Source organism: Panicum virgatum, chromosome 2N (genome assembly GCF_016808335.1).
Source record: "Panicum virgatum strain AP13 chromosome 2N, P.virgatum_v5, whole genome shotgun sequence".
In the NCBI taxonomy this organism is placed as follows: Eukaryota; Viridiplantae; Streptophyta; class Magnoliopsida; order Poales; family Poaceae; genus Panicum; species Panicum virgatum.
The window spans coordinates 2,287,971-2,360,059 of record NC_053146.1 but is presented as its reverse complement, the minus strand read 5'-3'; the positions used below and the strand labels follow the sequence as shown (position 1 = coordinate 2,360,059).

The 72,089-nt window shown below is 45.0% G+C and overlaps 3 protein-coding genes, 1 long non-coding RNA gene and 1 pseudogene across 5 annotated transcripts; 2 read left to right on the top strand and 3 right to left on the bottom strand.

Moving 5' to 3' along the window:
- Positions 1 to 6,053: 6,053 nt before the first annotated feature.
- Positions 6,054 to 12,418, bottom strand: LOC120662999 (homeobox protein rough sheath 1-like). Its single transcript, XM_039942037.1, has 5 exons — positions 11,792 to 12,418; positions 11,489 to 11,599; positions 11,257 to 11,407; positions 6,752 to 7,005; positions 6,054 to 6,595 (listed from the first exon to the last, which is right to left on the bottom strand). Exons 1-5 carry the CDS (start codon positions 12,089 to 12,091, stop codon positions 6,389 to 6,391), a joined length of 1,023 nt encoding a protein of 340 aa, XP_039797971.1. The 5' UTR covers positions 12,092 to 12,418; the 3' UTR covers positions 6,054 to 6,388.
- Positions 12,419 to 43,575: 31,157 nt separating this feature from the next.
- Positions 43,576 to 46,026, top strand: LOC120663001. The gene is made up of 2 exons (XM_039942039.1): positions 43,576 to 44,953; positions 45,094 to 46,026. The coding sequence occupies exons 1-2, from the start codon at positions 44,318 to 44,320 to the stop codon at positions 45,112 to 45,114; spliced, it is 657 nt and encodes a 218-aa protein (XP_039797973.1). The 5' UTR covers positions 43,576 to 44,317; the 3' UTR covers positions 45,115 to 46,026.
- Positions 46,027 to 47,328: 1,302 nt separating this feature from the next.
- On the bottom strand, positions 47,329 to 48,884 carry LOC120659100 (annotated as a pseudogene).
- Positions 48,885 to 49,243: 359 nt separating this feature from the next.
- On the bottom strand, positions 49,244 to 51,602 carry LOC120663003. 2 transcript variants are annotated; one of them, XR_005670248.1, is made up of 3 exons: positions 51,333 to 51,602; positions 49,668 to 50,470; positions 49,244 to 49,479 (listed from the first exon to the last, which is right to left on the bottom strand). It is a non-coding gene; the product is annotated as an uncharacterized LOC120663003 (long non-coding RNA). The 2 variants fall into 2 exon arrangements; XR_005670247.1 differs by having other exon boundaries at positions 49,244 to 50,470.
- Positions 51,603 to 54,419: 2,817 nt separating this feature from the next.
- On the top strand, positions 54,420 to 67,052 carry LOC120662998. Its single transcript, XM_039942036.1, has 2 exons — positions 54,420 to 55,657; positions 66,134 to 67,052. The coding sequence occupies exons 1-2, from the start codon at positions 55,026 to 55,028 to the stop codon at positions 66,573 to 66,575; spliced, it is 1,074 nt and encodes a 357-aa protein (XP_039797970.1). The 5' UTR covers positions 54,420 to 55,025; the 3' UTR covers positions 66,576 to 67,052.
- Positions 67,053 to 72,089: the final 5,037 nt, after the last annotated feature.

The following is a 72,089-nucleotide window of genomic DNA, read 5'->3' as shown; positions in this document are numbered from 1 at the left end:
ACGCCGGCCCCCCATTCGGGCTTTGTCCCTACACATCACCTCATACCAACGTTCCATAGAGCCAACTGGAGTCACCCGGTGTAAACGGGCCTTTTTAAAAGTTGTCTCCATATACTCCGTAATCTTGTATCCGTAAACTTTGCGATTATCGACCATATCCTTCTGTGCCACAGCGTAACGGTCTCTAAAGTACTTGCAAGTGCGATACAAGAAGAACTCGACGATCCCAACAAGTGGCAATTATCTGATATCACGCAGCACCCAATTGTATACCTCGGCTGGGTTCGTAGTCATTAAATCGTACCTAGCACCTCCTTCATCAAATAGTAAAGCCCATTTCTCTTTTGGTTCGTGCTCAATCCACTCCGAGAATGTCTTAATTAACCTTCTCCTTTTGCGCCTGACATTCGGACCATCCAAGCCCACGTCTTCAAGTGAGACCTGGTCGTCCTCCTCTGTTTTGACAGGTCTCTTCGCTAGCTCCGCCGTTTGCTTTTTTGTCAGCTCATCCAACTTTTTCCATAGGAAATTGAATTTCCTTTTCTGATTCTAGCTGCATAACCGCTTGAACAACTTCATAAGGGTTTTGTTCTTGAATTGGCTATGAAAGTTTGCCCCCATATGCCTCATGCACCACCTACTCTTTAGGTCCGGCCAAAGTGCAGTCCTACGACGCTCAGTAGAACCATTATGTATGTCATCGATTGCTTGTAATATACCCTTGTGCCGATCATGAATTAAACACACATTCTCTACATCTTTGACAATCATCTACTTCACCCTCTGCAAAAACCAATACCAAGTATTCCCTGATTCTTTCTCCACGAAGGCAATTGCCAAAGGCAACAATTGCCTATTGCCATGAGCTGCAACAGCTATGAGGATTGTGCCTTTATACCTTCCTGTCAAAAATGTCCCATCTATGCAAATGACTGGCCGGCAGTGCGGAAATGCCTCAATGCAAGCTCCCAAGGCCAAGAACGACCGTTGGAGTACATGCTTTCCAGGCTTCTGGGCACATGGATACGTTTTCAAGTCGTAGTAGCTACCAGAATTTCTAACACCCCGTTTGGATGTAGGTATTGAAGCATAGGATTTGGAATTAGTATTGGTTGTACCCAATATCAGTTGTTTGGTTGGCATTTGGAATTGGTATTGGAAAAGCATGGCAATACCACTTGGTATTGAGCCTACCGCCGCCCGTCGCCTCACGATTCCGAGCCCTCCCACTCGGTATCACGTTGAATTGTTCCCTCCTCCCTCCATCGCTCTCGATCTCTCACCACGACTCCATCCAGTCTAGTCGCATCTCTTTGTTGCTCTCTCTCACCTCGACCCCATCCAATCTCAGGGAAGAGGAGTGGCGGGCGGAGCACGCAGCTCCTGCAGGTGCCGGGGCGGCGCCCTGCGCGCCTGCCACGTTGGCCCACGGATCTCCTCGACGGGGCTGGGGAGGAAGAGTAGCAGCCCGCATGCCGGCCTCCTCGTCGGAGCCGTGGTGTAGGAGCGGCGGTTGGCGTGCTCTTCCTCGATGGGTCCAGGGCAAAAAGCGGGGATGCAGAGACGGATGTCAATTCTTATTCTCCTTACATCCAGACATGAATTGATATTTGACAACTCATTTGATTCTAAGTAGCAATTCTGTCTGTATACAAACATCAGATTTGGTATTGTAACCCATTTCCAATACTAGTCTGATTTGGTATTGGGCTCAATTCAATGCCAAACACTCCAATATCTACATCCAAACAGAGCCTAAGGCATATCATGTGCAGCAGTGCCAGGATATTGTGATACGAAGCTTCATACGTCCCCCACCTCATCTCCAGCGCTTTCTGCTTCGCTCTGTAAGATTTGTTGTAGCTAATTTTATATTTAAACTCCTCCTCAACAGCACAAATAATTGACTTTGGTCCATAACTAGGATCGTCCACGATCAAAGGGTATATGTAGTTAGCTATAAAACCTGCACTGAGGTTCCGGTGCTGTGGTTCTAGTTGCTCAAGTAGGCATGTGTACTCCACAATTTTTTTGACCTCCCAGAAATCCTGCCACTTGCCCATAGAAGCGTACACCCTGAAAGGGCATTCACTTATCACACAACGCACGTCATATGTTCTCGGACTACTCTTGATAACTTTGAACTGTCTTTGCAAAGAGAGAGTCGACCAACATTTTATAGCTTCCTTCATATTGTCACTATTGTCATACACCGAACAGATGCATACCTCATTTTGCATGAATTCCCAAGGGACCGCTTCACCTTCATTTACACTTAATTTTGAAAAATCATACCCAGACCAGTTGTGTGGGACATGATAATCATCATCATCAGCATCATCATCATCATCATCATCCGAGGAATCATCATTCATTGTATTGTGCTGTTGTTCACCCTCTCTCTGAAACTCTTCAACTATCTCTGGAATATTTTCCCCTTCATCAGCCTGACCAATTGCTTGACGAGGTTCGTGTGCAGCATGTCTATCATCTTCTACAATCTCGAGTTCACCACCTTCTTCATGAGGTTCATGCATCGTCTCGGTATCTTCCGATACTATATCTTCCTGCCTTTCATGATCCCCACCCGCTTCAGTACTAAAACTAATCTTCTCGATGGCTTGAACAAATAACACAAGCGTTAAGCCTCTGCTACTACTTATATTGACATAATTCCTCCAGTTTTGCGTCCCTTCAAGCGGCAATAGCTCCCAAAATACTGGTTCCCTTCGACTGACCACTGCCATGACTGAGATCTCATGTTCATCTCGATTAAGGGCGAAAGCTTTAAATAGCCAATTGGATATTGAAATCCAAGTCCTCTCTCTAGCTCGGGGTAGTTTTTTGTGATCGAGCTAAACTCTGACAAATCTACCCCTTTAGGACCATATCTAACTTCTCCTTACCCATAGAATACTTGAAAATACAAATCATCTGACATGCCTACCAACATTTACGATAATAATTACTCGTTCTTAAAATTTAATAAATGCTAATAAATATTTCTGCTATTTTTACATCTATCTTAATTGTTTCTCTAGAATTTCTATTACTGACATATATTCATAGGTTTTCGATGTAATATAATATCAATTAATAATATTTTTATGAGACTAATATGTCTATTTGAACTCATTAATATTTATATGTAAAATAATATTCATATGTAAACTAACATTTTCAATTTTATGTTCTACGATTTTATATTAAAAAATTATATTCAAATCACTAATATTTATTAAAACTATTTCTACATCTAAAACTATATCCAAATTACTAATATTTCTAGTGCTAATCTACTAACTATTATTAATAAAACTAATTTTTAATATTTACCTGCGACCCAAGGTGGCGAGCGATGCCTTGGTGCGGCGGCCGGGGAGCGCCGGCGAGCCGCGCCGGCCGGCCAAACCCCGGCGCGCGGGGGCCGGGCGCACGCCGCCGCGCTGCGGCCGGGGGGCGGCCCTTACGAGGCGCGACGCGGGCGGCGGAGCGGGCGGGCGGCAGCGCGGGGGAGCGAGCGCGCGGGCGGCGGCGCTCGAGGAGCCGGCCAGGGCATTAATAGGGGGTGCTTACCGCCGGTTGGTTCGGCGGTAGGTACCTACCGCCGGATGAGCCGGCGGTAAGTGGCAGCTACCGCCGTTTCAACTGGCTGTATGTTCCCGGCCCACCACGGCCCATCGACCCGGACTCCTACCGCCGATTCAACCGGCGATAGGTTGTCAAGCCGTGGCCCACACAACCTACCGCCGGTCCATCCGGCGATATCTCGGCAGTAAGTGGCAGCTACCGCCGTTTCAATCGGCGGTATGTTCCCGGCCCACCACGGCCCATCGACCCGGACTCCTACCGCCGATTCATCCGGCGATATCTCGCTTCCACCGGATGAACCGGCGGTTGGGTGACAAATTTGCAAAAAAAAATTCAGTATACATTTTTGATAAATCAAAAAATAAAAAAAATCAAAAAAATCAAAAAGAGGGGACGAACAAGGCCGGCCTGGCTCTCAGGTGCTCAACCTGGGCCTCTTCGCGTCACTTGGGCCTTGTTCCGTGAGAAGAGAAAGGAGGGATGGGCAAACCGCTCTTGGCCGCATCGTGGAGTCTGGGCCAAAATTTGGGCCTCCATTAAATTTTTAACATGGCCTTCAGCCCATCCAGCAGCCACCAGCTGACTGCCCAAAACGGCTCCGCGGGCTCTTCAAGCATCTCATCGTGTTCCAAATTAGGAGGGTAATTGAAAATATTCGAATCACGATTATTAATCGCAATCCAAATTAGGAGGGTAATTGAAAAAATCAGGTCCAAACTGGGGGCTTTTGCAAATACTACCCGCAGCTACCCGAATCTAGGAGGGTATTATGAGCCGGCCACATCCCTCTCGGCCGCTGCGGGTAGCTGGCCCCGCTGCTAAGCACCCTGCCCCATTTGCACGAGGTCCAATCTTCCACCGTGATCGGCAAAGAAGACCGAGCTGACGACGACGACCGTCGAGGCTGTCGTGCGTGCCTATGGCTAGCGGCTGCCTCCTCCTGACTCCTGTTGCTTCGCTAATGTGTAATCTCTGAGGATTGCCGCTTCTGCCGCGTGCTCTACCGGAGATCCATCCATTGTGCCTAGCCCTAATTACGCATCAACTCTGCGTGCCCACTAAGATCTCCAGACGTGATTGCACTCTGTGCTGCCATGCCATTGCTGGCACTGTCCATGAGCAGCGATCGATGGCAACCCCATCAGATCAGCCCCCCCCCCCCCCCCCCAACCCCCAACTTGCGTCGCCATGACCTAATCAGACCACATAATTAATGGCACATAGGTTAAGATAATCCACCTCCGCCACAAAAACAGTAGTAAGAAAGCCGATGGTTGCTTCCAATTGCTGAAAGATTTCGCCTTGACAGCGTGCAGTCAATATCAAGCATATTTGTGGTGCTCCGACACGACGGCCCGTCCAACTCCCCTCCATTTCTGTGCAGCTCTGTCTGCCCCTCGATGATGGATATGCACGCCTTGCCTTGCCTGCCGGTCACAGCTGCAGGCACCTCACTCACCCTCAACTTTCCAGTAGCATTCTGCTGTTCGATCGGGCACGCGGGTACGATGAACGGCGACTCGCCAGCGAACGGGCAGCATCTAATCTTTATCTAGATACTGCCGTTGCCAATCTCCAGGTTGATTTCAGCTTCAGATGTGTCTTCTTACACTATGTTTCAACCGTCAGTTGTTGGGGATCGGAACACACGAGCCTTTCAACAGTGCAGGAACAGAGATCGTAGGGGAAAAGATCCTTTTACAGTTCCCGGTCCTGATCAAGGAGGAACGCGAGCGTCTCGCTTTCCAGCTGGCAGAGAGCAATTTTGCGTCGATGCTCTTGTCGATCGATCAGGGGGTTTGTTGGAACTTGCTTGTCCTTTGTAGGCAGGGACAGCACTAGCTCCTTTGTTACTGTCACAAAGTACAGCCGGTACTGTCGTAGGTGAAGCATGCAGCAGTGAACATGTAACCGAGGCAGAGCACCCACTGGTTCTTGATAACGAGATAGATGCATATCTGCCGGGATCAGATTGTTCAGATCGATCGTTAGGTCGATGGGCACTGCGACAGTGGAATGATTCTCTGGGCAATACGCTGCAATAATGCCAGTGATTGCTGGGAGGGGATTTCAGAGAAGGGGCACTGTTCCTGTGGAATCTTGTACATGCTCGCCATGATCATTGATATGCCACTATTCAATCTGGTTGCAGAGGTACTGCCATGAACATGTAACATGTTCCCTCCCTGGTTAGACTTCAGAGGCTGCTAGCTTTTCAAATCTAATTGCCCCATGCCTCCTTGCCGAAAAGTATAAACCGCTCTGAACAGTGGGGCCGCTTTATGTCTTATATTTGTTTGATTTGATGACTTTAGTAAGCACTTGTAAACTGACTAAGAAATAAAGGCCATCACTTGCCTGAAAGTCATCAAATCAACAAGACAGACAGACCATTTAAAACTGCATCCAGTCATCCACGACTTCGTGGATCATAAAATTCCATCAAATATTTGAAGGACGTAGATATGAAATAATCTGCAGTTCATTTTAACCATCTGTCATCCTCTGAAGTAGAAGCCATACATCTTTCGGATTCAGACAGGCCAACCTGATGAACATGTTTCACCAATCTGAATCGTACAATCATAGTTCAAAATACACCTAAATTACAAGCCGTCAAGCGGAAATTAACAATATTACAGGAGAACTACAAGCCATAAACACTTGTGCATGCGAGCCCTTGGGAATCAGCGGAAACGGTAACAAAAAAAATTCCATAACAATGTCCTTGCATCGCAACGCATCCTGGTATACAGAAGAAATATCCCCACGATGTGATCAAATGGTCTGCTGCAATTCACGAACCAAGGCGATACATGCCATCAGCCATGAACGGGCCATCCAAGTAGAGCGCAGCGGCGTTCTGTGGGTGAAAGCCTTCCATCATCACGAAAGGCATGTCCTCCGAGGGCTTCCAGTGCCGTTTCCTCTGGTTGATGAACCAGTTGTTGATCTGCTTCTGGTCTAGGCCGGTCGACTCTGCGAGTGCAATCTTCTCCGTCTCCTACTCACAACATCAACATAGGGCTAGTAAAATTGGGATGAAGCTTTAGTTTATGATTCTACTCTATTCTACTAGTATTTCAAAATTTAAATTTGGAAGGTACTACTGTCATAGTTATACATATGAGCTGCACGATATATATCAGAGTTATCTTACTGAAGGGTAAGGCCACTTGTAGTGCAGCTCCCACCAGTGTAACAGCTTCTGCCTGGCCTCCTTTGGGAGCTTCCCTTTCTTCTTTTTCTTGGAGAACTCTTGCCTGAGGCTGCTCAAGTAGCCACTGTATTTCTTCAGGAGCTGGTACTTGAGCTCCTTATCCTCCGCTCGTGGATCAATCTCAGGTGGCTCATTCTCACGGCCGCTTGCATCCATGTCATCTTCAGAAGAACCAACCCCTTCTGATTTACCATCTGTAGACAAATTTAGTTCTGGTAAGGCCACATGTTTTGTCAGCCAGAGCTTTATTCTGTCCAAAGTCGTTCAAAGTATTTCAGTTTCGACCATGCTGGATGGCTACCCATCAAGTGGACACATCAGAAAGCCCATGACTGTGTGTAAAGAATTCTATCTATTTTGGAATGCAGTTGTGTGGATACAGTAACAATTAGTAGAATATAGCCCATGCAAGTGATAAGATAATGATTTTTTAACATATAATAATAATTGGAAGACTACAATAAACAAGAACAAATGAATTGAAAAATGCAAAGACCACTACTTTGTCTCATGTCAGGTGGAACCGATATGAACATGTTCAATCTCATTACAAGATACACTACTTAAAAATCACAAACCTCGTCATTACTTTATTGTAGGAAAACTAAAAAGGGAAACCTCATAAAGGTATATGGGAGCAAATTAAAATAGCAAGGACTAGTAAAAAAATCTCAACAATAGTGAAACATTTATCTAAACATTTTGCATGAAACTTGGCACAAGAAAAATTTGTTCTGATTTAGGTCAAAAACATCGTAGAAATAATTAAATGAATATATAAATCAATAAAAGGCAGCTTTTCTTAGGTTCAGAAAGGTATTGTAGCAGGAATGTATCATGATCAAGAGGAATACTTCGTAAACAGAAATGGAAAAATAAAAGAAATGATACAACAAGAATCATTGCATTGTTGCATGTATTACCTTATCCATGACTAGTGTATCTTGTTAGATAATGGATAAAATTATTCACATATGAAGTGTTTGTGAATAATGATGATGAAAAATAAATAAAGATATATATGGCCATAACTTCAGTTCAGATGGTCAGGGAAACTAACGGATCCGCTAATAAGTAAAAACAAAGGGCAGTCTTAAAAGTCTCACAGAAACTGTTGGACTGGAGGCTGATGGAATCATATGAATACCTATAATCTACATGATATTGAAGTAAGAAAGGTCATGCATCCTTTTTCCATATGTTATATCATGAACAAGAAAAGAAATATTTACAGAAAAAAGAACCCATGTGATTGTTCAACAAGCATGGAGTATAATAATATTCCTGTAGGTTCTGTAGAATTAAGTGTGGTTCTGCCACACATTTTCTCAACATTCATGGTCTTCTATATTCAAGTCCCAATGTTTTCTACATGCTTGCCGCAAAAAATGTTTTCTAAATGCATCATGATAATTACAAAATCTGAGTTAGAATTAACATTTTATACATGGCGTATAGGCCAACAGAGAAATAACATGACCAGTACCTATCCACCAATTAAATGAGTTCACATAAACTATTAGCATGAGTGAGGAGCATGTCATAATAAGAGATAGAGAACATGGCTTGTTATACTCTGATAAAATGGCAGCGAAACTTTGCTTACTATCCTCTGACAAATGAGGTACACATGCTTAATTTATCACCTATCGACATTATATTCTTAAGCTATTTATTAGATGCTAATCCCAATAAAAAAGTTAATGGTAGATGCTCGCTTAGCTTGCCAATTTTGTAGCACGGGGTCAGGATGACCAATAGCTTCAGGCTTCACGAAACACACAAACAATTATTTAGCATAACTGTTTTAGGACACGGAGTGATTCAGGGCTGGGGCATCAGAAGACAAATACTTACGGCATTTTTTAACAGAGCAGCTAATATATATGGTCTTGTGGATGAGTGGAAATGATCAACCGTGCCAAGAGCCCAAGACTACATTCATATAAAAATCACCCTCCATGTGGGTATGGAATAATTTTTCTTTTTTTTTTGCGAAAGTATGGAATAATTTTTCAGATACAGCGATGGCAACTTTCCAACTTTTGGATAAAGTGAAAAGTTTGTAGATCAGCATAGATTAAAATAACGGATATGAGATCTGCTATTTTATTGGTAACGGGTAAGATGAAAAGAAATGGTGTAAAAAAGCTGACACCTCATGGAAGATTTGGGTCATTCTGATTCCAGTATCTAAATATTAACTACATGAATCTGAACAGAAGATATACTTGGCCATGTGCCCTAAGCTATAGCTCTTTTTAATCAATCTTTAATAATTACTGGGTTCTAGCTAGCTAGATATCTGGATCGATCACATGAAAATAATTGATTCATTTTGCTGTTGAAAAGATCGAGCAAAATCAAATTATCACCTGCTTGGAGCATTTTTTTAAAAAAACATACTATTGTAATAAGAAATAATCAAAGCTGTATTTGGAACGGAGTGTCGTCTATATGCTCTATAGAGAGCACCTAGCTCACAGGCCCTAATACCAACTATACAAAGCTAATCTACTTATAAAACAAGCTCCAGCAGTGCTTAATTCACTACCTCGATTCATGGATCAAATGCAGAAATAATCCTAGATTGAATACAAACAAAACCTACACTAGACTACATTTCACTGTACAAATTCTCGTGAAAAATAAATCATGCATCAACGGCCGACACAATAGAACTTATTTCAGTTGGGGTTCACTCACAGCTGGAGATTTCTGATGTTGGAAATATCTGAACTTGTACAGCAACCATACAAGACGCCTTGATCAGCCTGGCTGTGCTCCACATACAGCACGGCACAGCCATGTACAACGCGCACAGTAGCGTAAAACAGTGCCAGAGATATGCCCCAGCCGCAGACAGTGTAGGACCTTGTTCTACAAGAATCTGCACACGCACTGTAGCTGCACGTCCAACTTTGAAACAGGCCGGCAGCACCCCCCGGAAGACACGAACGGCGCCCATCACACACGCTTGGGAGCAGCAGCTACTGCAAACCCAACACGATTGCGTGCAGAGAATACTGCTAGCTGCTAATGTTGCTACAGTGGTAGCATAGCAGGTACGTATGTTGTCCAGACCAGACAGGTGCAGACTGAAGAATTGGTTTTGTCAGGTCAGGCATGAGCCCATGACACCATTTCCCAATGCATCTCTGATCTCTCCCTAAACTAGAGCTGCAAGAAAAGAAGAGACGGGAGAGATGGTAGCTGCTAGCTCCTACAGATCTCTCCCTACACAAGAAGGCAATGATTTGAGGCTGCATCTACAGAGATGTGCATCCGGTGATGGGCCATGTTTGGATGATTTCACGAAAATTTTTGCAAAAAAAGACGAATGCATGCATGAAGTACTAAACGAAGTTTATTTGCAAAACCTTTTTAGGAATGGGTGTAACTTTTCGAGACGAATCTAATGAGCCAAGTTTCATCATGATTGGCTACAGTGACGCTACAGTAACCGCGCTCAATCATCCTCCAATCATGCGGTCAAAGACCTCATTATGTAGAGCAACTGCTACAGTACCACAGTTGTGGAGATAATTTTGTAATTAGACTTTATTTAATACCCCTAATTAGTAGTCAAAACATCGTTTCTCTCTCATCAAAACTTTTCTATCCTCCAACCAAAGATAGATGGATTCGCCTGCCTTGGAACCCTAAAGAAAAACAAGCAAGCTTCCAGTCACTTGTCAATTGTCATGTACCACCATCAGTAGTAGTCCATTAGCTGAGAGCTTAACCCAGCTTTGCCGGATCCATCGGGCAATAAGATAATGCAAGCAGAGGCAGCATCAGACTAGGGGTTGTTTGGTTCCAGGGACTAAAGTGTCACTGCAGCATCAGACTGTAGCAAATAATGAATTAATTAGACTCATTAGATTCGTCACGCGAAAAAACACTCAGCTGTCAAAAAATATTTATAAACAGATTTTATTTAATATTATAAAATAGTAAGATTACTTTTGATGTGATAGGGATTTCTGGAAAAAAATTGGTGTGATAGGGACTTTTGATCAGAGCACTGAATAAACAATGGCGAGGAACGAGAGGAGGAGGCCCGGCCATGCGACACGGCTGCTCACTGTGCCCTCGATGCCAACCAAAAGCTAGTTTACGTGCGGCTTAATGATTAACCCACCGCTAATCCCCTCGCTAATTTTTTATCATTAGCGCATGCAGAGCCTTGGCTTCCGCTTAGTTTATTAAATATTTAATTATGTGAGGATTAAAGTAATCCACCGAGAAGCAAGCAAGGGGATCACAATGGCAATGATCCAGAGCAACCACCGCCACTATCCAGAACAGCCATTCCCAATGCGGTAAGCCGATGGCACTATGGTAATAAAAAAACATGAGGCCGTCGTACGACCATGTACGAGAGCTAGCTAGAAGAAGCAGTTGGCTGTTGCAGCAGCCAGCAGGTTTTTCGATCTCATTACCGGCGAGCGAGAGGCGCGCGGCGGAGGAGCCGGCGCCGGCGCCGGCGATGGAGTCCAGCTGCGCCTCCACCCGCTTGAGGAACTCCATGGCCTCGTCGATCGGCCGGGTCAGCTCCTCCCGGTACTTCACCAGCATGTTGCAGTAGGCCTCCTGCGCGCGCGCGCCATGGAATCGCGGGTTAGTGGTTGCAAATCGAAACGGAAATTAACGGTAGTCCAGAGGACGACGAACCATGAACTGGTCGAGCTCCGGGTCGCGCGGCTCGTGCCGGCGCGGCGGCCGCGCGTCCAGCTTCGCCGCCATGGCCGTCAGCCTCTCCAGCACGTCCGGCGGCGCGCCCACCTGCGGCGCGTCATTTCATAGCCATACAGGTGACAGGCGGCAAAGGTTAGAGGTAGAACACGCGCGGCATCAAATTAAGCAAATCTTGCTTGGCATATCGAGGAAAAAGTTGCGATTTTGACGGCCGGCCGGGGAGCGAGATGTGCCGTGCCGTGATGTGTGCAAGCAAGCGGCGAGGTAAAAGGCGCCTACTTTTTGGCAGTCCAGGTAGGCGGCGAGGAGCGCCGAGTACTGCGGGTGCGCCACGATCTTGGCCTTGATGGACTCGGCCTCCGCCGGCGAGATCTCGGCCGCCGCGTGCTTGCCGTACGGCGACGGCCCGGCGGCCTGGTGCAGGAGCGCGAGCGGCGTGCCGTAGTACGCCGGCCCCGCGGCCGCCGCCGTGGGCAGCGGCAGCTGCAGGAAGGAGGAGGAGGACGCCGCCGCGTTGGCGGAGTTGGAGCCCCCGCTGCTGCTCCCTCCGACCCCGAGATTCCCGAAGCCCTGATCCATGGAATCGAATTGAACCCTAGCTAGCGACCCAGGCCAGGAGAGAGAAATCGATCGCGTGTATACGCAGCTCGATCAGGAAGCGCGGGTAGCTTTTCTCTCTCTCTCTCTCTCCCTCCCTCTCTACGGAGCACTAATGGCGGCGGCCGTGGAGAGTACCCACTATTGAAGGTGAAGGAGGGGAGAGAGGGGGGCGGGGCGGCGTAGATATTAATGGGGCGGAGGAGTGGGGAGAAGGGAGAAGGGAAGGGAAGGGAAAGGTGTGCGCCTCCGCAGCGAGGGGCGCGGCCTGTGTGGATGGCTGGTGGCGATCCCTTTTCTCGCCTTGGCGTCAAATCTCACTGGAGAAGAGGACCGCCAGGGGAGACGAGAGGAGGAGACGTACGCGTACATGTACACCTACATATAGCTAGAGAGAGCTGCCGGTAGAGGTGCCGTTGGCTGAGACGGAAGCGCCTCCATGGGCACTGTCACATGCTACTCCATGGCTAGCTAGGTTAACTAGTATAGCTCCAAAGATAATAATCTTGAATCAAGTGAACATATTTTTTATTTCAAGAAGAATCACGTACGTAGTGTGTGTGTCTATATATATATATATATAGGCCGGAAGTAGTGGGTGCACTGTCCCGTTGTTGCCAATAATTGTTGAGTATTTCCTGACCATGGATTTATATATTTATATATATGTATGTATCAGTTTGCTGAGTAGACTTTACATGTGTGTGATTTGTTGGTCGTGGTATGAAATTTCTTTTTATTTTCTTTACTGGAGAGGAATGCGATCCATGTTTTTTCTTGTAAATCTAGGAGCTTGTTTATTGCTCGTGGTAAAAATTTTGAAAGAGAATTTTTTCACATTTAAAATATTAAATATAGATTAATCACAAAACTAATTAGAAAATTTGTCTGTAAACTACATGATGAATTTATTAAGACTAATTAATCTATCATTAGTACATGTTACTGTAGCAATATATTGTCTAATCACGAAATAATTAGGTTCATTAGATTCGCCTATGTGAAAACTGTTTTTTCGCCTACATTTAATATTTCATGTATGGATCTAAATATTAATGTATAAAATTTTTAACTAGCAACTAAACGACCCTTGTGCGAGTTGAGACCTGCTGTTGGGGTCTTTGGAATTTGGGAAATTAGTCCACAGGATACTGTCAAAGTATGATTTTGAATTTCCCTTGGAATTTTAGGGGAGATGGCCCTTTGAGGTGTGAGTTGTTGCATCCGGGTCTTGTCATTGGCCGGGGAGTGAGACCAGCCGGGAGACCAGGACAAATCAGAGGACATAATACTCGCACGTGTCGCTGTTTACCCCTCGTCCGTGTCGAGCTGCGTTGCGTGCTTCTTTTTCACCTCTGGGAAAAAAAAAGATGAAAAGATGGATTCTCTTGGGAAAGTAAAATGCGTTCTCATCGCCGTATCCCTCCGGCCTTTCCCATGCCCCCCACACCTCTTTTTCACCGTCACATGTTTGGTCCTTTATGGCCCAGTTTAGTTTCCAAACTTGTTTCTACAGTATCTAGTTACATTAAATTTTTAGACACATGCATGAAGTATTAAATGTAGTTAAAAAATAACTAATTAGATAATCTGACTGATTCCCATGAGATGAATCTAACGACATTAATTAATCCATAATTGGGCACTAATTATTAAGTAACAACGAAACGTGCTACAGTATCCCAAACCCAAACTTTTTCACCAACTAAACACACCCTAAGCTTTACCCCGCTTCAGTTTCCTATTTCTTCTAGCTGAATTTTTTTTCTTCTTTTTACAATGTGAACGAATAATGTAGATTTCCTGCTTTATGTTTGCTATTAAATTTTTTTTGGGGGAATAACTTTTTACAAAGAGGTATCTGCAATCCACTGCGAAAATTCTGATATAATTTCAAACATACGTTTTTTCACCTAGTGTTGATAGAACTAGTCTATGAGCCCGTGCTAATTAGAATTAATATAAGATTGAGGGCAATAATTATAATTATCTATCTCATACCCTTTTCATCTATTTAATAGTCTAACACATACTCTAAAATATATATTTATCATTATCTGGTTACAATAGGTTTTATTTTGCATCACACCTCCATATGTATTCAATATATATTTAGTTGAACTTTTTGTCTGCGAATTGGTATTCTTATCTCTTCCATCATACATGAATATATGGTGACATATATCATGAGTAGTATTCTATATTAATAATAATATAAATAATATATTAATAATGATAGAAATAGTAATTTATAATTTTATATTGATGTCCTTTAATATATTATTATAATTATATAATTTAGAGTAATATTTATGAGTAATTTAACTTGTAACAATAATGACATAATTGGATAATTTCTATGCAAATTTAGAGGGATATTTGTATTATTTTTATAATGGCATAGTTGGGTAATTTACACAAAGATTAGGGGGTTACTTTAGATTTTTTATAATGGTAGAGATGGGTAATTTAGATACATGTTTAGGGGGTTACTTTATTCTATTTTTATAATGGTAGAGGTAGGTAATTTGTTAGGAAAGATTACAGATCCAATGATTATTATAATCATAGTTGTTGCATTTATGGATGTATGTTTCTGATTTTTGTGAGAATTTATAGAATTTCTCTATTTTTCTGAGCGTCTACCTAGGATCCTTTGAAGCCTCCAATTAGTAATAGTAAGATCGTCATTGTATATGTATTTACTGTCATGTAAAATTATTTCCTTTGCTGAAGAGAGTATACTAAGACAACTAGAGTTTCTAAGGTAGAAGAATGGCAGAAGAAAGAAAGCGAAAATGGCAGTATCTTTGATGAAGCTACCACTAAAGCCTTACTACCTACCACTTAATGAAATTACCACATATACAAAGAGCATAAAACCTACGGATTGATCCCTATATAGTGAATATTGAGTATAGCTACCGTCCGTCCAAGTTATTTCCTGGTTCTCGACTAATAACTTTTTTTTTGTGATTGATGGCATCGATCTTGCATTATTGGTAAATATAATAAAATAGGGGGAGTGTCATCAGAAACTAAAAGCCTCAAGAATTTATGAGCACGCAACAGTCCACCCTAATGGTCATACCTGATAGATTCTAATCTTCTCTGTTTCTGGACTAGGATCACATCTAGTGTACGAATCGAGTACTGGGGTACAAGTTCTAGGTATAATATCAAGTGATTCATTCTAGACCTAGTACAAGGGAGAGACAGAGAGAGAGAGGTGGATGAGAGACACAGACCATCCGCGGGAAAGGATGCAGAGGAGCCGTTGCCGGTGGGTGCCATCGCGTCGATGGAGCCGAGGATGGAGGCGAGGAAGTCCGGCTCTTCGAGGCGTTGATCCGGCGGCGGCAGTGGACGGCGCAAGTCCCAGCGTCCTTCAGGCCTCCACCGGCACTGGCCGATGACGGGGTTGGCGGAGGAGGACATCGTGGTTGCGGTGGCGGAGCTTCCCGTCGACCTCGCGCTAACCCTAGATCGGTAGGGACTGTGGGAGAGGGTTGTGGCGGCGGTGAACTTGGGATTGCGTGCCCCGAGCCCTCTCCCTATTCTTTATAGCGCGGGCGACGGGGGCCCACCAGCCATGTTTGGCTGAACGCCCCCGATCAGGGCGCAAATCAAGGGATTGGCCAGATCTTTGGATCTGGCCGTTGGAGATCAATTCCAACATTCTCCCCCTTGATCTCTCAATGTTCTTATTCTTGTTCTGTATCTGAGTTTATCCATCCCATCGCAGATCAGTGTATAGGGCGTGCCTCGTCATGACAATTATTACTGTCAGATTAACAGCCACAATCACCTTTCCGGTCTGAAACAGATTCTTATTCTAGGGCCCTCTTTGTCCAGGAATCATAGGCTTTCCCTTAAACCCATGCCGGCTAAGTGTTCTCTGAACACATTGGGTGGTAGGCCTTTTGTAAGCGGATCCGCTAACATCTTGTTCGTTCTGATATGTTCTAGACAAATAGTTTGATCCTGGACTTGCTCCTTAACAACATAAAACTTGATGTCGATGTGTTTGGCAGCACCACTCGACTTGTTGTTATGAGCATAGAATACTGCTGGCTCGTTGTCGCAGTATAATTTCAGTGGTTTTTCTATGCTGTCGACCACTTTCAATCCGGGTACGAATTTCTTTAGCCATGTGACCTGCCCCGAGGCCTCATAACATGCCACAAATTCAGCATACATCGTGGAGGATGCTGTAACTGTCTGTTTGGAGCTTTTCCACGATATTGCTCCTTTGGCAAGAGTGAAGATGTATCCCGATGTGGACTTTCTATCATCTGCATCTCCTGCAAAATCTGAATCTGAATACCTTCTATTTCTAAAGTTTCTGATTTTCTATATGTTAGCATGAGGCCAGTTGTGCCCTTCACATAGCGCAAAGCTTTCTTTACCATTTTCCAGTGCTCTATGCCTGGATTACTCTGGTATCTGCCAAGTACCCCGGTAATGAAACTTAAGTCAGGGCGTGTGCACACTTGTGCATACTGTAAGCTTCCGACAGCTGAAGCATAAGGCACTGCCTTCATTTGCTCGAGCTCATACTGGTTCTTGGGACACTGATGTTTCCCGAAACTGTCGCCCTTGACTATTGGAGCAGGTGTGGGCTTGCTCGCATGCATACCGTATTTCTTTAATATCTTTTCTAAGTATGCTTTCTGTGATAATCCTAAAACCCCTCTTCTTCTATCTCGGTGAATCTCAATTCCTAAGACGAACGAAGCTTCACCAAGATCTTTCATATCAAATTTCGAGGACAAGAATTTCTTTGTCTCCAGTAGTAGATTAACATCACTGCTAGCTAGTAGAATGTCATCCACATACAAGATGAGGAAAATAAATTTTCCGTTCTTGAACTTCGCATAAATACAATTGTCCTCTTCATTTTCTTTAAATCCAAACTTTCTAATTGTTTCATCAAATTTCAAGTACCACTGCCTCGAGGCTTGCTTCAAGCCATAAATCGATTTTCTCAAGCGGCATCCTAAATTTTCTTTGCCTTCCATGACAAAACCTTTGGGCTGTGCCATGTAGATATCTTCATACAAATCCCCATTTAGAAATGCCGTTTTTACATCCATCTGATACAATTCTAAATCATAATGTGCCACTAAGGCCATTATTATTCTGAAAGAGTCTTTACATGAGACCGGAGAGAATGTCTCATTGTAATCTATTCATTCTCTTTGCGTGAAGCCTTTTGCCACGAGCCATGCTTTATATCTTTCTATATTCCCTTTGGAGTCACATTTCGTTTTGTAGACCCACTTGCAGCCTACTGTTTTGGCTCCTTTGGGAATTTCTTCTAAGTCCCAAACTTTATTGGTATTCATGGATCTCATTTCATCTTCCATGGCTGCAAACCATTTGGATGAATTGGCGTTTTTCATGGCTTCTTCAAAAGAGGTGGGATCACCCTCATTCTGTATTTCTTCACTATGATAGACTTCATAGTCTTTAGAAATAGCTGGTTTTCTAGTTCTTTGTGACCTTCTCGGGGTCACTGCGAATGGTATTTCTTGCACAGGAGGCTGTTGTTGCTCCCCCTCATCCATGGCAACGGGTTCTACTTGGTCCTGAGGAACAGGGTCCTCATTTCCATTTAATGCCAAGCCAGGAGAACCAACAACAGGTGGTGGCACCGCAGTTTCTTCCACTGCAACGTCAGGTAGACTGACAGCAGGTGTTGGCACTGAAGTTTCCTGCTCTATCGGTGCCACAACCACAGGTAACGAGAAATAAGGCTCTTGAATCATCGGAGTGGGAACGTATACCCGCTTCTCCTCAAGGTCGACTTTTCTGGCTACTATGCTCCCCCTGATCATCTGATCTTCTAAGAAGGCAGCGTGTCTTGTTTCTACAAACTTCGTGTGTCTGTCGGGACAATAAAAGCGATATCCCTTAGACTTTTCTGGGTAGCCCATAAAATGGCAACTGACTGTCTTGGGATCTAGCTTCCCAATGTTTGGATTAAACACTTTGGCCTCAGCCGGACAGCCCCATACGCGAAAATGATTAAGCGAGGGTTCTCTTCCTGTCCATAGTTCATACGGTGTTTTCGGCACCGATTTACTTGGCACCCGATTAAGAATGTAAATGGCGGTTTTTAATGCCTCCATCCACAAATTAATCGGTAACATGGAGTAGCTCATCATACTTCTGACCATATCCATCAGGGTACGGTTTCTTCTTTCCGCTACTCCGTTCTGCTGAGGCTCGCCCGGTGTAGAATACTGGGCAACTATGCCATTTTCCATAAGGAACCTTGCAAAAGGTCCTGGAACTTGGCCATAGGGGGTGTGTCGACCGTAGTACTCTCCCCCACGGTCGGATCTGACTATCTTAATCTTTAAATCATGTTGGTTTTCTACTTCTACTTTGAATATTTTGAATTTATCCAATGCTTCTGATCGTTCTTTAATTAGATAAATGTAGCCATAACGCGAGTAATCGTCTGTAAATGTTATGAAAGAAACATAACCATCTACAGTAGTGACAGGGAATGGTCCACATATATCTGTGTGAATTATTTCTAGAATTCCCGCACTTCGTTTGGCACCTTTCTTTATGTTCTTAATGAATTTTCCTTTAATGCAATCAATACATTGTTCTAAATCTGAAAATTCTAACGGTGGAAGAATTGATGCTGTCACTAAGCGCTCTATTCTCCCCCTCGAAATATGGCCTAAACGACAGTGCCATAATTTCGACGAAATTGCATCAATTCATTTGCGTTTCTTAGTAACATTCTCATATGAGGAGGCATTTTTATTCTCAGAACATACTGCATTCACATTCTCAGATAATGAAAGCAAAAATAATTTGTCTTGTCGGAAGGCAAGACCAACACATTCTGAATTAACTTGTATCTTACACTTGCCATCACCAAAATGACAAGCAATAGCGTCATCATCTAATTTAGACACACTTATTAAGTTTCGTTGCAAAGACGATACATAAAGAACATCTCTCAAACAAAGTACAAAGCCACTATGTAATTCTAAATGAAATTCTGCAATGGCTTCGACTTCAGCTTCTACACCGTTTGCAACTTTAATTCTTCTTGCGCCTCTTGGCAGGGTCCTCCTCATACTTGATCCCCTTTCTTAACAACTCTTTCAGGAATTCTGGGCAGTCCCTCTTGTAGTGCCCTCTCTTTTTGCACTTCAGGCACTGGTCTTGTTCAACTGGAAAATTTTCCCAGTCTTTCTGTGGAGGTGGTTTGGAAGGACCACTCTCATGCTGATTCTTGCCTGGTGGGAAAGGTCTCTTGTTATGCTGGAAGTTCTTATTCTGAAAATTCTTTTTCTTGTGTTGAACTTGAAAAGCAAGCTCACCACCATTGGAGTTCTTAAGGCGATCTTCTTCTTGAACACACATGCCAATTAGCTTGTCAATACCCCAATCTTCTGGAAAAGCGTTATAGTTGACATGAAATGCCTCAAACGCCTTTGGTAGGGACTTGAAGACCAGCTGAACAATGAACTTTTCTGGCAAAGGCATGTCCATTGTCTTAAGCTTGTTGGCCATGTGGCTCATTTCTAAGATATGTTCTCTGATGCCACCGCCAGTGTATTTCTTGGTGATAAGCTGCTCAGCAAGAATGGCAGCATAAGCCTTGGAAGAACCAGTAAACTGACTCTTCACCTTTGCTAAATATTCTGAAGCGGTGTCACAATCTGGGATCACCATCTTGATGGCATCTGAAGTGGAACCCTTCATGACCATAAGACACTTGCGGTTGGAATCATTCCAACGTGTCTTGTCAGCATCATATCTGGTCATAGCAGAGTCATAATTCTTCTCTCGTATATCCCAAGCAGCAGCTTCTTCATTCTGTGCCCTTACGGGCTTTTCTGGTTCTTGTGGAGCTGGCGTTGTGATGGCCAAATCTATATTGGCCATCGCCAGAGCTATCTCCAATTTCTGGTACCATTTCCCATAGTTGTTGCCATCCAGTTCAGGAATGGCATTCACATAAGTCATAGCATTGGAGCCTGAAATTTGAATTCAAAATTTGTGAGGACAACAATAAATGCATGTATCAATTTAACGTTGGTCAAAATTAAAACATGCAATAATCTGTACATTAAATCTAAATCACCGTTGGGCAGAAAAAGATATAATGTATACAAAATTCTGAACAAAATTATAATATTGCAATATCAACTTTGGTCAGAAATTACAACATTATAATATACTGAAAATTCTGAGAAATAAAATTCTATAGGCCTCTATATTAATTATCTCGTTGGTTCAAAATAATATAGAGACAAAATAAATTCTTTGCAGCGGAAACATGTAAAATTGTAAATATTCAGAAGCATAATTCTTGTAAATTTCTGTTCTAAAAAATAATACATGTTGGTGCATTTGTTTGCAGAGATTCAAATTCTAAACAAATTCAACCAGAATTCATATTCAAATTGCTTCTGAAATAAAAGAAGAGCCGAAATCTGGAACTGTTCATGCGGCCCGTGGCCTTTTTCGACCCACGGTCGCGCGCCCCCCCGGCGCCTGGGCCCTTGGCCCAACAGCGGACGAACGGGCCGCCGAAACGGCCCACGTGCGCCCCCCGCCTGGGCCTCAATCGGCCCGTTCGCCGGCCGGCAGATGCAGACCGTCGGATCTGATCCGATGGCTGCCCGGCCTTCTCGCCGGATCAAAACCGGCGTCGGCGACGGGGCGCCCAAACCCTAGCGCCATTTCTTTTCTCCTCCCCCTTCTGTCTCGCGAGGAGCGGCGGTGCCGGTTTCGGCCGGCTCGAGGGAGGTCGGCAGCACGGCGGCGCCCCCCTCCGGTCCCCTCGCCGGCGCGCCCGCTCAACCGAGTGGGAGCGCGCCGCCGTCGAGCGGACTGGTGGTGGTGCACGGGCTGTGTGCCGGTTCTGCTTGGCGGACGCGGCCCCGCGCGCGGATGTGCGACGTCGAGCGGCGGCGGCCGGTTCTGCACCTTACGCGGGCGAGCCGACGGCGGCCGAGGAGGTAAGTCCCCCCCCCCCCGGTCAGGTTCTTGATTCATCCGCGGGAGTTTTTCTTGGGTCTAGGGTTAGGGTTCTACTGTTCTTGTTCGATTCGAGATCGAAACTCGATTTCTTTCATCTCCTTCTACTTTCTGAGCATAGATCTGAGTAAAACGAAACCCAAAAACCTCGATCTACAACTAGATCGGCGAAAGATACCAATGATAGATTCTAATCTTCTCTGTTTCTGGACTAGGATCACATCTAGTGTACGAATCGAGTACTGGGGTACAAGTTCTAGGTATAATATCAAGTGATTCATTCTAGACCTAGTACAAGGGAGAGATAGAGAGAGAGGTGGATGAGAGACACAGACCATCCGCGGGAGAGGATGCAGAGGAGCCGTTGCCGGTGGGTGCCATCGCGTCGATGGAGCCGAGGATGGAGGCGAGGAAGTTCGGCTCTTCGAGGCGCTGATCCGGCGGCGGCAGTGGACGGCGCAAGTCCCGGCGTCCTTCAATACCATCATAGTAGCAGTGTAGACTACTGATTGACTAGAGGTCTGCAGCTAGGGTTATAGGAACAGATTGGGGTCATCACACCTAGTGACTCGAAGATATTCGCTAAATCATAGAAAATCTAACTGCCGTTTGTTTGCTGCGTCAAGAAACTACTAGCAAACTATATTATATATATAGTATATATGGGGACCCATAAACAAAACATATTTATTACCAATGTCAAATCAGAAATGCAACTTTGCAAGATGGTACGGTAATCCGTCCCATGCCGGCAACCACAATGTATATGGACCAAGTAGTCTATATAGACAGCTTTTGTGTCATTAGTCTATAGCTATTATTGTTGCCACGATATATATGAATGTGTCATGTCTGAAGTGAGAGAGAAGGAGATGGAAGAAAGTGTATTATTTATTTATTCCTTATGGATAGTCCATAGGACTGTGAATATATTAATGCTATGAACTACTTTATGGCAAACATTGTGGTTGCAAGAAGTGTTACGTACCCAAAAGTCCCGGGGTCTGGACGACGGCCTTCTGCACCTGCATGCCGGTGGCGCGGCCTGGCATCCCTCCCTCGCTAGCGGTCGGATCCGCGCCGCCAGCCCCTGCTGGTTCGGCTTCGCTCGTCCCGTTCGTGGGGATGGGGTGTAGCCGGGGTATGCCGCGGCTGTGATCCGCGTTGTGGCGACACTCTGGTGGTGGTGATTATGGGGAGGGAATGGAGAAAGTGAAAGTTTATGGCCAGATGTGTTTTTCTTTGTGGTCGTAGATATTTACCTATGAATGTTGAAGACCAAATCATTCCGTTAATCTAAAAAACATACTCCAAAAATTCGTAAACAATTTTACTCTGTAATTAAACACCAGGATCAATCTATTATCTTAGTATTTGGCCAACAATAAACGGAGCCTCCACGTTCGCTCTCAAAGTCTAGAAATTCCCACGTTAATTGAAGAAAGAAAGAAAAATTAAAATTACCCACCACTGCCATTACAAAAAAAAATTAGCCTAAAATATCCATATACATATTTATAAATTACCCAGCAGTGCCATTATTAAAATATATTTGTATCCATAATTTTGCATTATCAAGCTACATATCTTGTATACCTATAGAATACTAGCTACACAAACAATTAACATGTATATGGGTATATCTTATTATATTACCAAAATTCTAAATGCACTTCACGATTATATTATTATTAGTTAAAATAAACAAGATAATTCTAAACTTTGCACTATATTAGATTATCACCCTCCAAAGGCTTGTTGCCGACATTGCTACAAAATACTACCGCACCTCACAATTAACACCATAAACTCAAAAAATATTAACACAACAAGCAGATCAGGAACCCGGACAATATCGGCCAGGCTATGATTGGTATAGTAATCTCATCAGGCTTGAACATGAACATATGTTGCTGAAATTCTGAATGAAATCTTGTGCTCTACACTATGAAGATTTGTTGGTTTCTAAAAAAGCAAGAAATTTGGATCGATTGTTACCCAACGGAAACTAGGCCATGGAGACATGACGGCATGCAACAGACGACAGAATTAAATATAATAGCAACAGAGGACCAAGTAGATCATAAAGTAGAGAAGCTAGCAAAAGAACAACTGAATCAGTTGAACTGAACAGTGGGCAGCATTACTGCAAAGGCTGGCAGATAAGAAACATGTTACTACTACAGCGAATGGTAGTAGCTAAAGGAGACATGCGGCCAGTCGTGACACTATTAGGGTTGTGTGCTTGCCTTGCGGCCACATCACTGACAAAAAAAAATGTAGGCAAAAGGAGGTACCACTGCACTAGAGAAGCATTCTTAATTACTGAAGCAAATAGCATGTAATGAGAAAGAGTTAAGTTTATAAATAATAATTATATAAAAATGTAAGATATATTTAGAATATCAATACTAGCCGCGCAAATGTGCGGGTCACCTCACTAGTTAAACGTATAAAAGAAGGATACTTGCTTTGTTCTTAGAAAATACCTTCATATAGTACTTCACTAACATGTACTGGGATTTGGGGAAGGCATCGAGAAGGTGCTGCATGCAAGTATGCATCACCACATTTTTTTAGTGGATATATATATAAGAACTATAGTATAGTAGTACAACACGCATACTGAAAGAAAATGGGTGATATAAAAAATAATTTCCGTTGTGAAAGCTGAGGGGGCAAAGAATATTGTAATCCTTGCAATTTTTTCTGTTTGCCAATAATAAACAAAGCAGTTCGCGCGGCCATCGTTTGCCTTTACTACACTCTACATAAAAAAATGGAGCGGGCATGTTCATCAAACTTGTCATTTCGATCATCCGTAATGAGTTGACGCTGTAAATTGACAGGATGGATGATACATGGCATTTGTTAAACCCATGAAAAGGAAGGATTTCACCATTATTGTATTGGGTGCCGACCGTACTTTTCCCCGTTATAGAAGCCATATATGTCGGCACGCACATATTGCTCTTACCATCTGATTTTAAACAGGCTATAAAATATTGCAGTTTTCCTCCACACGCATAAAGATTGCAGTTTTTAAATAATATATATTTTTTACTATATATATAGGCACACATTATTTTTTGTCATTATTTTTTGATTCTATAATAAATAAATAGTGCATAATATAGACTTTAATAGTAAAATACTATATATATTACAAACCTAATACCATGAAAAATTTCTTAGGTCAAACTCATTAAGCATTAGAGGCACACATATTTGCTTGTTAAATTCAACTGAAAATGTATATTTGAACCTCAACTATTTTCAGTGGTTGTTTAAAAGTTAACTATAACAATTTACACAGTTAATTCGAAATTACAAGTTTATTCTTATTATTACTATGTTGAAAAGGAAGTAGGACCATATATTTACTTATTGATTCAACCTATACATGCAGTGCAAACTACATTAGTTTATCTATAGTCACATCATTACCTACTCTCGTAGAAAATGAAGAAACACGTACTTCTAGTAAGTGCCCTAGCTAGAATAATGTTAGGCATTTAGGCTCAACAATGTCTAAACAGTTGTACCCAAAAACTCCTGTTTGCTTGTACCACGTTCTCCCTGTAAATCCTTTGAATAATCAACGCCGCTAACAAATCTGAAACACTAATAACGATTGATCTCAAACTCGATGCCTGCAGTACGATGACGAACTCCTGTGCAAATCCACATGCTTTCTTCAATCGAAATGCAGAATAGTCTGCCGTACCATTGAGTTTACATCCAAAGATCTGATTGCTAATCTAACAATGAACAATCGGCATCATCGCATTCTCGTTCTCATCAGAAACATGTGGTTGCTATAAGCTGCAACCAAGTGGCGCATTAATATAAGTTATGGTCTGAATGTTTGGTACTGACCAACAACAGAGAGACTTTCCGGCAACTCATTGTCAGTTGTTTACCTAGCTAAGTACTACGGTAATTAATGACTTGATCATGTCTTAATTCCTATTGTTTCATGATAGTGACATAGATGAATCTGGGTGACCTATGATGATGTACGTACTCCTTCGTCCTAAAAACGGTGTCTTTCGCTTTGTACTAAGTCAAATTATCTTAGGTTTGATCAAATTTATATAGAAGAGTATTAATATTTATGACACCAAGCTTAGAGATACTGTGAAAATATTCTAGATACTTTTATTGGTATCATAAATAGTAGTATTTTTAATATAAACTTGGTCAAACTTAAGTTTGTGCTTGACTTAGAAGTTAGAACAAAGTTAGAATGACACTTTTTTTGAGACAATAAGTAGAGTACATATAATTGTTTGAGAGTCTCTTTATGGTATTCAAATACACTTATCTGTTATAATATTACTTCTGAAAATTGAGTAGCTAATAAAGCATGCATTAATGTTCCTTTCTCAATCAGGAAAGAAAAACTTAACATGTCAATTAGTTAAGCGGTGGGCCTTAAATGAGAGGAAAAACGATAGTTAAGGAACCACAAATCAAATTCAATGGATCTAGTACCACCTAGATCGAACTAGCTCGTACTTTGGGAATCTTTGGTTTTTTGGCAGCACGTATTGCATTAAGAATAAAGCAGTTTACAGACAATTCTTGATGCGGCCAAACAGAGCTTGACGAACACAAGATCACAAAGGACCAAAAAATAGAGAAAAAACTAAAAAAAACACAAACAAACACCCAACAACCATAACTGACACCTAACAGCAGAAGCACGATGGGGGAGAACACCTCTAACCCCACAACCCTAACCAAGGCCAACCAAACGCCAACCAACAACTGGACCTGCAAAAAGAAATTACACCGCCAAAGGTGCGAAGATCTACAACCAAACAGGGTGGCAAAGCATCCACCCAACCAACCAACAGCGGCGGCAAAGCATCCGCCCGAAGAAAACTCCAACCAACGACGACGGCGGCAAAGTATCCGCCGACCGACGACCAACGTGACTTTGACGATGTAGAGGAAACTAAGCGAATGCAGGCGCAGAAGTGGATCCTCCCGAAAAGAGAAGAGCAGTCGACCACCAGGCGAAGACAGTTCAGCAGCAAGAGCATGAAGGAATCCCAAGACGATGCCCCCAACAGGGATAGGACGCATCAGGCGCCATCATCGCCAATCCAAAGCATCGGATATGGTTTTCACCAGGGATCCAACCCCAAGCCAAAGACCACCGAGAGCTGAACAACAAGCCGAGGAGGCATGAAGGTGTCCCGTGACGACGCCCCCAGGAGGGACATGACGCACTGGGCGCCATCGTCGCCGGTCCGAAATACCGGACATGGTTTTCACAGGGAAACAACCTTCATGCCCGGGACCACAGAGGCCAGGTCGACCCAACATGGCAGATGCCACCAGGGGAGGACGAGCCGCGGCGGCCGGCGAAAGGGTGCCAACGCGGGCAGGCCTGTAGACGGCGGCGGCCCCGGAGATACGGAGGGCAACGGAACCAGCCCCGACCAGCAGAGGCCGACAGAGGCCAGGACCACAACCGGCCGGCGGCCACCGCCACGACCGGATCTGTAGCAGAGCTGTCGGCATCGCCGACGAAGCCGCCGTGGACGAAGTTGCGCGCGACGCCGAGCGGGTGAACCGGCACCCGCGCCGGCGCGGCGGCGCTGAGGACGAGGCTGCAGCCCCCACCGAAGCTGCAGCACCGCCGTCGGCGGGCGCCGATGCGGCCGCGGCCCCCGGGATCCACAAGGCACGGTGGCACCTCCACCATCGACGAGAGGGCTCCCCCGGCAAGGGGAACGCAGATCCGGGGCCGGGGTGGGCGGATCCGGCGAGCAGCTACCGGAAACCGCGGATTACGGCGAGCTGGCGACCTAGGGTTGGGAGGGGGAGTGGCGCGGGAGCGAGCGGGAGGTAGAGGGAGAGGGGGAGCGCGACGCGGGGCTGGTTTCAGCACCGCCGGGCGGCGGCGGCCGCCGGAGCTGCGAAGGCGGCGGGTCGGAGCGGCGCGCGATGTCCCCCCCCCCCCCCCCCCCCCCGCCCGAGCCGTCAGGGAGGGCGACATGGGGTCCTCTGCTTTTGTAAGAGCTGAGATCAAGTACCGAAACTTGGGAATATTTGGTTATGCTGTATTTATACTTTTTTTGTGCTTGCTTTATTATTTATGTACGTTAAACTTTGGACTTTTCTCATTAGAGGGAATTATTAAGTACTGCTTCGAATTGAATAAATTTCGGGCTACTTGGTTGGCGACAGATCTTGCTCTCTCGGAGAGAGAAGACCGACAGTGGTTTCACTAGAATTCAATTGAATGAACAATAGTGCAAAGACCAGTCTCACTGCACAGTTTTATAGTACAATTGACAATATTGAAAACTAAGTAACTATACCGCGCCGGGTGAGTTTCATATGGATGGAACTCATCAATCATCCTATAAAGCTCCCTCTCTCGCCATATTAGCAAAATTGATGACGTCATGAAACTCTTCATAAAACTCCCATTGAGACTGACCTAATCCATTGGATGGCATGCAATAAGTTGCAACAACGAACATGCATGCACTGTAATAAATTAGAAAAAAGGCACATAACTTTGCGTTAAAGCATGGTTAATAATAGAGCCAGGTGCTTGGTAATAAACCAAGATACAAGAGCCAAATTATACAACAATAGTCATTTATTGTCTACAAAATATTATTCAATTCATACATTGCATTCTATTTGCTATTCACCCTCACATCTAATTCCACTGAACCCACCTCTATCTAGGAGATCATGCTCAGCTTGTTGCTTGCAGGAGAGCCCATAAGCAAAAATGATATTTTTTTCGCAAACATGCCTGAGTACTTATTTCATTAAGATGGAATTATCAAAAATGATATCTGGCGTGGCTTTAAGCAATAATTATATATGCCAGCTTGGCAGCTTCGTTCTTTAATTAATTTGTGTCTAGAGATCGATAGATCTACCTCTCTGTGTGTACCGTACCACATGCATGCTGCCAGTGTTGAGGTGATATTAGAGAGGATTATTAGGGGGATTTGAAAGGGATTTAACGATGGCTTCTAATCTAGCTGAAGACAAAGCAGAGGCTACCAATAAAGAAGCTTACACAAATGGTATGGTATTGGTATGTAGTCTGATTTGCCTGAGCCGAAGCCTTTGCTTATCACGCCTACTTCGTAGCTTGCTCATTTGGCCTTTGCATCCATGTCTCTGTGTCGGATATATAATAAACAGTGTCTACAGTATATTTGACTGCCAGCTACATGCAACCCTTACGACGACTAGACCGTGCATGATAGATGGCCATGGGAACGAACTGAACATTATTATTGGGCGCGTCCATCTGGCAGAAGACACACGTACGTGGGTTATCGTATGTGTGCGGCGGTACACGGACACGCAAGCTGGCTTGCTACAGTGCAGATTCACTCACAGCACAGGGGCCCCGGCCCGGCCCGGCCCGGCCCCTCACGTGCAGAGCTCAGACAAGACACAAGAGGCTGGGTAACCTACTAGCCATCAAGGCAAGCCATCCTGGGAGGCTGGAACAGAACAAACTGGAGTCCAAAGCAGAGAGAGAGATGATGTACATATTACTGTAATATAATGGAGTATACTATGCAAATATTACTGTATAAGAGTTTATTATTTCTAGGGAGAAATTAATAGTCTGTGTAAAGTAAAAGAATGCGTGCGTGTTTGTTGCAGGTCCTGTCCGATCAGAGGGGAAAGGCCGCACTGGCTCCGTGCAAAAGGGTGGGCCTTCCTTTTGCAGCACCCACTGCTCATCTACTGTAGCACTGCGGTACTCCTCCCTCTCGCCCCCGTTTAGTTTAAAAAAATTCAAACGGTAGCGGTCACATCAAATCTTCGAACATATACATAAAGTATTAAATACAGTTGAAAAAATAATTAATTACACAGTCTTACTGATTAGCACGAGATAAATTTTTTAAGCCTAATTAATTCATGATTGGATATTATTTGTCAAGTAACAACGAAATATACTATAATGCCAAAACCCAAACTTTTTTATCAACTAAACACACACCCACACCGAGCCTCTTCCAGTCTTCCTCCAGTGTCTACCTATCCGAACTAGCCTCACACACCGAGATGGGAAAGGACCAGGAAGACAATGCATGGACCAGATGCTTGCATTGGCCAGCAACGGTACTTAGCACCAGTAACAATGATACAGTGTATTTGCTTTCGTTTGTACCTGCAGTACTAGTGTCTGTGTGTACATGTAGTAGGTGACACTGTCGTCGTCGTACTCGTCGTTGGAATCTTGGCACCTTGCTGGAGCAAACGGAGCATGGAACTCGGAAGAAAAAGGATCGTCTCGAACCCATGGATCATGGAAGGAACAACCCACATGCGACACAAGAGGCATGCAGCAGAAGCAGGCCAGGCTGATGCTTTGTGGATTGGCAAATGGCAATAGTGGCATGCACCAGCAGCACCCGTGGCAGAAGGGGAATCGGTACGACGATGCATGGCTATCGCATGCGTTCCATTTCGAGCCAGCCGAGCTCCATCATCATCGGCTGCAGCAGGACATGCTTGGTAGGTGCTGGTGACCACACGCCCGATCGAGACCACTCACCATGCATCTCTCCCCATCCACTTCTCGCCCGCCCTCCGGGGCTGGCTCTCTGGTTCCTCAAACTTTGCCTCTCTCGCTCCGGCCGTTGCTGCATCTGCACAAAAGTTGTGCAGTCGCCCAAAAGCTGGACATGCAAGCAAGGGAATCGCCCTGCTAGCACATGCGCATAAAACAAGTCAATCCATCACTTGACTGCCGAAACAACCACACCACGTTTACCGTACGTGCGTGCGTGTCAGTGTTTGACTGTTTGCCCAGGCCACTACCAGCGCCAATCTCACAGTGACTGAAAAAAATATAAAAGAGAAAGGTATTTCTAGAGTACACATAAGAGCTAGCAGCTAAGTATGTATTTTTATATAAGGAATTTATTAGAGGAATGAGAAGTTTATGGGATAGTTTGGGTCAACTAGAACTAACAGAAAATTCTTCTATCTCCGCCTCCCACCGCCGCCGGCCCGTCCCTCCCCCACCCCTCCTGCATGGGCGAGTTAGGGCCTAGCTCGCCGCCGCCGCCTCTCACCGCTCGCCCCCGTCCCGATCTAGTCCAACCGCCGGCCACCACCGCCCGACCGAAGGCGCCTCTGCCGCTCCCGCGCCCACCTCCTCCGCCGGGCCAGTCTACCGTCGCTGGATCTAGCTCCTTCTAAAGCCAATGGTGAGCACTCGCCCTTCGGCAACCTTGAAATCCCAACCCCAAACCCCAATCCGACCGGAGTCTCGCCGGAGTTGGAGAAGAAATGAAGGATGGGGAAAAAAGTTTTAGATTTTTGGGTTGATGATTGATGGATAAGCAAATTTCAGTTGATTGACGAGGAGTAAATCTCAAATTCTTATGTATGCTTTTGACCTAGCTTGGGCCCTTTGAACATTTCCGTTTGATTGGTAGATAGCTCGACTTTGACCTGAATATAATCTATCGCGAACCCGATGTCCCCTGCAGGATCATAACGAATTCCGCTGAACTTTGCAGGAAATGATTATATTCAGAGTACAAACACAGGAATTGCATTGCATTAACAGAAACTCTTGAGAAATTTGAGCGTTGCAATTCCAATCTTTGTATGGACAGTGTACATATATATATATATACACACACGCAGAAAGCAGCTAGTGGCGCACAGTACGTAGGACAAGTCATGCACGTCGATGGTGCATCTGAGCCAAGCTGGTCAAAAGAATCGAATCTTATCGAACACAGCTGGATGGGACTTAAAGCAATGTCACCTACAATACGGTGTCCTTTTTTAATTTGGAACCCTAGCTAGTAGAACCTATATGAACGGCAGATGCTGCCCTACGGCGGCCACTACTGTTCTTAAAACACGGCTGTGAATTTTGATCATTAATTAAAAATATTAAATAAAATCAGTTTATAAAATTAATTCCACATTTCATGTTTTATTTCGCGAGACGAATCTAATAAGATCTTTGATCGCATAATTAAAAGATGGTTACTGTAGTATTACTGTGGTCAATCATGGTGGAACTTGACTCATTAAATTCGTCTCGAAAATTTACACCTATCTGTAAAATTTTTTTGCAAATAAACTTTATTTAGTATTTCATTCATGCAAAATTCTTTTCTTGAATTTTTTTCTTGAACAATTAAGTTGATTCCCGTGTTTAAAAAAACTCATTGAATCGTGGTCAAACTGGAGGCAGATCGATGCATCAGGTGATGTTTTGCTGATGGCTGAGATTGGTGGCAGTCGTGGCTAAAATCAGGTGGAGTCGTTGGAGATGGATGTTTTCATCTCGGGTCCTGAGCTGGTCAAACGGAGGGCGTGTAGCTAGTCTGCTCTGCTTGTTGAGATTCTACGCCTCCTACGAGCTGTCGTAGCAGCCAGCTTGACTGACTGAAACTACATGACATGATGGAACTGCATGGATCAGATCAGATCAGATCAGATCCATTCCGCACAGACAGGCGCTGTGCCTGTGTGTGTCTCGTCGAGACGGATCGAGGTGCTGAAAAGAAAAGGCTCCATTCATAGACTTCACGTTCACGCGACCGTCTTCATCAGCTCCATCAGGCCCGATACCAGCTAGCTACAGTGTGGTACATGCAGAAGCTACGGATACGTATTGCCCCGGATCAACAAACTTAAAAAGTGACATGGCAACTATTATACATGACATAAATGCACTCCTACATGCATCGCAAGGTCGATCGATGTCTCGACTCTAGAGTATCATACTAGTCCTACAAAGTTTGAGATAGAAAACACGGCTTGCACCGGGAGTCAAATTTCATTCAGAAGTAGTCAATTAGACAAAATTATTAGTGGTATTATATGGAATAAAAATGGGTTGATGATTTGTTTATAAGGGCCAAATGAACTGTTGCTTTAGTAACATATATAGACCATACTTGATAACTTATATATATAGCTTTTCTATCTATTGATACATTTGAAGATGCAAAATTGCATAACCCCTCAAGAAATGACCTTGAGTTGATTTTCTTTCTCTAAGATGTTTCACTATCATCCGCACTTATGTGATAGGCTCATATGGACTCTTTTTTATTAATTATTATGTCAGACCTCTTAGCTAGGAGTATTTTTTAATAATTCCCTGCCTTTTTATATATGCTCATGAGGACTCTTGCCAATTACATTCAGAACCTATATATACATATATTCTACGCTAATAAACTCATTAAGAACACTATGAGAACAAGGGCACAATAATCAAAGCTTTGCTAAACTATAGATCACTGCTAGAAAACTTCACCTTCGTCCGCAGCAGTTAGTACCGGGCTCGGTTTCGGCCGGCACTAGTACCGGACCTAATCTATAATGCTTCTCGTAGCCAATTAGCACCGGCTGGAGCCACCTGCCGGCACTAAATAGCGCCACTGACGTCCGTGCACAATGGCTAGTGATTATTTAGTACTGGCTGGAGCCACTAGCCGGTACTAAATGGCCCTGAGGGCATTTAATAACGGCTGGTGGCTCCAGCCGGTACTAAGTTGGCAGCTTTAGTACCGGCTGGAGTCACCAGCTGGTACTAATGCACCTACTATATATTAGGGGCATTTGTAGAGATTTTTTCAATTATTTTCAAGTGGCATGGTTAGTTTCGTAGTTATAGTATGCTTTTAGCAGGTAGATTTTTGTTTTATACATGTATACTATAGGTAAATTGCAATTTGAATGTTTATGTGAATTTGAATTGTCAAATTCAATAGATATTGAAAAGTGAAACTAAGATTTGTACTTGGTAACTATTTTATATTGCTAATGGATTATTTTGACACTCTGATGATGTATTTATCCAGGCTCCCATCTAGAAGTTAAAAAATCTTTATTTCGGAAAAATTATGCGTCATTAACCTCGTCCCTGCGGTGATGGCACTGTCGTTCAGGACCTACATGATATCTGCAACACGATGTGATATCAGCAATTTTATTTCGTTTAGATTTAATACTCCATGCATGCAAGATTCTTCTTCGATGTGATAGTTTTGAAATTTTGAATTTTGCAACTAAACAAGGGTTAGACGTTGTGCAAAAGAGAAAGTGCATGCACGAGAGAATATTCCATTGCGTTTCTGGTCTGATTTGTGCTGCGTGAAAAAAAGGGTCCTCTTCTCCCTTCTGTTTTATCTACTTTGGTAGTTTGGTTGAACATGTACACGACACGTCATCTTCGAGCCGTGATGACTTACGTGCGTTTTGCATCCAACATCTTGACGTCCACGTTCTGGACCGCGACGCAGTCGCTGCAAAGCCCGGCATTCCGGGCCCACCCGACTTAATCATATCAGGCCCTAGTTGAAACGCAAAACTTTTTTGCGAAAGAATCTTACTAATTTAAAGTACTAAATGAAGTCTATTTACAATTTTTTTTGCACAGATGGGTTGTAAATCGTGAGACGAATCTAATGATGCTAATTAATCCATATTTAGCTGATGGCACTGTAGCATCACTGTTGCAAATCATAGATTAAGTAGGCTCATTAGATTCGTCTCGCGATTTACAGCCCATCTATGCAAAAAAAAATTTGTAAATAGACTTCATTTAGTACTCCATGCATGTGTCGAAACATTCGATATGACTTTTTTTTTTGTGTTTACGGGGTTTATGGGGTGGGAACGGCCTCACTCGAATGACAACAATGGATTCCAAAATTAACCAGTTGGTCTGTATTTTATACCAATTTTAAAAGGATTAACCAAAAGTTGGAATACTTCCTGGAGTTGGTTTTTAAGTTAGCTCATCTCACTCTCAACTTTCCATTTAGAATTATTCTTCGTGCATGGTACTCTAATTGCCCATAGACTGGATGCTAGAAATATTATCGTATTTTACATATCCAGTGTTACCACCTCTTTATGTATTACCATATTACCAAACATGATAACATCAAAATTGATGCATTAAAATTTTATCTAAAAATATAAATGGATTGAGCACACAAACTTTTACCATCATGCAAATAAAGTTTAAGATTGAACAAAAAACTTCTATAAAGAGAAACAAAAAAGAGAAACCAACACTCGAATAGTTGCGGGTTGCTAAAATCATGCACCACAACTATTCAAGTGCTAAGTTCTCTTTTTTTTCTTCTTGTACAAGTTTTTTTCAATCTTAAACATTGCATGATAGTAGATGTTTGTGCGCTCTATCCATTTATATTATTTATAATTTTTTTATTATACTAATTTTGGTGCTATCGCATTTGGTTACACATAAAGGGGTGGTAATCTTGTATGTGTTCTTCTAGGAGCATGCATAAGCTAGAAAAGAAACTTGGAAAAAAACAATTACATGTGGTAGTACTCTATATAGAGAGCTACCTGGAAAATCTTGAAAAACATTGCTGTTTGAATTATCGACTAACTATTCAAGTGAATTAATTCATGTCACGGCTTACTATTGATAATCAATACAGCATTTATTTTTTACAAGATGAGTGCAATGGGTAACTTGGACTAGTTTAGGACGGAACACGCGTACAAGCTCGACAGCGCATGCAGCTGATCCTATCAAGGTTCACGCACTAGCTTACATTTGTGCCATCAGGCGGGTCCCACCAACTATCAGTTTGCACTAATCTCATGAATCATGATAATGGTGCGCTGCTATTTCAGAAAATCAAGCTACCCAAATATCGTAGTATACGTAATACTAGCAAATATAGATATATAGATTAAAGTTTCTATATAAATGTAAGTATACGCAATAATGGTGCGCTGATTCTATTTTTTTTCAACCATAATAAAATTTCTCAAATTAAATTAAATTAGTATTCGGTCCCATTTTTTGATACTTGATCCCACATTTTGAAAGTACAAGGTACTTTATCTTAGATACTTTTAGGTACTTTCTACCTTCACAACCGTAGTATTTTATCAGAAATACGACTCCTATTTTTTTCAACCGTTGTAAAATTTCTCATAGATTAATGGTCATCCAACATATCAACACACTCATTTCGGTTTTCATCTCATCTCTACTACTATTACTTACTACTATTACTAAAACAAGCAGATAATTTTTTGATCCCTAAATCGGAACTTGAGTGATGGTACGTTGAGTTAAGGATCCAGGATCATTTAGAATTAGCGTTTGCCGAGGAAAATAGAAAAAGATGAAATCCTCAACCGACAATATGTTATTGTAAAATTAAGTATGTAATATATATATTTTTATATGCTAATAACATATTTTTATGGTTTGTCATTGCAACGCAGGCCGGGTATATTTGCTAGTTAATCACTAGTATGTACTAAGCAAGACGTACAAATAGACATTTATATAGCGTCATCCCTCATAAAACCCTGCCATGCAAACTTGTAACATGAGGTTTGATACAATACAACTAGTATGATACAATGAAGGTGTGGCCATAGGCGACCCAACACGTTCATCTCAAGAAAATTACCCTAGGATGAACTGAATAAGAAAAAGGTAAAAAGAAGGCAAAGGTAAAAGGTAAAAAGGCACCGAGCAGAGTGAGCCTTAATTCTGGCAATAATTCCCCGGGCAGTCGAGTGTCCTGCTGCTGCTGCTGGCAATAAATAAAAATAAAACAAGGTGGATGGCGAAAAGAATTCCCCGCGAATCGCGCGGGTTCTGCGCCGGGTGGACGGACCTGCTGCGGCGCTGCAGTCTCCTGTCGTGTCGCTGCCGGGGAGGGATCGGGCCCACCTGTCTGCGCCTCAGGGCCGTGCCTCGGAGAGCGTGTGGTCGTCGCGTGGCACTGTTGCAGTGTTGCTCTTGCTCCCTCGGTCCCTCCCTCCCATCTCGTCTGATCGTCTCATCTCATCCCTTCCAGGCGCGAACAAAAGATACGGTCAGGGCTCCTCTCTGTGAACGACCGTGAGAGCTGAGCTGAACTGAGCGCCGCCAACTTGGGCAACCGAACGGAATGGCCCCATGCATTCTCCTGATAGCACCTGTATTATTTAGTATTTACTTTAATTAAGTTCTTCTGTTTTTTTTTCTAAACACTGCAACAAGTGTGCTGTTAATGGAGAAATCACTTCAAGAGAAAATAGGATTACTCAGTCACCTACAAGGATTTTCAGTGTAAAAAAAAAGTCTATCCGTACCCACCAAGATTTCATGACGTCTTGTGCAGGTTATTAGGTTATGCATGTCCATTATTTCCCCATGTTGAGTTGGTGTACAACAAAAGGAAAAAAAATCTACATGTACAGCTGATTTTATTGTCTCGAGCAGGGTTCACCTTACCGTTTTTATTGTAGCGGTAACTGTTTTTTTGAAAAAAAATTGAATTTTGTATTTTTAAATTTTTAATCAGAAAACACTGTTTACCGGACCGGTAACCGCATACCGCTCAGTAGCGGTATCGGTAAAATCACCGATAATCGGCGATTTACCGGCGGTAAGGTGAACCCAGGTCTCAAGTGGTAGCTATATAATAGACGATCATATCCTATGAATGTCAATGCAGTGGCATCAACTGGCGTTGAATCAACGGGACCTGAACAGTGACGTTCCACAATTAGCTTTGGGGGTATCCAATCGAAATGACCATCAACTGACTGTCACCTGCAGGTACATACATGCGTGTTTTGCATGACTGAAAAGATGAATACATGGAGTGAAACTCATCAGCTAGCTAGCCTTTCTTTTGTCCACATGATAGGTACAAAGATCATCCCCATCCTGAAAGCTTTATTACAAGGTAAGTTTTTTATTTTCAAAATTTTGTTTCTAGTGGTATTTTTAAGATTTTCGGCAGTTGTGTTCATTTTGGGGTTTGATGCGGAGCATCTCTGTAAAAACAAATAGCAGTATATATCTCACTACAAGGAAAATGTTAACACGACAAGCAGGTAGTAGATGAGAAAGCATTGCGAGCCGAGCATTGTGTGCTTTTTGCTGGTGATCGATGCGATGCGATGCGATGACATGATCTGCACGACGAGATGGTATGGCAGTGTGGCACTAACCGGCACGCTATAGGAGCATGAACGCTGACTTGTTATACTACTAGGCACTACGCACTAGTGACCGGCCCGGCCGCTAGCTTAGCTAGCTATTAGCAGTACAAGAAATTAAGCACCGGAAAGAGTACTCTCTTGATGAGCACAATTAATGAAATGTGCAAGAATCAAAGATCACCTGTATAGTACAAATGTACACTGCAGGGTTAAGGTCAGTGAAAAATCACCTTACCCCAGATAGATGACAAATTCAACCCCAATGATATTCGCAATTCCTACTCTCTTTCACAAAGTGAGATTTGGCAAAAAAAAAAGACATCAGTTCTTTTTTCCAACAAAATTCGTCCATGAATCAGCCACCGTACACAGGAGGGCATGAGGGAATATGGACATAGACAAGGTGTTGCATGTAAAAGACCCCGAAACAAAAGCTACAGTGACAAGGTGCTGCTAGTCGTCGTAGCACTACGAAAGCTGCATCCAATGAAGACGACGGAGATGTGATGAGTGAGCCCACCATTCGGCCGGGTTCATGCAGCCGCGGGCCCAAGACTGTCATCTCGAACGTCCCTTCTGTCCCCTCTTAACTCCTTCAGTCCGTCCACTGGAACTCTTTGTTTAACCACCTTATCAAATGTCTTTTTCTTGAGAAAAAAAGTACTAACATCTACTACTCCGTCCCTAAATATAAACATTTATTAATTTCTACTGATTATGTTTGACTATTCGTCTTATTTTAAAAAATTGAAAAAAATAAAAGCAATTAAGATATACTTCGAATATATACGATATAACAAAATAAATAATATTTTCATAAATTTTTTTGAATAAGACGAATGGTCAAATATGATCAGCAGAAGTCAATAAATATTTATATTTTGGAACGGAGATAGTAGTATGAGTAGTTTCTTTCTTTTTTGCAAAGTATATCTAGGGGGTGTTTAGTTCCAAAAAAATTTCTACAGTATCCATCACATCGAATCTTCGGACACATGCATGAGACATTAAATACAGTTGAAAAAATAATTAATTACACAGTCTAACTGATTAGCACGATATGAATCTTTTAAGTCTAATTAGTTCATAATTAGATATTATTTGTCAAATAACAATAAAATATACTATAGTATCAAAACCCAAACTTTTTCACCAACTAAACACACTCCTACTAGTTTCTTTTCCATGACTTTCTTTCTTTTTATCTTCTCACATCTGGTGATTGATACACTAGAGAACACATAGACCGCCAGCCAGTGCCTACTGTGGATGCAAAAGATGGGCAGGAGGACGTTTCAGCGACGGTCTCTCTTTCTGAATCCGATTCGAGATCGTTGAGGTCGACGCGGATTTGATCTCCGGCTGCAACCTGTTGGCCACCCGTAAGATCAGATCCCACCTGAGACTGGAATATAGAAAGTGTTTGGTAAAACTTTATAAAAAAGACGAATACAGGCATGGAGTACTAAACAAAATTTATTTGCGAAATTTTTTCATGGATGTGTGTAATTTTTCGAGACGAATCTAATGAGCCAAGTTCCACCAAGATTGATTACAGTGATGCTACAGTAACCACCCCCAAATCCAGGACTGGCCAAATCATCCTCTAATCATGAGGTCAAAGACCTTATTAGTTACAGCACATGCTACAATACCATAATTGTAAAAATTATTTCATAATTAGACTTCATCTAATACCTCTAATTAATGGTCAAAGGAGAAAAAATTTTCATAAAAACTTTTACACCCTCTAACCAAACACGGCCACAGTGGATAGATCACCTCCCATCTGTCAAACTACAAATGGCCAGGTGATGATCCATCGCTGAGTGAGACAACCAAGAAAACAGAGAGCTGGCTGCCACGCGCATAGTGTCATAGAACAAGTATTATGGGCAGTTGAGAGTCTACGTGAACCAAAAAAAAGAGAAGATGGTGGGCATCTCCTCATGCACCCGCTCAAGCCGGTTGAAAAAGCTCTGCATCCACTTTAATTGGTTGAGGTGGTGAGTCCCACTATCATCATTGTGTTTCTCCCAGCAAGCTGCGAGCGTTACCATTAACCGTGCTCTTAGTGTTTCGGTCTGTATGTCCTGCAAAGTCTCTGGCACAGCACTAGCTTTCTTTCTTTCTTTCTTCCTTTCGAGAGGATTTCTTCCTTTCGAGAGGAATTCGTGGGTGAATTTTGGCTTTGGAGAAAATTTCTGCATAAACTTTCTTTTTGGATCAGCGGCGCATGCAGTCGTGAAAGAACATGAGGCCCATTCTGGGACCAAGGCCCAATCCAGGTGAGCCCACAACGTGTGATGCAGCCCACATTGCTTTACATAGTAAAGAAGAATAAGGGCCCGCGCGCTTGAACGGAATTCCTAACCATTGCTGTTTTGTTTTATCCATCACTCGATTTTTTAAGCTCCATCGTCGTTCTATTTCGGGTTTAGAGTTTTTCAATCCGGCCCATCAGCACACCAAATTTTATTCTAATGGACTGAAAAATTCGAATAGAACGACAATGGAGCTTAAAAATTTTGATATAAACCTGAATAAAATCCGGTGTGCTGATGGGCCGGATTAATTTTTTTTCGTTTCCTCTTCCCACCGAGGATGCGTGATGGAAAAGGTAGAAATGATTGATCGACATGTGTGCCCGTGTGCGTGCGGTGAACTGGTAACGGATTTTTTCCCCCATTGTGTGAAGGATGCAAGCATGTCCCAAAACTCATTTTTGGTCTGTGTGGACTGTGAATTAGTGGAAGGTAAATCGCAACCTAGTCGATGTTAAAGTAAAACGAATTTTTAATTCTGGACCCAAAGAAATTAAAGCTACACATTTTTGTGGGTCCACTTTTCGTTTCCTTTTCAAATGGACTGAAAAAAATATTAGTTCTTTGTATTTTCACCAATCCATATGTTGTTATTATTCGGACCAAATGGTTAGGATGTATATATTCGTGAACTTCATTTTTTTGCATTTGAAATACTGTTCTTTGAGTATTGTTGTCAAATTTTTATATGAAGTGTAATCTCTTTTCATTTATTGTATTTTTCATCCAGGGTGTAATCTCTTTGGCTCAGATCAAATTACTGAAAATGTTTGTATCATTTGTAAGACAACAGTTTGTGCAATGTGAAATGCAGATCTTCTTGTCCTCGTTATGTTTGTAATATTAATTGATTTTCCTCACGTCACTTTATTTTTTGTATATCTCAAGTCACTTTATTGTAGCACTATAGTGTTTGCTTATATTTTATAAAGCTTTTAAATATTTGTTGGGGATCGTCACCCTAGAACGTTGGGGGACCTGAAGGTTCGCCCGTGAAGGTTCGGATTTCACTCGTCTCTGCTAACTCTCCATCCCTAGAAGTGGAGCAGTCTCCATACAAGACACAAGATGGCCTTTCCCGGAGGAGGAGGCTCGAAGGCCTGAAGGTTCAGATGCGGAGGTCAAGCTCCTTCACGAATGGTCCTCGCAGAATCTCCGAAGGTCAGTGGAGGTAGCCGATTAACGCCTAAAGAATGACGGTCATGCGCAAGGGACGACCCCGAAGGTGTCTGCAACCTCCGATGTCACATGAGAAGCATAGCAGTAGACAATTTGTACATTCTAACCTCCATGAAATGACTCCTAACCCAGAATATTTCACGAAATATTCTAGGCGCACTATGTAAGAAAAACCCAATAATGACGGGCATTATCCCCCTAATAAGGTGACGGGCATTGCGCCCGTCACTTCTACTGCTTCACTACTTGATAGAGAGTACATAAGAGATATTTCTCAAAATAATCTCTTATTGATCTATCTTCTTTTCCTTGGATCAATATCCATAAGTACTTTTCTTTTCAAGACATTCTTTAAAGAGAATACACTTTCTCTTGCGATGACCTTCTTTCTTTATGAGTCGCAAGTACTCAGTTCATTTTCTTTTGTCCCTTCAAGAAGGACTACATGCAAATCTTTGTCTGAAAATATAACAATTAAACTTTAAGTTCTATTCTATATTACCGTTGGGCAGAAATAGAATAATCTTTTGCATTAATTCCACATCACCGTTGGGCAAAAACAAAATTAACGTATGAAAAACTCAATTAACCTTAAAACCATATATCTGCTCCTCAAAATTAAATTCTCCCATTGGTTCGAATTTAATTAGAGGATAATCAACTTTATTGCAGTGAAAACTAGAAAAATATATTTCTCTAGTTCAAGAGCAGTTCTTTATCTATTCTCTGAAAAATGGTCACTTTGATGCAACATCTACTAGAGACTTTAAACTTTAAGCTATGACTTATAAAAAAATTATAATATTATTATCATCAACGTTGGTCAGAAAATAACAATACCATAATTAAATTTAAATTTCTCTACTTTGAGAATTATCTTTACAATTCCAGTAAGAGTCAACTTTAAGATTTCAATTGGCTCAATAATGCCAAGACTCAACTTTGACTTTAAACAGCGGAAGCTTTTCCATCTTTTTCCCACAGGAGAAAACTCATTTAGGACTTTTCAGACTATTCTTTCAATTAATTTTTCTTGTTGGTTCCGACTTAATTGAAAGATAGCAACATTATTTCTTTTATAACAGCGGAAAACTTTTCTTTCTTTTCAGAAAGAATACTTTGTACTCATTTTCTCTCTAAACAATTTATCTCGTTGGTTCAAAATTGAATAGAGATAAAACTGTACAAAACTTACTCAAAGTAAGCTCTTTAATCATGCTCTTAAAAAACAATTCTCCCTTTGATTTGAATTAAGATTAAGAACAACAACTTTAAAACTTTGCAGCAGAAACTAATAAATTCAATATCCAGAAGCATTATCACTGTGAAACTTTACTATTCTCTAAAACAAATTATCCCGTTGGTTCAAATTTGTCTAGAGAATAAAAAATATACAAAATTCTATAAAGAAATGCTTCTGAAAAGGATAAAACTGAGTCCCTTTCTTTACTGTGTTCGTGGCCCAACTGAGAAAATAGCCCATGGTCCAAAACTGTTTGTCTTCGGCTCGGCCTGCTCCATAGCCCAGTCGGCTCGGCGCTCGCCCGCCTGGGCCTTCAGCCCAATAGCCGACGACCGGGCCACCAAAATGGCCCGGCGCGGCGCGCGCATCACGCCCTCTTGGGCTATTTTCAGCCCATCAAGCGGCCGGGCGCCGCCAGCCGTCGAATGAAATCCGACGGTTCCCCGTCGATTTCAGCCGGGTAAGAACCCGCGTCGACCGCCAGCCCCCACGGAACCCTAATTTCATTTCCTTTCTCCTTTCTTTCTCGGTCGAGCGGGTGGCGGTGGCGCCGCCGGCGGCTGTCGCCGGCGTGTGCGCTCGGCTGGGCCGCCGCCGGGCCTGCGACCGCCACGCCATGGTCGAGCGCCGTCCCTAGACCTTCTCTGTTCTTTTCTTCCTGCTTTCACCGAGCGGCGACGGTCATGGGAGACCGGAGGAAGTAGCGGCGGTGCTGCTGCGGCTCCCTCGCCGGCACGCGCACTCGCCGGTAGGTGAGTGCGCCGCCGTCGAGCGGGCTATGGATGGCGCCCTCTCGAGCCCCCCTGCGCGCGCACCTCCTGCGTTCCGGCAGCGAGCGGCGGCTCGTCTCTCGTGCTGCGCCCCAGCGAGTGGCGGCGCATTTCTTTGCCGGACAACGGCGGTGGAAGCGGCCGGCGAGGATCCAGGTAGGATCCGCAGCCTCTTTCTTCTTTTCACTTTTCTAGGGTTAGGGTTTGGGGCTTTGCGAATTCGATTAGAATCGATTTCTGTCTTTTCTTTCGATTCGCACCGAAATGATGCAATCCTTCGAATCCTCCAGACCAACTAGGGTTTGGGATTCATTTGCTTTGTCGATCCGAGATCGATTTGATTTCTTTCTTCTTTCTCCTTTGTCTCTTTCTATTCGCAAGCAAATCCTCATTCCCAATTCGATCTACACATTCTGAGTAGGCTCTTGATACCAATGTTAGAACTTTAGGATCACCAGAGAGTAGATCCCGTGAGGTTTCCTTTGAACTTTTCTTTACATGATACAAGAGATTCTAGATCTAAACAAAACAGAGAGAAAACACAGAGAGGGAGAGGAGAGACCCTCGTCGGTGGAGCTCGAGCTGCTGTCCATCACTGGTTCGGTGGTGTAGATCCGCTCTGGGCGGCGACGGTCGATGCAGTGGGCGTCGCAGGGTCGTCGGGGCATAGAGGTTGACAGCGGTGTCGATGACATCATGGGTGGCGAGGTTGCAGAGGTAGCGGGCTTCCCGTCACTGGCAATGCTTCCTTGATCGGTTAGGGTTTAGGTGTGGCGGCTCCGGTGAACCCCGTGACCCGAGCCTTGGCCCCCACCTCTTATTTATTGCGTTGTGCGACGGGGGCCCACCAGCCAGTCATTGACTGGGTGTCCCCGATCAGGACATGGTCAAGGTGTCCGTCTCGACCGTTGGGTCGAGATGGGTGAGATCAATCCTAACAATTCCACCATGAGCGGCTGCTCCGGCGCTGCACTCAAGCAACTCGCCTCCAAGGTTACATGCGACACCCATCTGGTGTCCTCATTCGACAAGAGCATGGGAGAGAAGATGTGGCGTGCGAACGCACTGCAGCTCGCTAGTGCCATTCTGGCTGGACTCATAGTCAGGATAGGCATCTATGGCCAGCGTTACCGCCACCACCACTTCACCAGGTTTGTCTTCCTCGGAGCCACCACCCTGTTCTTGCCTGTCGTCTCCGCCGTTGTCTCCATGGGCGCCGGTGAGAATGACTACGCCATAGGAAGGCGTGACAAGGAAACCGGGGACTTCAACCGCCTGATTGCAGAGTGCGACCCAGATGTACACTCGATCCTAGTAGTAGTGTGGGCATCCCTTGTTCAGATCATCATGATCAATAATACCAGTAGTGTAGTAGTTGCTGTTAATGATAGAGAAGGTGGAAGCATAGGTCCTCCATTTGAGCTTCTTGTTCAGGGGCTTTGGACCTTTTACCTTGGTATCACCTATATCCTTCCCTTGACTCCTGGCACGGGGAACATAATTGCTAGTGCCTTTGAAGTGCTACCTTTTTCTCTCATATGTACTAAAATGGTATTCAAATACTATGCATTTGAAAAGGCACGACAATCCTTTGCTCTCGGACGCAATCCCCATCTTATTTCAGGATACATGAAGCAACAATCTTTGCAAGAAACATGTCACCATGGTGAACCAGTGGTAGCTGAGGATGGGCCTCCTCCGCTACTGGTTATGGGAGAAGAGAAGAGAAGAGAAGAGACATGTTGAGAAGCAGCCGCTTGGGCATGTGCTCAAGGCTGACTCATGGAAAGCTTCTCATACCAATGGCCTGGTGACTATTGATAGAGTTTGGAGGCTGGATACACTAAAGCCGCAAAAGGACTTATGCTTCTCATTTGCATTGTTCAAGTTGTTGCGGTGCCGATTTGCAAGGTACGAGGTCAGAAAAAATAATGCTGGCTCCAAGGACATCTTGAGTTTTTTCTGGAGCTTATTGCAGAAGGATGGCGAACATAACAGGGTCTTTATGGTTATTTCAGATGAGATTTCTTTCCTTAATGATTATTATTATTCATCCTTCCCGATCTACTATTCAAAGTATTGGTTGCCCATTCTGGGTATCTTTATCTCACTATTGTGCATAGCTTGCTGCTGTGTATTGTTGATCACAATGTTTGTGGTGCTAGTGCTGATTAAGGAATACCACCACCTCCCTCAAATGGATTGCCATACATTTTGCATTCGAGAACCACTGATCGGCGACTACACGGGTGAACACTATGGAAGCTGGTACCTCGATCTGGTGCCAGTATTTTTGCTTTTGGTGTTAGTCATGATGGCTGAGGTGAGGGACATAGCTTCCTACATTTGCTCCAACTGGACTAAAGTTGCCCTCATTTGCCACCTTGTAAATCGTGCCTCTTCGCAGCATTCTTCACTTCTAAAGAAGAAATGGATTGGCCTTCTGTTGCGTTGCAAATGCAGGCTGATGAAGCATTGGGATGAGAAAATAGGTCAATGCTCTATCCTGGAGATTCACCCGAGAACAGGAACCTTGACTGTACCTCTCAAGCGTCTCCTCCATTTGCCGGATCAGAAGAGGAAGGTCAAGGTGCCAGCAGCGGTGAAGGTTTGCATCATGGAAGTGCTAAGAAGCAGTAGAAATGGGCACCTTAGCAATGGCGCAGCATGTCTCAGCCGCCGGGGCCAAGTTGGTGAAAGGCTTCTCTGGGCTTGCAACAACAAGAGTACATCTCATACCATAATTACATGGCACATCGCCACAAGCATCCTCGAGGTCAGGTACACACACCTGGATAGCGAAGAACAAGATTCGAGCACTAACTATAAGATTGCTGCCACTCGCCTGTCATGTTATTGTGCCTACCTTGTGACATGGTGTCCTGAGTTGCTTCCTGACGACGACGAATGGAGCAGGAGCCTGTACGAAGATGTCAAGAAGGAAGTTGAGCGTTTCTTTAACTGCTGCGCAGCAGGAGGCTCATTGACGCCAGAAGCCAGATGCCAACAGCTGATCGAATTGTTGGGTGCAAATGCAGAGCATGAGGTGCTCAAGGAAGGAGTGCGGCTGGGGGAGCAATTGGTGGAGCTGATGGTCGTCGATGGGGAGGATACGGCTGTGTGGAAGTTGATGGCTGAATTTTGGTCGGAGATGATCCTATACGTCACGCCGTCCGACAACCAGAAAGGGCACAAGGAGGCCATTGCAAGTGGCGGGGAGCTGATAACGCTGCTCTGGGTGTTGCTCTTCCATGCCGGAATCGTTAGCAGGCCGGGTGAAGACGACAGCACTGCTTCTACTTCTGCAGGTGCCGTTTAGTTTACTTGGAGTCCTCGGTCTGCGGTTGGACTTGCTCTGTTGTGCGTGCCATCTTAATTCGCATGTTGGGTTATTTAATAGTGGTGTGTTGTGCGAAAGGTCCGGCGGCCAATTGGCTAGCCTGGGCCCGGTAGCGCGCGCTCTCAGCAGGTTCTGAGTTCAATTCTCATCAGAAGTGAATTTCAGACTGCTGAGAGAAAAAAAAACTCTCGCTGTGCTCGTCGCAAGGCTTGGCCCTCATGGGCATGAGCCAGGGTTCAGAGGATTTCTCTACCCGAGTAAGCCGGTTAGGCTTCCTCTTAATGAAAAAACGGTGGGCCGTTTCACCCCCGATAGAGTTTTTTTCCTCTTAATGAAAAAACGGTGGGCCGTTTCACCCCGGTAGAGTTTTTTAATAGTGGTGTGTTGTGTGCTACTGTTTGGGTGTCAATTTGAGCTATCAAACCTTGTTGCTGCCGTGTGCCTTGCAAATCTTAGTCTTAAAATTTTCAAATTAATTGTCCTGTAAATCCGAAACATTGTCAAGACTCCAGATTATTGAAGAACTGTGATGGAGCTTGTTACACTTGCAACCTACTTTCCGTGCTAGACTGTATGCTCTCTTCGGCTAGCTGTGAGTGGTAGATGGTGCTAATTTGTTGTAAGAGAAAAATATTAATGGTTGGCTACTGGCTGATGGTTAATACTGATTTAGTGTGAGAGAAAAACACTACTGGCTAGCTGGCTGATAAGCCAGCTGAACAATGTGTGGTTGCATGTCAGTGTTAAAATCGTAACGAATTTAATGGTGACTGCAAGTGTTGCTTTGCTGCTTTGTTCAGAGTCACGTGCGCATCGGCATCGCTTCTTCATTTGTATTATCTGGCATCAGCGTTTTGTTAGAATTCTTTTTATCATTTCTATATTTAATAATTTCCATGTTTTAAAAAATAATTGTTTGGAACAAAAAAAATGCAAATCTATACCTACATTGAAATGACGGTAATCTGCCGTGGCAATCAAATATGAAACAAAATCAGTATTTCGTTTCGCTGGCATTCCATAGGCAAACAACATGTGCGAGAGGAAACAAAAAAAAAGAGAAAATTTCTTTTATGCCATAAAAAATTGGGTAAATTTCTTGTATGGCACTAAAAGAAATGGTACTCTCTTATTTGGCTTAAAAAAAATTCGAACTTCCTTCCTTGACCCTATTTTTATCCTTTATCCCTTCCTTTGCCCTACCGTGAGCTCTGTTAGCAGTTCCGTTAAGGCCGTGAAGCAGGCACCTACAGCCGTGAAGGTCGCCATTCCCACTGTTACTGCCGCGACCGCCCCGTGAGCTCCCCCTGCACCGCCGCTGCACTCCCTGAGCTCCAGCGTGGCCAGCGCACACTTTTCTATGGCCCCCACAGGCCCGGACACCACCACCGCCTCCAAGGCGGCCGACGTCGCGCCGGCATGAGGACGCACGCGGACGCACTGCCACCTGAGTCCCTCCGCACTAGGCGCCTCTCCTCCACCGTTCTCCGTAGCACCACCCCATCCGCGCGCTCGCAGAGCCACCACGTCGTGCACACGACACCCTCATCCAGCCCCACCCTCTTTCACTCCGTTGCCGAGGCCGAATCCTCCACCACCCGGCACAGCACGCACACTTGCTCCACCACGAAGGCTAGGGACAACGTGTTGAGGTGCTCGCCTATCTCCTTGACCCAGGCGGGATGTTACGCTTTGCCGCGATGAGGTCCTCCTCGGCGAGCCGGACGGACTCCCAGATGAGTGTGTTGGGCTGCGGACCCGAAGATTGGGTGGCGAGGCCTGGCGCACAGTGTTGGTACCGGCCATGAAGGCAGCAAGCTCGGCTATGAGTTGCGGGTTGGGGAGCGTGATGATGTACTCGGCGTCGGGGAGGAGGACGAAGAGCTCGAGGAGGCGCGCGGAGAACTGGACCCACGACGTGGTGGCGGAAGAGACCAGAGCAGCCGAGCAGGAATGCCGCAAGCGCAAGCGGGTTGCGACTGGACATCGGGTGTCGGATCAGTGCGGCGAGGAGCTAGTCGCGGAGGATGAAGGCACCTCACGCGAGGAGGACCTAGAATGCGATGAGGAGCTTGAGTGCCACGGCGGCATTCCCCTCCCCCGACACCGCGACGGAGAGGCGCGAGCAGGGCCATGCCGGTATAAATCGGGCCCTGTGCGAAATTCCGAAGCGATGCTTACTAGACTAATTATTTTTATATTTTTAGCTGATAGAATCATATTTTCTAAATCAATTTGTAAAAAATATGGTTTCAATCGATCGTTTTCTAACATAAAAGATGAAATAACAAAATTATAATTAATTCATTAAAGACTCAAAGGATACAAGTATATATGTATATCAATACAGTTGGGGAATTAAAAGAAATATCTATTTACCTTCTCCTTAAGCCAGTCAATTGCGTGAAGAGTTGAAATTGCCGACCTGTCGTTGCTGAATTCTCCGCCTGCCCTGGGGCCGCCGGCCGGCTGCTGCACCGCGTCGCCGTCGCGAACTCGCGATCATGGCCTCGGCGGTGACACAGTGTTGCCTGCCCTGCCGTCTGGCATCTGCCTCGACAGCTCGGCCCTTGATGTCGTGACTCGTGAAAAACAAGAACTGAAGATGAATCGGCACAGGATTAGAGGAAGACGGCACGGCAACTAAACTGGCGGGCGGCGGGCGTCAGGACTCCTCAGTGTTGCGGGCCTTTTTATTTTGTGCATGGCAGAGGCGTGGCGTGCGCCCGTTTCACCATTTGCATTAGGGCCGGCTAAGTAGAAAGGATGCAAAGAGTTAATAGACTACTACAAATTCTAGGACAAAAAAATGGGGACCCTGTGCAGCCGCACGGGCCGCACACCACTGGGCACGGGCCTGGGCGCGAGCCCGGCCGAAGGCAAGGACCGCGTCCATGTGGTGTGGCAGGGCCATGGAAGGGTGGTGGAGGAGAGGCGCCTGGTGTGGAGGGGCTTAGGTGGCACCACATCTGCGCGCGTCCTCGTGTCAGCGTGGCATTGGCTGCCATGGAGCCGGTGGCAGCGTTCGGGTCGGCTGGGGTCACGCTGGAGTGCGCGCTGGCCGTGTTGGAACATCGGGAGTTCAACGGCGGTGCAGGGGAGTGCAGCTCGTGTGAGCGGCAGGCTCTGGGGTGGTTGCAGCAACGACGTGCTCAAGGAGCGGTGGCAAGAACAACCGCCTTCATGGCTGTAACACCCTATAATCAAAAACAACCAAGATGCCACCCAAAATAAAAAAAATTTGGCAGCATCTCCCATGAAGCAAGAGTAACGCAGAAGCAACAACATATAGGGATAGATATAACCACACTAGCAAAAATAAACATCCCTAAAAACATATAAGCATCACCATAAGTCTGACATGACCAACCCAACAAGATCCACAATATTAAGCTATGATTATACAAAAAGCAACTCTAACATATAGCACAAGTATGAAACTAGTTGATTGCATGAATGTGTTGTGTGTGATGCTACTTTCCCACCCTTCAAGCAAGCAACACAAGTACCTGGAAAGAGAAAGAAGGTGTGAGATATGAAATCTCAGCAAGTAGACTGTTTTAACAAGCTATTTAAACTACAATTTTATTAAGCATCGACTTAAGCTTCAATTATAGCTACACCAGTGACGACCAATAAAATATACCAAATCAAGGTAACAAAACCACATATAGGATAAGATTAGTCACCACCAAACCTTGGAGAAATATCACTTCTCACAATTATCTCCCAAGCCATAATGATATACACTTCATATTCCAAATCATAATGCAAATGCAATTCCTGAATTAAAAGTAATCAATGATAAATCATGAGATATAATAAATCAGCTAGTTACTTCATATGCAAGATAAGTACCAATCACCACCAAGCCTTGAGGAAGCACTGCTTCTCAATATCATTCCCAAATAAATATGCCTTAATCCAAAATCATAATGCATATGCAATGCAAATGCCATGTCTCCTGCCTTCATACCCAACAAGGTATGAAGCTGCATCATTACGCCCAATAAACAATGTTGTACCGGTACGGTCGGAACCATAGATTCACGACATAACTCCGTATGTCAATGCAATGAATTGGATGCAATGCATATGCCATAGAGAGAAATGATAAACCACATATATCTCCATAAGCAACTCCCTTAGTAGAGAACAAGCATCATTACATTCCACCACCAATAGCATCATCAAGCCATAGATATAGAACATAGATATTCACAACGATCCAAAGAGTATATATAACAAACTAACTAGAACACAACCAAATATCATATTTTAGTAGTTGTGGATCTAAATTTTAAGGTGGAGGTAGAATAAATAAGTTAAAACTCGTAGCAAACCACCGCTACGTTTACTTGCCTCCAACAAAGAGATGACCACTTTAGGCGTGATTCGAGGCACTACCACCTGTTTGACAAAGCAAGATCATATAACAACTCATACCAACAAGCATCCCGATAAGTAAAGCGCTCCTACGCCTCCTCCCAAACCATCAACCTACCCAAACATCGAAAAGACCACAAGTCAATTGCAGCACTGCTACTTCACTTTTTCGTATCTTTTAATATACAAATGATATGATAGCAAAAGAATACATTATTGGAATATACAGAGAAAGATCTAAAACTTTCATGGAGGAACTTTATTTTTATTATAGCCTTAAGATGGTCAAAACTTCAGTTAAAAACAGAACTTTAAATCTGCCCAAAAATCAGGACAGCAAGCATAAATAATTTTGTATCTCCAAATCCGTATGTCCAAATATTATGAAACTTCACCAGAAGATAGATAACTTCATAACCTCCAAGTTTAATAGTATGAACTTTTACTAAAGGGTCAATAAGATGGCCTAAAGAAGGGCTTAATCTTAACTCAAAATTCTGCTAACAAAACAGGGAGGCTGATTTTATAAAATCTAAAACTGCAGCTACACTTATCCTAAAAATACAATATTTACCAATCTGGAGAGGTAACGAAAAGTACTACAAGTTACCCAAGATTGGAAAGTCTAATTATGCCTTTAAGGTTTTCAAAAACCTTCTTGTTCCAGCCCTGTCCAGATTTTTGTCAGAAAATGACAGCTAGATCATAAAATCTATATCTCTCAAATCCCTGGAACTAAAATCACGAAATTTGATGAGCTACTAGATATGTTCCCTACAACTTTGTAGTTCACCCTATGATTTAGTTCAGCCTCTAAGTTCAAATTATCCTCTCAACGCAGCTACAGTAAAGTGACGAATCTGAAATCCTAGGAAAGCACTAGAACGTCCTTTCTCCCCACTAATCCACTAAAACTCAAGGCCAAAATCCACCATGGACACCAAAACAGTATGGGGGAGGGTCGAATCGAGCTCACCTTGGTCTTCCCAAAATCCTAGGTCAACGGGAAAGCAAGGGGAAGGGCAAATCCACCACGAAGATGCAATTCTCCACGCTCCTCTCATCCTCCTCGCTCCATTTTGCTAGTTCCCCCAAAGGATTAGGCACCGCAAGGAGAGGATTTGGAGCATGGCTGCCATGGGGGGAGAAGGGAGAGGAAGGGAACGGGAAAGGGAAGAAGTTTTGATCAGGGGAAGGATGTAGCGTGCGGAGGAAGGGAAGGGATGGGCTGGATGTGCCTTGCCCCCCCCCCTCTAAAAGCCCTTTTTCTTTCTTCCTATTTTTTTGGTATTACAATGGCTGCAGGCGGCGTCCTTCACGGTCTTGACGGAATTGGCTAACAGAGCTCGCGGTAGTGTCAAGGAAGGGATAGAGAATAAAATAGGGAAAATTCGATTCGTGCCACTACAACTCTGTGAAATTGGGTGTCACGTTCAAAATCACGCCACTCAATGGCATGATTTTGAACATGAGATCCAACTTCAAAAAATTGGAGTGGCATGGATCAAAATGACCCAATAAAATAAGGCCCAAGAAGGAAGTTTGAACTATTTAAGACAAAATAAGGGGCTACCATTTCTTTCTGAACCATACAAGAAATTTACTCTAAAAAATTATACATATCCTTTCTATGCCATTGAAAATTATAGCTTCCCTTTATTGCCATCTGTTTTAATTTTTCGTTGCTTATGTGCTAATGTCGTTATATATCCGTTATATGGGGGTCAAGTGATGATGGAAAAGATAAGTTTACTGGCTACCGACCGGGCCTGCCTTAGCCCCCGCCATGCGCTGCCTCCACGCTCACAGCCAGCCGTCTTCAGCCTCAGTGCAATGATGCCCGACACCCTCCATCCACCTCCTCCTTGCTCGCGAGGGCAACAACGGGATACGATGAGGAGGAGCCACACGGAGCCATGTTTTCTGTCTCCTGCTCCGAATAACTCCAGTCTGCAGGAATCACGGGGCTCCGACGCCGATCGAGGTACCTCATTTGGTAGGGCTACTTGAGAAGCCGTTCAAGGAGCCTTTCGAGGAGGCCTGCCAAACGGGCTCTAACCATGTGTTGGAGGATCTGAAGCTGATAAAGAAAATCCAGTCCTTCAAAAAGAGCACGATGCTCGTGATGAACCATAATACTTCATTATGCAGGGATATGCATCATATATTTTTCGTTAGTGTTATATCTGGCTAATCTTTATGCTTTCTATCCTTCACATTGGTCATGGTTCTCGTGGTGATCTCACTATACTAGCTACTCTTGTTATCAATAACAAACAATACAGAGGTATGGCTAGTATCGTCATATACATTTTTTTTCTTATATAGTAATTTTTTTCTTAGGTGAAGTGGAGAAAGGTTTTGTGTTAAAACCAACTTCGCGTCTCTAGAAATGATAGCGGAAACCTTTAATGTAGTATATACACAATGCCGCTTGATATGAATATTTTTTATGCACATTGAATATCTATCAGTACCATTTTACATATTATTATTACTACTATTATTATTTCTATTACTATTATTAAAAGGACTCCTATTTGAGGTCTTGCCCCGGGCTCCCAAAATCTCTGGAGTGGGCCTGGGTGGCTCGCATACGCATCTTGAGTGGGGCGGCGCATGGCCTGCCGAGGAGGTGCTGCGCAAGGCTTCGCATAGCCACAGCAGTCGGCAAGCAAAGCAGGGGGTTCTGCTCGAGTCCGGTTTTGCCTTTCTTTGGGGTCCATCGTGTGTGTGAATCAAAAGAATTGCTAGTTTACTATTACGTACTCCCTCGTATTATAAAGGAAGTCATTTCGGATATCGATACGGTCTCCAAGAACAACTTCAACCACTATCATTTTGCTATAAAGAAATTATAAAATATAGTTAATATATACTTTTACGAAACTACATTTCAAGATGAATCTACTTACATCGCTTTTATTTTTTTCAATCTCAATCTAAAAGAATTTATTTATAGTCAAAATTTAAAATATTTGATTCAAGACAAACTTAAAACAACTTGGTTTACAATATGGAGGGAATACTAATTTCTAGCTCAAACATTAGAATAATCGAACAATTAAAAGCAACAAGCATTGAATATAATTCCTCAGCCAATTACGTCGCCATCCTTCCAATTAGCATGGCTGATCTGCCTTGGATTACGACGGGCAGCTTCTGAAGACAGGAGAGCATATTTGCCAGCAATCACATACTTATATGCATCAGATGCAAAGATAGGGAGCAGGCGGCCAAGCTGCAAAAGCAAACACATTCGGAGAAAAAAAGCATGTCAAAGGAAGGCATCGCACTGGAGCAAAGAACAAAGATGAAACTGCAGGATTGAACAGGGCATCATAATCATCAATAAGGAAATACATCATTCCGAGCAGCCGGGCAGCAAGCAGCCGGATCCAACTTGCATGCGCCAGCCAGCGAGACCTCCACCTTACACGGTAAACTACTTCTGGGCATTTCTGTTGTTAATCTGGTTAGAATTAAGAAGAAACTGCATGATGAACACTGACTGGTTTATGTATGCTTGCTTGTTTGTGCCAACAGCTTGTTCGTTCGTTCGTTCTAACCTTGACATTTGGAAATAAACTCAGCTGGCCCATGGCTGGAGGGAATTCCACCATAAGCTTCTCTAAGATTACATGCAACCCCCATTTGGTGTCCTCATTCCGCAAGAGCATGGTAGGGAAGATATGGCTTGTGAACGCACTGCAGCTCGGCAGTACCGATTCACCAGGTTTATCTTTCTTGGAGCCACCACCCTATTCTTGGCTGTCATCTCCACTGTTGTCTCCATGGGTGCCGGGTCGAATGGCTACGACACAAAGCGGTATGACATGGATAACGGGGACTCCAATCAGTTGATTGCAAAGTGCGAACCAATGTTTCCACACTCGATCCTGGTTGAAGTATGGGCATCCCTTGTTCAGAAAAAAAAACGCGGCCGGGGGTGAACAGACCCCACCGTTTTTCATTAGGAGGAAGCGACTACGGCTTCACCCGGCCGCGGAAAAAAACCCGAACCCTGGCCCATGCCCGAGAGGGCCAAGCCTTGCAGCGAGCACAGCAAAGGGAATTTTTTTTACCCACGAGCGGAAATTCGTCCCAGCTGGGATTCGAACTCACGACCTCATGGGAGCGACGCTACCGGGCTGGGCTAGCCAACTCGGCTGCCCAACCTTTCGCGGCATCCCTTGTTCAGATCATCATGATCAATACCAGTGCTGTCGTTGCTGTTGATGATAGAGATGGTGGGAGCATGGGTCCTCCATTTGAGCTGCTTGTTAAGGGAGTCTGGACCTTTTACCTTGGTATGAGCTATATCATTCTCTTTATTAACCGCGACGGTTTTTATTACCCCGACGACATAATTCATATTGCCCTTGAAGTGGTGCCTTTTGCTGTCATATGTATTAAAATGGTATTCAAATATTGTGCATTTGAAAAGGCACGGCAATCCTTTGCTCTCGGACGCAATCCCCATCTTATTTTTGGGCACATGAAGCAACAAACAAGCCACCATGGTGAACTAGTGGTATGTGAGGATGCACCTCCTCCGTTGCTGGTTATGGGAGAAGAGAAAAGACACGTGGAGAAGCAGCCCCTTGGGTATGTTTTCAAGGATAACAATGGCCTGGTGACTATTGATTGAGTTTGGAGGTTGGATCACATGCTCCCAACATCAACACTAAAGCCTCAAAAGGACTTACGCTTCTCATTTGCATTGTTCAAGTTGTTGCGGTGCCGATTTGCAAGGTACAAGGTCACAAATAATGCTGGCTCCAAGTCCATGGACGCCTTGAGCTTTTTCTGGAGCTTATTGCTGAAGGATGGAGAACATGACAGGGTCTTTTTGGTTATTTCGGATGAGCTTTCTTTCCTTCATGATTATTATTATTCATCCCTCCCGATCTATTACTCAAGATATTGGTTGCCCATTCTGGGTATCTTTATCTCACTATTGTGCATAGTTTGCTGTGTATTGTTGATCCCAATGCTTGTGTGGCGTGTGGTGACTGGGGGAAACCTCCCTCAGGTTAGTTGCTCTATTTTTTGCATTCGAAAACGACTGCTCAGCGACACCTGGCATCTAGAAGAATTTGGAAGCTGGTATCTCGATCTAGTGCCAGTATTTTTGCTTTTGGTGTTAGTCATGATGGCTGAGGTGAGGGACATAGCTTCCTACATCTGCTCCAACTGGACTAAAGTTGCCCTCATCTGCCACCTTGTAAATCGTGCCTCTTCGCCGCATAATTCTTCACTTCTCAAGGAGAGATGGATTGGTCGTCTATTGTGTTGCAGATGTGTGACGGAACCGTCAAATTAAAACTCAAATTAAGCGTAATGGCCGTCATTTGAACACATCGGGCTCATTAGCTTAACGGCTTAATTTGGCGATCCTTTCTCAACCCACGTCCCGATCGAAACATCACCGATAGTCCCACGCGAAGGTGGGCGCAGATGGTACAAGCACGACATATATTTGAATATACAACAAATATACATAGAACTTGACCTTAAGTTTTACAAACCGAGTTTGAATAAATACATAATTCACAAACTTTACCATACTGAAATCCTGGTTCATCTAGAGGAAAGGGGCCTACAGCTACCAAAAGTGAGCCCTAGGGAGATCCCTAACTAAACATCCGGCTCCACGACCACCCATCCCTCTGCATCCCGGCGGATGAACTTGGCGCAGCAGGGACAGAAGTCTACGTCTGTATGCCCTGAAATAATATTGGCAACAAACCCTGAGTATACTAATACTCAGCAAGGCTTACCCGACCAGTGGGTATAACTTAGCCCACATATCTAGACATGCAAGGCTTTTGGCTGGTGGTTATTTTGCAGAAAAAGCAACTAAAGTAATTCCTTACTTTCATTATTTTAGCTTCAGATTCTATATAAATTAACTCTCATCTAATATTTGCAAAGACCTACTATAGCAATCATGGTGATGCAAGCAAAATAATTAGATGAGCTCAATATTTTATATAAACATACCTAACTCACATTCTACATTTTTGCTACGGTGTGACAAAGAGACCAAGGCCCTCATAACCGCGAGACACGGCGAATCAATCCGATTTAACCTTGCAAGGTGGACCTAACCAACACGGCACGTATTTGCCCCGTCGGACTATACATACCAACCACTCCCCTCCCCGCCTTGAACTACAGGAACCAGCCCAACGACATATGGTCAGCCGAGCTCAACGTGAGACCACCAAAAGTAAACATATGCATCCCAATTCTCCGCGACTACTCGACTCGCCCCAGGAGTTGGGTGCGGGTTCCTGTACTTTCGAAGCCAGGCAGTACTCGGCTTACCGGTTTCGACTACCTCCTACTCCCGGCATGCGGTTAGTACAGTTCAATCCCCGATCAGCACTGCCACATCCACCGGTCCTTAATCGACACAGACGGGGCTAAGACACCCAGGAACCCTGTCTTGCTGCCATACCTATCCATCATCCCCGCCCGGTCTCACATTTCCATATCCATTTCAAAACAATTCTCAACTACTGAATTATATAAAGATAATAATGTATCTCGCGAGTAACCGGAAATTACTCGGCTCCTAACATCCTACATCTCGCGAGTGCAGGAGACCACTCGTCTTCTACCGGTAACATTAAGCTTAGCACATCTATCGTCCCATACATACTAGTATAACTCAGGGAATCCTATGGATCATGCAACTAGGGTTCCAAACAATTCCTGAACTTAATGCACAAGTAGTAGAAACATACATAGGTGTCATAATTTAAAATACTAGGATGTGCACCGGGGCTTGCCTTGTGTCTGCTGCTCAACACTGGGGTCAGACGGGCCTTGGGCCGGGTGCTCACACCTCTCCTCTTGGGCTTGCGTCATCTGCCCTTGTGGTGCCGCGATCACCTCAAAGACGGCGCCCTCAGAAGCGGATGCTACACGTATGAATATGAAATAAATGAGTGCAACCAAAAAATGTAACTAGCTTACTTTAACTGAAATACCTTGCGGACTGTCCGCGCCCAAGTGGCGGACTGTCCGCCGTACTATCCTACCAACCCATCAGAGGAAACAACATCTCTGGAACTTTTTCCCATTCTACCAGCGGACTGTCCGGCCACCCCTGGCGGACCGTCCGTAGTTCAAGTACTCAACCCACCAGAGACGGAAACGTCAGTGGACAATTTCCTAGACTCTACTGCGGACTGTCCGCGCCCAAGTGGCGGACCGTCCGCAGTTCACCCATGTGAACCTCCAGAGACGACATCGTCTCTGGAACAAATTTCAGCCTCAACGGCGGACCGTCCGCTCCCCTATAGCGGACTGTCCGCAATCAATCCTGCAAAGACAACCAGAGGCAACATTGCCTCTGGACAAAAACTAACCTGACCGGCGGACCGTCCGCGCCTCCCAGACGGACCGTCCGCGACACCTAATTTCTAACCCTCGCCCCAGGCGGCAGCAAGGGCGGCGACGACGGCGGCGGCCGTGCTCCTGCGCCGGCGATGCGCCATGGAAGGGGGAAAAGGCTGTGAAGCATAAGGAACTCACCATGAATCCATTCCCGCGGTCGGTTCGAGTGGAGGACGACCGGAGAGGCGGATCAACGGTGGGGGAAGCTTCAAGCACCTCCGATGGTGTCCGGCGGTGGCGGGAACGATTCCGGCCGTAAGAAGCCGGTTTAGGGGTTCGGGAAGGTGGAGGAGGTGCCGAAGAAGGTTCCCACGCAAGGAATCAAGGTTTAGTGGGCGGAGGAGGGAGATCGAAGTAAGGGGCGACGATGGCGCGGGAGCTCGAGCTCCGCTCGGCCCTGGAAGGAAAGGGGAAGAAGATAGGAATGATGAGTGGGTCCCACGACCTTCCAGATAAATATCTGGGCATCACCTCGGGCGGACCGTCCGCCGGCCCAGCGCGGACCGTCCGCGAGGCGGTTGTTACAATCCTACCCCCTAAAAGAAATCTCGTCCCGAGATTTAAGGAATGGCTAACGGGAGAGTTATAAATTGGTGTGTACCTTGATAGACTTGTAGCAATTCCGGACATTTAGTCTGAACAAATTCCTCCGTCTCCCAAGTAGCTTCCCGCTCGGAGTGATTGCTCCATTGCACCTTATAGAAGTCACTGGTTTGATTCCGAGTGACCCTGGTCTTGTGATCAACAATTTTGATTGGGTATTCGGGATAGACAAGATCGGGTTCCACTTGTAGTTTCTCAATGTCAAGCACCTTCTCTGGAACACAGAGGCACTTCCTGAGCTGAGATACGTGGAATATATTATGAACCGCGAATAAGTGGGCAGGAAGCTCCAAACGGTATGCCACTGGCCCACATTGCTCAACAATAAGAAAAGGCCCAACATAGCGAGGTGCGAGCTTTCCCCTCACCCCGAACCGTTGAACCCCTTTCATTTGAGATACCCGCAGATAGACATGATCCCCCACTTGAAACAGGGTGGATTGACGCTTCTTGTCCGCATAACTCATTTGTCGGGATTGGGCAATCTTCAAATTTTCCTGAATGACCCGAACCTGCTCTTCTGCTTCATTCACCATATCGGGCCCGAAGAAAGTTCTCTCCCCCGCTTCTGACCAATTCAAAGGCGTTCTGCATTTCCGTCCATATAAGGCCTCAAATGGAGCCATCTTGATGCTTTCTTGATAACTGTTGTTATAAGCAAACTCGGCCAATGGCAAGCACTCATCCCATTTCTGGCTGTATGTGAGCACGCAAGCTCTAAGCATGTCCTCTAATATTTGATTTATTCTCTCCGTCTGACCGTCAGTCTGGGGATGATAAGCCGAGCTGCGGAGGAGCTGAGTGCCGAGGGCGGCATGAAAGTGCTCCCAAAACCGGGCAATGAACTGAGCACCCCGGTCCGAAATAATTGTTTTTGGAATTCCATGAAGACTCACAATGCGATCTAGATATAGCTGAGCGTATTGCTTCGCCGTATGTGTGGTCTTTACCGGTAGGAAATGGGCCGACTTGGTGAGATGATCTACAATAACCCATATCGAGTCATACCCCTTGTAAGTTTTGGGTAGACCGACGATGAAATCCATACTAATGTCTTCCCACTTCTAGGATGGAATACTCAATGGCTGCAAGGGGCCGGCTAATCTCAAGTGGCTAGCCTTAACCCTCCGACAGGTGTCACATTCTGACACATAACTTGCGATTTCCCGCTTCATCCTTGTCCACCAAAACCGCTGTTTCAGATCCTGATACATCTTGTTGCTGCCAGGATGGATAGAATACCTAGAGGGGTGAGCCTCATCAAGAATTTGTTTCCGGAGTTCTAAATCCTTAGGTACCACCAGCCGGTTCTTAAACCATAACACACCCTCGCCATCTAGCTGAAAACATGCCACACGAGGGTCACTTTCCCTGAGCCTCTGCCTAATCTTTTCCATGCCAATATTATTTCTTTGAGCGGCAATAATTTGATCCCGCAGCGTTGGAGTGAGGGTAATATGAGTAAGTGTACCCTCAGCTACTATAGCCAAATTCAACTTCTCCATCTCTTGGCATAGAGTTGCATGCATAGGTGTTGCTGAGATACAGTTGCAACTTGCCTTTCTGCTCAATGCATCTGCTACCACATTAGCCTTGCCCGGGTGATAGTGAATTTCCATATCATAATCCTTAATCACTTCCAACCACCGTCTCTGGCGCAAGTTCAGCTCATTCTAAGTAAAAATATACTTTAGACTCTTGTGGTCGGAGTATATATGCACAGGATTACCCAGCAGATAATGGCGCCAAATCTTCAGCGCATGCACCACTGCTGCTAATTCCAAATCATGAGTGGCATAATTCTCTTCGTGTCGCCTAAGTGCTCTGGAAGCATAAGCTATCACCCGCTGATCTTGCATAAGAACGCAGCCGAGGCCCGTACCTAATGCATCATATACAAACATCAAGGCCAGAGTCATATCTGGCTAAGTCAAAGGCAGAAATGAGAATGCGGCCAAAACTCATACCTGATGCATCACAATAAACATCAAATGGTCGAGTGATATCTGGCTGAGCCAGAACAGGGGCCGACGTTAAAAGCTTTCTCAAAGTCTGGAAAGCCTGATCACACTGGTTATCCCAAACAAACTTCACCCCTTTCCTAAGCAATTCTGTCATGGGCCTAGCAATCTTGGAGAAGTCGGGTACAAACCGGCGATAATATCCTGCTAGCCCAAGAAAACTTCGAATCTCGGGAACAGAGGTAGGAGCCTGCCAATTCAGGACATCCCGAATCTTGCTAGGATCAACAGAAATCCCTTTGTCCGAGATGATGTGGCCCAAGAACTGGACTTCCTTGAGCCAGAAGTCACATTTGCTAAATTTGGCATATAGCTTGTGCTCCCGCAGGCGCTGAAGCACAATGCGGAGATGCTCTGCATGCTCTTCTTCATTCTTGGAAAATATAAGAATGTCGTCGATGAAAACCACGACAAACTTATCTAGCTCGGGCATGAACACCGAGTTCATTAGGTACATGAAATGAGCAGGGCATTCGTTAGCCCGAAAGACATGACCAGGTATTCATAAAGCCCGTATCTGGTGGAGAAAGCCGTCTTGGGAATATCTTCCGCTCTAATCTTTATCTGATAATAACCCGAACGGAGATCAATTTTTGAAAATACCCGGGCCCCGAATAACTGATCAAACAGAATATCAATCCGGGGAAGGGGATATTTATTTTTGATTGTGACGGCATTCAGAAGTCTATAATCCACACACCACCTGAGGCTTTCATCTTTCTTTTTCACAAAGAGGGCAGGACAGCCCCAAGGTGACTTGCTAGGACGGATATAGCCCTTATCAAGCAATTCCTGTAATTGTTTCTTAAACTCCGCCAGCTCATTGGGTGGCATCCGGTAAGGCCTCCTAGAAATCGGTGCCGTACCCGGTTGCAATTCAATGGTAAATTCCACATCACGATCAGGCGGCATTCCAGGCAAATCATCCGGAAAGACGTCCGGATATTCACACACCACTGGTATGTCCTCTAGCTTCTTGCCCTCGGCGTGGTGCACCGCATGAGTCAAAGACACTGGATCCCTCAAATTCAAAGTCATACTACCATGAATAGAGGAGTTGATGTGCACAGATTGTGAGGTCGTGTCCAGAGTAACTCCCTGACCCTCCATCTAGTTCATACCCAATATAATATCTATCCTTTGGGTTGGTAACATTATCAGGGCCATAGGGAAAAAATTTCCTTGCAACTGTAGGGGTACTTGCTTAACAAACTGATTGGTGATTAACTTTCCCCCAGGCGAATGAATGTGGTATGGCTTGGGCATGCTTTCAATTTTTAATCCCAGTCTAACAATACACCCCTTGCTAATAAAGGTATGAGACGCCCCTGAATCAAATAATACTGTAACGGGTTGTTCATTTATTGAGAACGTACCCGCCATCACTGGAGCTCCCTCAGGAATACCCTCGAGGGTGGTGTAGTGCACTTGCCCCGGCTTGAAGTGGGTCACACTCTGCTTCTGACCCTGCTGATTCGATTGCTGGCCTTGCTTGGTTGGCATTGGGCAGTTCCGTGCAAAATGACCCGGCTGGCCGCAGTTGTAACACGGAAACAGGTTGGGGCGCAACCCCGGCTGCTGCACCCAGCCCTTTTGCTCATTCTGCTGAGGAGCAGGAGGCCTGACCGTCCCCTGTGGCTGAGTGTACTGAGGGGGCCTGTATCCCCACTGCTGCTGTGGCTGGTGCTGAAAGGGGGCTCACTGTGGGCCCGACTGCACCAAGCGAAACCTCTGAGGGGCACTGCTAGAGGATCCCGCTGCCGGCGCCTTTCTCTTCTTTTCTGCCTTGTGAGCTAGGTGGCCATCCTCCTGTATGATAGCCCCGTTGACTAGCTCACTGAAACTGTCGAACCTGACCATCGCCAAGCGATCCTGGAGCTTGGTACTGAGCCCCTGCCTGAAACAGGCATGTTTCTTCTCATTAGTGTCCACATGGTACCCAGCATACTGTGATAGAGTGTTGAACTCTTGGGAGTACTGTAGTACACTGTTATTGCCCTGCTTCAGGGCCAAGAACTCGGTGAGCTTCCTTCTAATCACCCCGCTGGAATGTGATGTGCCCTGAAGGCTTCTTTGAACTGTGCCCAAGTGAAACGGGTGTCCGCGGGGAACATTGCCACATGATTGTCCCACCATGTGCGTGCTGGGCCCCTAAGCTGCTGAGCGGCAAATCCTGCCTTGTCCCCATCCTGGTATGGATGCAGGGTGAACTTGGACTCTATGGTCCGGAGCCAACAGTCCGCCTCCAATGGCTCATCCGCTTTATGAAAAAGCGGTGGTTGAGTACTCAGAAATTGCTCGTACCCCGGTATAGGTGGATGATGGTGTTGCTCAGGCTGCGGCGCTCTGCCCTGCGCCACAAGCTCACGGAGGAGTGCCGTCTGCTCATCGCGCCCAGTGAGCATGGCCGCAATGGCCTGGGCCAACTCAGGAGGGTTTGGTGGTTCTCCCATTCTGCATTCAACCATGACGAGGTTAGTTCCACCATCCAGATAAATTAAGACAAAACCGATAGCAACTAATCCTTGCTAGTCATGGCACAATGCAGAATGTAGGGCTTCAAAACAATTCTGAATGATGCTTGTAGGCGGCGCCAGGCGATCGATCGACGCCACCAATTGGTCTGACCGAGCTGCCCTGGTCCAGCCGAAAATGGTACGGCGAACCGTCCGCAGCACATGGGCGGACCGTCCGCTTTACCAAAATTCTAGCTGACCGGACCGTCCGCGGAGAGTCTGCGGACCGTCCGCTGTACGCACTGTCAACCAGATTCAGTTCCACCCGGCTCTGGTAAATTTTTCTCAATGTCCGGCGGACCGTCCGCGGGTCCTAACCGGACTGTCCGCTGAACATGCCTCCAACTACGCGACAGTGCCCCCGGTCCGGCCGACGACACTTTCGCAACCTTTCACGCCCCCCTACCAACCCTCTCGATCCGTACGTCATCTACCAAGGTCCTTAGGATCGTAGACTCACACCCCCATCAACTCCTACGGAAAAAAACCCCAAAAACACAACAAGAATGAGATGCACGCTCGCCCTACGCTCAAAATCCATTTTTATATTTTCAGAAAAACTTGAAATTAGACATGCCTGTATCACCCTCGGTGCGTTTCGGCTCTGATACCAGCTGTGACGGAACCGCCAAATTAAAACTCAAATTAAGCGTGATGGCCGTCCTTTGAACACATCGGGCTCATTAGCTTAACGGCTTAATTTGGCGATCCTTTCTCAACCCACGTCCCGATCGAAACATCACCGATAGTCCCACGCGAAGGTGGGCGCAGATGGTACAAGCACGACACATATTTGAATATACAACAAATATACATAGAACTTGACCTTAAGTTTTACAAACCGAGTTTGAATAAATACATAATTCACAAACTTTACCATACTGAAATCCTGGTTCATCTAGAGGAAAGGGGCCTACAGCTACCAAAAGTGAGCCCTACGGAGATCCCTAACTAAACGTCCGGCTCCACGACCACCCATCCCTCTACATCCCGGCGGATGAACTTGGCGCAGCAGGGACAGAAGTCTACGTCTGTATGCCCTGAAATAATATTGGCAACAAACCCTGAGTATACTAATACTCAGCAAGGCTTACCCGACCAGTGGGTATAACTTAGCCCACATATCTAGACATGCAAGGCTTTTGGCTGGTGGTTATTTTGCAGAAAAAGCAACTAAAGTAATTCCTTACTTTCATTATTTTAGCTTCAGATTCTATATAAATTAACTCTCATCTAATATTTGCAAAGACCTACTATAACAATCATGGTGATGCAAGCAAAATAATTAGATGAGCTCAATATTTTATATAAACATACCTAACTCACATTCTACATTTTTGCTACGGTGTGACAAAGAGACCAAGGCCCTCATAACCGCGAGACACGGCGAATCGATCCGATTTAACCTTGCAAGGTGGACCTAACCAACACGGCACGTATTTGCCCCGTCGGACTATACATACCAACCACTCCCCTCCCCGCCTTAAACTACAGGAACCAGCCCAACAACATATGGTCAGCCGAGCTCAACGTGGGACCACCAAAAGTAAACATATGCATCCCAATTCTCCGCGACTACTCGACTCGCCCCAGGAGTTGGGTGCGGGTTCCTGTACTTTCAAAGCCAGGCAGTACTCGGCTTACCGGTTTCGACTACCTCCTACTCCCGGCATGCGGTTAGTACAGTTCAATCCCCGATCAGCACTGCCACATCCACCGGTCCTTAATCGACACAGACGGGGCTAAGACACCTAGGAACCCTGTCTTGCTGCCATACCTATCCATCATCCCCGCCCGGTCTCACATTTCCATATCCATTTCAAAACAATTCTCAACTACTGAATTATATAAAGATAATAATGTATCTCGCGAGTAACCGGAAATTACTCGGCTCCTAACATCCTACATCTCGCGAGTGCAAGAGACCACTCGTCTTCTACCGGTAACATTAAGCTTAGCACATCTATCGTCCCATACATGCTAGTATAACTCAGGGAATCCTATGGATCATGCAACTAGGGTTCCAAACAATTCCTGAACTTAATGCACAAGTAGTAGAAACATACATAGGTGTCATAATTTAAAATACTAGGATTTGCACCGGGGCTTGCCTTGTGTCTGCTGCTCAACACTGGGGTCAGACGGGCCTTGGGCCGGGTGCTCACACCTCTCCTCTTGGGCTTGCGTCGTCTGCCCTTGTGGTGCCGCGATCACCTCAAAGACGGCGCCCTCAGAAGTGGATGCTACACGTATGCATATGAAATAAATGAGTGCAACCCAAAAATGTAACTAGCTTACTTTAACTGAAATACCTTGCGGACTGTCCGCCGTACTATCCTACCAACCCATCAGAGGCAACAACGTCTCTGGAACTTTTTCCCATTCTACCAGCGGACTGTCCGGCCACCCCTGGCAGACCGTCCGCAGTTCAAGTACTCAACCCACCAGAGACGGAAACGTCTCTGGACAATTTCCTAGACTCTACTGCGGACTGTCCGCGCCCAATTGGCGGACCGTCCGCAGTTCACCCATGTGAACCTCCAGAGACGACATCGTCTCTGGAACAAATTTCAGCCTCAACGGCGGACCGTCCGCTCCCCTATAGCGGACTGTCCGCAATCAATCCTGCAAAGACAACTAGAGGCAACATCGCCTCTGGACAAAAACTAACCTGACCGGCGGACCGTCCGCGCCTCCCAGGCGGACCGTCCGCGACACCTAATTTCTAACCCTCGCCCCAGGCGGCAGCAAGGGCGGCGACGACGGCGGCGGCCGTGCTCCTGCGCCGGCGACGCGCCATGGAAGGGGAAAAAGGCTGTGAAGCATAAGGAACTCACCATGAATCCATTCCCGCGGTCGGTTCGAGTGGAGGACGACCGGAGAGGCGGATCAACGGTGGGGGAAGCTTCAAGCACCTCCGATGGTGTCCGGCGGTGGCGGGAACGATTCCGGCCGTAAGAAGCCGGTTTAGGGGTTCGGGAAGGTGGAGGAGGTGCCGAAGAAGGTTCCCACGCAAGGAATCAAGGTTTAGTGGGCGGAGGAGGGAGATCGAAGTAAGGGGCGACGATGGCGCGGGAGCTCGAGCTCCGCTCGGCCCTGGAAGGAAAGGGGAAGAAGATAGGAATGACGAGTGGGTCCCACGACCTTCCAGATAAATATCTCGGCATCACCTCGGGCGGACCGTCCGCCGGCCCAGCGCGGACCGTCCGCGAGGCGGTTGTTACAAGATGCAGGCTGATGAAGCATTATTGGGATGAGAAAATAGGCCAGTGCTCTATCCTGGAGATTGGCCCGAGCACAACAACCCTGCTTGTACCTCTAATGCGTCTCCTCCGTTTGCCGGATCAGAATAGGAAGGTCAAGGTGCCAGCAGCTGTTAAGGTTTGCATCATGGAAGTCCTAAGAAGCAGTAGAAATTGGCACCTTAGCAACGGCACATCATGTCTCCACCGCCAGGGCCACGTTGGTGAAAGGTTTCTCTGGGCTTGCAGCAACAAGAGCACATCTCGTCCCATACTCACTTGGCACATCGCCACAAGCATCCTCGAGGTCAGGTACACACACCTGGATGGCGAGGAACAAGGTTCGAGCACTCATAACTATAAGATCGTTGCCACTCGGCTGTCAGGGTATTGCGCCTACCTTGTGACATGGTGTCCTGACTCCTGAGTTGCTTCCTGACGACGACGAATGGAGCAGGAGCCTCTACGAAGATGTCAAGATGGACGTTGGGCGTGTCCCTGCCGGCTACGCAGCAGTAGGCTCATTGACGCCGGAAGCCAGATGCCAACAGCTGATTGAGTTGCTAGCTGCAGATGCAAAGCATGAGGTGCTCAAGGAAGGCGCGCGGCTGGGGGAGCAATTGGTAGAGCTGATGGTCATCGAAGGGGAGGATATGACGGCGGTGTGGAAGTTGATGGCTGAATTCTGGTCGGAGATGATCCTGTATGTCGCGCCGTCCGACAACGTGAAAGGGCACAAGGAGGCCATTGCCAGGGGCGGGGAGCTGATAACGCTGCTCTGGGTGCAGCTCTTCCTTGCCGGGATCGTCAGCAGGCCGAGTGAAGAAGACGACGCTGCTTCTACTTCTGATGGTGCCGTTTAGTTTACTTGGAGTCCTTGCTCTGCTATTGGACTTGCTCTGTTGTGCGTGCCATCTTAATTTGTTTTTCTGGCTCCTCAGCCTCTTGGTTGGGCCAGCAAACTACTGGGTACTCCGTCCCTTTTTCTTTGCAGAACCTCTAAACTGGTACCTTTGTAATTTCTTTACTTCTTGAAGTAATGAAGTTCGGGCGCGGCCCTTGGTGGAAAAATCTTAATTTGTTTTTTGGGCCTACCGTATCTTCTTTGGTTTGGGTTATTTGATGATAGAGGTGTGCTGTGTCCATTGAGTGAGAATGTGAGATGTCACTCACCTTCCATTATTTTCTGAAATCGTTGTTGCTGCGGCCGTGTGCCTTGCTAATCATAGCTTTGAATTGTTCAAAGTCAGTTTGATGATGCCCTGCAATTGCAAGCCTGTAATATTGTCAAAAAGGCTCGTGATTACTGAAGAACTGTGATGCAGCTTGTTACACTTGCAACGTACTGTCCGTGCCTAACTGTGATGTGTGTTTGTTTTTGCAATAAATTTAGCGGTGACTGCAAGTGCTGCGGTGATGCGCGTTTGTTTGTTCAGAGTCGAGGGCTCGTCAGGTCAGACAGAACAGAGAGGTGGTCGCGTTGTCCACCGTCTCTAAATGGGCCGACCATGAAACATAGCCCAAAGTTTAATCTTCGGCCTAGTAAGGCCCAGTAGGCAGACAAGAAAACTCACATCATCACCCCTCGTGGCCCAGCCAGCAGCCCAGCGCGCAGCAGTTTTTTCTTTTTTATATTTAAAAAAAATTAAAATTTCAAAAATATATGTCGGTTTTGGAAAATTTCAAAAATATACCCCGGTCGCCCTATGGGGGGCCGACAGGGCTCAAATGTAATTTTTTTTTCTTCAAATTTACAACGAAGTCCCTGGAGAAAAAAAAAAGAGGGGGCATGTCGCCCACCCCAGGGGCGACAGGCCAGTGGGCCCGCCAGGGGGGCCTGTCGCCCCTCCTGCGGGCGACAGGGGGGCCTGTCGCCCCCCCACGGGCGACCGGGTCAGCCTGCCATATAAGGCCCCCTCATTCCCTCCCCTCATTCCCTCCTCTCATTTGACCTCAAAAAATCCAAAAAAATCCAGAAAAAAGAGAGGGGTGAGAAGAAGGGAAGCGGCGAAGCTCTGCCGAATTCCGCACTTGTGATCTACCGGTAACTTTCGTATAAATTCGTTGATATTGTATAACAATTTAATTTAATTAGCAGATTAGCTGAATTAGATTTGGTGCTTTAGAACACTGGTTTAGTATTACAATTTGAGTACTATTACAGACTTTTTCAAATAAAATAATTATACATTAGAATAGAATTATGATAGTACCTTATTGATATTGCAGTATAAGACAATAGAATTATAACAGTACATATATTTTCACGCATCGATTTGGTATACGATATGTGCATTGCTTAAATTATGGTTTGTTATTTGGCGCACCACACTATAGCGCCAATGTCTTCGTCAGGATCAACCTACATTCCGTGGAGCAAGTGTAAAGCCACCGTACCCAAAGGAATTAATGTGCCAATGTGCTTCTGCGGTTCGTTATGCAAGTTCATGCAATCTGAGGTTTTAGGAGATGATTACGGCATGAGGTTCTTTATGTGTGAGAACTACGAATATGATCCACCTAAGCGATATGGTAAAGACCGGGCCAAGGTAGCAGGATAACATACGCTATTTTTCTATATGACCTAACATTGAATTATGATTCTAACTTGTGTTGGACAAAGTCTCCTCCGCCTCTTTGTGATTTTATGCAGTGGTTCGACACCGTGCAGTCGCAACAGGCAAAGGACATTGTGGAACAAAAAGCAAGATGGGCTGCAGAACGTTGGCGCCGAATGAAGCACAAGGAGCAGCAAGAGGAGAAGCGCAACAAAGAGCAAGAAGAGATCCGCAAGAGGATGGAGGAGGTGGATCGTAAGGCGGCGGCCGAACGTGAAGCTGACAGGGATAGAAAGCGAGAGAGGGCACGCCGTGCGAAGGAAGCCGGGCCCGAAGCAATTAGGAAGGGCAAATATCCTAGGTGCACTCAGTAGAGTAGTACCATGTAATCCCGGCATTTTACATTCCATAAGGCATGGTAGGTTTAGATGCAACAAGAAATTATCTTGTCGCGTGCACATGCCACTGCAATTAGTTGTTTATGTTTTAAGTTAAGAGCTTAACTCTGTGTGTTGTAGCCTTTACCATTAATTTGCAGTTGTAGCCGGGAGTCTATGAAATCTTTGAACTTTTCCTTAATATTTTCGGAGCTTTTCATGTCACTAGAATACTAAAAAACACACATTAATATAACGATAAGAATTAAGAACTAAGAAATACATCAGGGTCTGCTGCTAAAAAGCTCAGCACGGCGATCACAGGTTTCCCAAATGTCGCATTGTTTGCCTAGACATACGTGACAAAAGACGACAACCTAATAGCAGTGCTCTTCCAACATTTCAAAAAGATGTGACAACACGGCAACCACACCAGCTCACCTTCAAAGCATTCTCTCTGGCGAGGACGACGGACCTGTCATTCTACAGCGAAGGTCTGTGGCGTGTAGTGGGGAAGGCGGCATCTAGGCGCGATCGACCGAGCGGCAGTAATGCAGTGCTGTGAGTCTGCATGCACAGAGATGCATCGAGTAGTGAAATTATGACGATTAGGCCGGTGCCCTGCAGTGTTCCGGGCGATGGGATATGTCGGGGCAGTGCAATAATCACGAGTGAGCGCTGTAGAGCGTGCAAGTGCTGAAGTCATGAGCAGTGAGACGTCGTGTCGTTGTTTAAAGTGGGAGGAGTGAGCGGTGTTGAGCGTGCGAGGGTACAAATCAAGAGCAACGAGAGGTTGTGTCCGTGTTTAAAGTGGTACGAGTGAGCGCTGTGGAGCGTGCGAATACTATAGGCTTTTCATGTTCATTTACACTCCACACTCCGGTTATCAGACCTTTGTGCGCCTATAAATACTCACCAGTTTGTGAACTCCCAGCACCACTCAAACACCAAAGCTTATTGTATACCCAATGTCTGGAGGTGGGTCTAGCGGGAAGAATTACTATGGTTTTGGGAAAGGAAAAGGGGGAAGAAAGGGAGACCCCATAATATGGGAGGGGCCTCTTGGACCTGATTCCTTTCCGGAACCAGTGTTTGAGTTTCCGCCACGGCACAAGAGTGAATTTACCAATGAAACTCCTCTTCGACAATACGATAACCGTAGATAACCGTGGCCAAAATGCAGACATGGTGAGGACTGCTTAGTGCAGATGTGCACCGACGGGATGGATGGCGGTCGGCGTTTCTTTAAATGTCCACACGCATGGGTAATACTTGGTTGTTTCATTTCTTTATCTTCAAGGAGACACCTTACCTGGAATTTGTTTTGCAGTCTTCCGATGCTCTAGAAAATTGTGGTTTTACTAGGTGGGTAGATCCTGCACCAATTGATTCTGTTCAGGAGTTCATCGAGTACCTCCAGATAAAGATCTTTGATCTGGAATGTAAGGTGAACCATTATGAGGAAGTGAGCGAGGCTAACAAAGACGACGAAGTTGATGATACCAGCAATGCAGCCGGTTCACAGGATGAACCATGCACTATTCCTTACTGCAACTGCCCTTGTCACAAGAAGAAGGGCCATGCGCCTCCGGCACCACCGCCTGCACCACCTGCAATGGGTGGATACTGCGGAGAAGGCTCAACACAGTTTGCTACGTGGGGGTACGGCTACTAGGACTACCCTAGTGCTAGTGACATGCTGCATCATTGTGTTTATTCTGTTTTTTTTTAAATTACCTAAGGCATGTTAGGTTAGTCCGGAATCTGTTTACCGTAGTTTGCAACGGGTTCTGACATGCCACTGCATGTGTGATGTGTGTTTCATTATCGTTGTATTATGATGTAAAATTTGGTGGTTCACATTATTACTTCTCGTCACCCCTCTCTTTTTTCTGAATTTTTAGTCTCAAATGACAAAGGGAATGGCGGCGAATGGTGGCCAGGGTTTAAGCAATAACGGAAGCAGCAGCAATTAGTGGATTCATGTTGAGTTCCTCGTGTCAAAAAAAAAAGAAATGGTTAAGGATAAAATCAACCAAGAAATTATTACTTCAAACTTCTAAGCTCTATTGGTAGAAGTAACTAATAAGTACAAATAAATGATAATCGAAATCGTCTGAATTGCTTCGAGATCTCGTTTTTAGTTTCTAATCATTATAGGTTTGTGAAATCTGCATCTACCAGACATCCGCGCTGACAAAAAAGTTTATAGTTCGAAATCACATGAAAAGTAGTTTCTCTAGTGTCATCCTTTAGAGGCCGCATCGCCCACCAAAATTGACATCCGACACCTTCCGTAAATTTCATGATAATTCGAACTCGATTTCCAAATCCTTCTGCAAATATATCACAATAAATCTTCGGACGCTGGAGGAATTTTATGAAATTCAATAGGCTTTGTTGGCCACACAGGACCCTGTCGCCCCCCCAAGGGCCTGTCGCCCCTGGGGTGGGCGACAGGGGCCTGTCGCCCCCCCAACGGGCGACAGGCCCCCCCTCTTTTTTTTTTCTCCAGGGACTTCGTTGCAAATTTGAAGAAAAAAAAAATTACATTTGAGCCCTGTCGCCCCCCCATAGGGCGACCGGGGTATATTTTTGAAATTTTCCAAAACCGACATATATTTTTGAAATTTTAATTTTTTTTAAATATAAAAAAGAAAAAACCGCCAGCACGCAGGTCTCGCGATCCTGAACCAGCCCAGTTCGAGTAGTCGATCGTAAGACCAAAAACCTGTGTGCATCGGTGAAGGAGAATAACTCATGGATGTAAATTTCATCGTCGATGCCACAAGTTCAATCAAGGGATCTAAATTTGACTTGTAAATGTATCTATTTATATAAATATTTATAGAAAATATGAGAAGTCAAAATAAATAAACAGGAAAAAATCAATGGTATCATATTTTTAAGAATGGAGGTAGTAGTTCAAACCGTTAAATGGCCGATAAGTGCAAAGCTCACATAACAAGAAAACGGATCATCACGAACGGATACGAGACCAGAAAT

Coding starts and splice junctions, on each gene's coding strand:
- LOC120662999 (XM_039942037.1), bottom strand. CDS start 12,091: ATGGATCAGGGCTTCGGGAATCTCGGGGTCGGAGGGAGCAGCAGCGGG. Junction 11,408..11,488: donor CGGAGCTCGACCAGTTCATG/GTTCGTCGTCCT, acceptor GCGCGCGCGCAG/GAGGCCTACTGCAACATGCT. Junction 6,596..6,751: donor ACAAGTGGCCTTACCCTTCA/GTAAGATAACTC, acceptor TGTTGTGAGTAG/GAGACGGAGAAGATTGCACT.
- LOC120663001 (XM_039942039.1), top strand. CDS start 44,318: ATGGGCCTCCTCCGCTACTGGTTATGGGAGAAGAGAAGAGAAGAGAAG. Junction 44,954..45,093: donor TGTTAGTCATGATGGCTGAG/GTGAGGGACATA, acceptor TTGCAAATGCAG/GCTGATGAAGCATTGGGATG.
- LOC120662998 (XM_039942036.1), top strand. CDS start 55,026: ATGCTCCCAACATCAACACTAAAGCCTCAAAAGGACTTACGCTTCTCA. Junction 55,658..66,133: donor GGTCGTCTATTGTGTTGCAG/ATGTGTGACGGA, acceptor GGTTGTTACAAG/ATGCAGGCTGATGAAGCATT.